This window comes from Acartia tonsa, chromosome 9 (assembly GCF_053477335.1).
Source record: "Acartia tonsa isolate MP-2025a chromosome 9, ASM5347733v1, whole genome shotgun sequence".
Classification (NCBI taxonomy): domain Eukaryota; kingdom Metazoa; phylum Arthropoda; class Copepoda; order Calanoida; family Acartiidae; genus Acartia; species Acartia tonsa.
The window spans coordinates 41,925,631-41,991,962 of record NC_137268.1 but is presented as its reverse complement, the minus strand read 5'-3'; the positions used below and the strand labels follow the sequence as shown (position 1 = coordinate 41,991,962).

The window sequence follows — 66,332 nt, the reverse complement described above, 5'->3', positions numbered from 1 at the left end:
ATGTAGAGTGGTTATAGCTTCTAATAACTAATCAAGCTCATCACAATTCAAGGTATATATATATAGGTTGCCTAATAGTAATGCTATGTTTGTACAATTTATACAATTTATATTAAATGTTTTTACTAGTTTTTGTGTATATATCAGGATGCGTATTTAACATTCATAACATTCGTATATTTGTACAATCTGTATCAATTGTTTGACTCTGTTTAGACTATACAGAATCAAAACTTTCTATATGCAATTCGATGTAAATGTTTTTGAAGGGATCGACTTTTAAGTCGACGTGTATTGCATATAGTTGGTCTCCCCCTTCTAAGAAAAAGACGTAAATTTTGCCACTGGATACATAACCTTGAGTGGGAAAATTTTGCATGATGACTTAGTTATCAGATTAGAATAACATATTATCATATTGTTCACAAGTTTACAGGGTAAACGGAAATGTAAATTATGGTTGTGAACTTGTGCCATTTCTAAATCTGACATGTCTATCATTTATTCTTCTAAGTCGTCGTCCTCCGGTAATAAATACGGAGTCCAGTGTCATGTCCTCATTGGCACTTGAGTCCTCTATGTCCGAATCAGAATCTAATGGTTTCTTATTTTGTGACGCTTGTTTTCGTGTCTCTAAGGGAGAGTGTTCACGTATTCCTGGTTGCGGATCCTTCGAATTGACCGGGAATATGAGCGGAAGCGTATCATTTTTAACTAATGTGGCTATCTCTTGATTTGTGAGTTTATTGTAAGGCTTTGTAATAATCCCCCTTATTTCCTCTGGGAGGGTGTCAAAATGTTCGTCAATTGGCTTGAATCTTTTGATTTCGTTGAAAGAGTATTTAAATATTTCAGTCTTCTTATCAGAAATTCTTTCAAGCGTGCAACTGTTGGGGCTTACATCCAAAACTCTGTAGGGTGAGATATGATAGATAGGAGTAAGATTTGGGTTAACACCAGGTGTAATAGTGTTATTTCTAACCAAAACAAGATCTCCTATATCAAATTGTTTGTGTATGCGGGTTTTGTTAATATACTTTAGTCTTGCCTCCCTTCCCTTTTCAATAGCTTTTGCTGAAATGTCCAAGTTTTCTTGTATACCGTCAGAAAGGTCTTGAACATAAGCTTCTGTGCGAGCTATTTCAGGGTGATATTCGTCCGGTTTTATTGCTCCAAAGAATAATTTAGACAGGGAGCTGCGTGTCCCAAATAATAATTCCATGGGTGAAAATCCAGTTTTTGGTATTTTAGTGCAATTATATTGTCGGACTATTAACGGTAATAGATATAACCATGAGGTTGTTTTGTCTTGCGCCAAAATTTTAATGATTGGCCATTTTATTACTTTATTGCTAGCTTCCACCAATCCTTTAGAGGGTGAAAAGTAAGCAGTGGAATACAAAACTCGGATGCCAATAGAAGCAAAGAATATCAAATTCTGTTTTTCTAGAAATGATTTTGCATTGTCACACAATATTTGTCTGGGGGAAAAGTTAGGATAGAAGTAAAACATGAATTTGTCTATAAACTCACGGGATGTGAGTGATTTCATGGGATATGCAAGAATCATTCCTGTTAGTTGGCAGACTATAGTGAGGATATGATTATAACTACGATAGGGGGGTAAGGATTGTATATAATCAATACTTACGCATTCAAAAGGTCTTGAAATCGTACTATATGTTCCTACTTGTTCTAGTTTTGTAGCTGAATTTTGAAGCTGACAATTTAAACAAGATCTAGTGTAATTTCTAACGTATTTTTAAGGTTAGGGTGGAAGAAATTTTGCATATTTAGAAGCATTTTAATTTCTCCACTATGTACTAACAAAAGATGAGTATAGCACACTAATACTGGTAATAGTTTAGTTGGGAGATAAACCTTTATATCTCCTTTTATCTTTGTAAACAGAATAGTATCTTTAAGTTCATAGTTCTGTCTTTTATAAGTGTAGGTATTTGCTTTAGAGGTTAAACAACGTGTGTAAATATCAGAGTATTCCTCCTTTTGGCCTGCAATTATATTTTCTATGCTAATCCTTTCTTTTAGGATTTCCAATGGTCTTAGTACTTTGCCTATAACTCTATGTTCTGCGGCAAGCGAATTTATGGTGATTTTGGGCTTTTGCTGCTTTGGTTGTGGAGGTTGTTCATCATAACCCAAATAGTCGGGGTTATCCATAATGAATTGTGTCCATTCCTCAACAGTCCAAACTTTATATTGGGGTAAGTTGTCTTCAAACCCAGATTTAACAAATCTAGGTAGGGCTACCTTTTTAATGCTTGGTAAAGTAGCCTTATATGCCCTTGTTAAGAAATCTGCCAAATTGTCTTCTCCCTTTAGGAAGGACATTGTTAGCTTTGGTATTAAATTTAACAAAGTGGTTTTCCATCTTTTCAATTTATTAACGGACGTTAATGCTTTAGGATTGAAGAGATAGTAAGCACATTTTGCATCTGTTAGCAACGTGCATTCACAACTTGGACCTATTAAAGTTCTGAATGAGTTTGCTGCATAAATAATTCCTAGGATTTCAATGTCTATGATATGTAATCTTGACTCCGCAACGGTAATTTTCTTTGAGGTGTATGCAATAATCTCAAACATAGATGCTAAGGACTTTAAATTAAAGCTATTGGTTGATGAAACCATTGCGGGTCTTACTATGTGTTGCTCCTTGTGACCATATAGTAAAAATACAAAAGGGGGTTTTGTTTTGTCTGAACAGTGTTGAGTGACAGGTTTAACACCCTCTATGTTTGTGATAACTATCACAGGGCGATACATAGCTACACTAAGAGCTTCAAATATAAGTTGTTGCGGATCTAGATATACATATCCATGTTCTAGTTTACGAATAAATTCTAAGAATTTATCCCTATCATTATTAAATACAAATTGAATATACTTTTGTCTCAACATCGTAGAACGTATGATTTTTGATGCTCTTTGCAGGATAGTGGTCAAAGGTGTTTGAACTTTATTTAGCTCCAAAAGCAATTGTAAAGATATCCCAAGACTATTGTGTACAGTATCTTCAGGATAACCCAAAGTTTTACTAGCCAAATATTCAAATTCAGGCGGTCCATCTTCAGACATACGTTTAGTATAATCCTTAATGCTTTCACCTTCATTCTGCAAAGGTAAAGGTAAAATTGGTAATCTGTTATCATAAATAACATGGTGTACGGGATCATCGAAGTTTAGCCCAGGGGGTAAGGTTTTAGCCTGTAATTCTGGTGTTACTATTTGCGCTAAGACTGCTGAATATGAGCCAGTTGAAGTGCCAGCTGCATCTGACAAGATAATCCTAGGTGCCGATAAGTTAACTAATTTGCTAAAAATTGGTCCTGAAGCTAAAGCTTTCTTAATGTCCTCGAATGCTTGTCTTTGTTCCAGAGTTGGGACAAAAGTTTTACCTATTCTAGTAGATGTAAGTGAAGTTAGAATATGTGTGGGAGCCATAATATCAAATCTTAAATGTTTATGCATGCTTTGTAATACACCCATAAAGGATCTCATTATAGTAATATCAGTAGGCATGGGAATATTTAAAAGGTTTTGTACTCGCCTTTGATCTACACAGCAATAATTATGTGAAATGAAAAATCCAAAGAAATTTACCCTACTTTTAAAGAGTTGTGACTTCTTTAAGCTAATCTTTCCTTTATGCGTGTGTATTCTGCCCATAACTTTCTTCAAAATCTTAAAGTGTATATTCAATGATTCAGATCTAGTTTTAGCTAGTTCAGTTGAGACAATGAAATCATCATAAATGTGCTGGACTTCTGGAATAGGTGAGTATACCATTTTGGCTAACTCTCCGTCCATTACAACATTACCACTATCATCATAAACTAAATACCAGTGTAATATCTTTTCCATAAAGCGTGATAGACTTTCAGGTGAAGTCTTAATACCAGTTGGTAAGGATGCGTGTCTAAAAGCTCCTAACGGGGTTGCAAACAATGTTAAGTCTCTGCAAGAAGGTTCTAGCGTTATACTATGGAAAGCGTTAGCCATGTCACTACTACTATGCACAAATTTATCCCTTTGTGACTGAATCAAATTTTCTGCTGTGGGTAGCAGTGCAGGTTCAGATTGCAGACAAGGATTTAACTGTTGAAAATTTACAATTAAATGAGGACAGCTCCCCTGATCCGACTTTGGAATCAGATAAGCTGGGCTTGCATAGTTGTTATAGGAATCCCCATCTAAATTAGCTCTTTCAATAGTACCATTCTTTAACAAAAACTCTAAGATAGATTGCATTTGCATTTTCTCTATGGGTGATAAATAATATAATTTCTTATGCTGGGGTAAAGTTTGACCAGGTTTTAATCTAATTGTATAATTGCCCAGATATTTACTCATATTACCTCTATCAGTGGAATGTGTAGATATGATATCTGGATAAGATTTTAGGAATATATCTTCTATATAATGTCTTACCTCTGGTGGGTAGTCTGACAGCACCACAAGATCCTCTGGTTTAACAAACTGGTCCTTAGGCACACTGTAGCCAGTAGGTTCCGTTACATAGTCCATGAGGTTATCAGATTCAGCTATATGTTTTAACCCGAGTTCAATAACGTCATCACTATTTTCAAAGAGTTTATTCTTTTCAGGATCTGGTGTAGTTAGGATTTCATCAATATTAGAACGGTAGTCAGATAAGGCTACTCCTGGTACTGGAGTGTCATTGTTTATAGCTGTGGGATTCGGTATATATCCATCAGCTAAGGGAAAAGATCGTTCTACCAGATTGATGGCGCTGTATTTTGGTAGCTATAAGAGTTGAACTGAGTTGTTTCTGGTGTCTAGTGAGATCTGATTGATGGCTGGAGTGTTAGCTTTCTCCGCATGTTGCTCTAGGGCTTGTACAATCTCATCCAGCTCAGTTGTCACAGATACATTGTGTAGGAATGATTGTGTAAAGTCAAAATCTGTGATGATCTCCTTGACGACAAATTGGTTGCTTGGTTCCAAGTATCCAGTGATAACAGTGTTAGTGATGGCATGTTCCGTGACATTCGTTATCATTGCTCTACCACTGAGTTGTCCTCTGTTGTTGACCGTCAGTTGCGTTTGTCCAGGCTGAATTTTGATTCCTCCATTTCTATCATTGGCAATGTGGTCATCGCTAAGAATGACTTTGGTTCCAGGAGCCAAGTTAAAGAAGTGGTTGATGTTCATCTCTATAGTCTGAGTTTCATTAGAGTCAATTTTGTCAATTGTCCCTGTGCAGAGCTGTAACTCATAATCAGAACAGAACAGGCTATCTAATACTCTGCCAGGATGGAAGATAGAATATAGATATGGCGCTGGCGGGTGGTTGTCAGCAACGAAAGTCAATCCTAATTGGAGATCTCTAATACCATTCATTCCAATGATCATAGGTGTGACATTCTTGTGTTCCTCAGGTACAATCGTAAATGGTACTGGTCTATAGATGCCTGAGAACTGTGTGAGGCGAATCATGAGAGTTATCTCTCCAGCTACTGGGATTTTGTGTCCAGAATAGCTGACAAGAACCATGTCACTCTTTTCCAGATGATTCTTGACCTCATGTTGTTGTACTCCAAACAACATACCAAAATAGCTGGTTGACATGATATTTCTGTCTGCTGCTGAATCAAACAAAGCTGTCATGTATACATCGTAGTTTCCATTTGTCATACAGCCAGAACAGTTCAGGTACATTTTCCTATTTTCATCCATGATAGCTGCCGAACTATCTACCGCTAAAATCTTGGGATCGTTAGGGTCCATTCGAACGGTAATAGCGTTAACCCTACTTGTTCTGCCACGCTCTTTGGATTGTCCATTGGCTTTGGCCTCAACCCATTCTTCATATGCCTGTTTAAATACACCACCAGGTCTTACTTTACCACTATGGTACAGTTCCATCATTGCGGGTCGTCCAGGACATAGGTGTTGAGCATGGTATAGGTCTTTGCCATACTTCTTGTAACAGCTTGGGCAGTATCTGGAGGTTAGTGCTGTTTGATATTGTCTTCCTTGGTCATCACACAGTAGTCTGCATCCATCTGATATTTTGTGGGAGTTTTGACCACATGCACCGCAGTAGCGCTTATTGGATGATCCATAGGAGATATGATAGTCTTGTTTGGTATTCTTCTGTGGTTGCCTATCTCTATTATCCCTGTTATCTCTGTTGTAGGTTTTAGGATAGGCTGGTTTAGCGGTAACTTCTCTAACTGTTGGTCTCTTGTAATAGCTTGATGTAGCGGCAACTTTAGCAGGCTGTTTGTCTCTATTCATTCTTGCATCCCTATCATGTGAGTAGTTGGTGTTATTTGTCTTTTTATAAAGTGACAAATCTCCATTGTAACTAGCTGATACACCATTCTGCTGTAGGTCCAGATCCAGGTCTTCAGTTCTAGGATACATGGAAGCGGTCAACTCATGATATGTAGGGGCTCTTCCAAGATCATGTGTGAGATTGAGATGGTTTTCAGATGCTATATTGCGGCTATTTGTTGGTAAGCTACGTTTGAGTGCCTCCACTGCAGTTATGTTGAATACATTCTGTCTTTCCTTCTTATCTGTATAATGAACAGCGGCTCTGCTGGCAAGATTCTGAATGGTACTGACAATCTTAGGGAAGGACATGGCCTTGGTTCCCTTAAAGGCTATCAGCTTAGCTTGAGCTTCCTGTGGGCTGATGAGTACATCGTACTGTAGCAATAAGCTATTGTAGACACTTTCAATAGACAGTCCAAGATTGAAGCTCTGCTGGATAGTAGTATATGCTTCGCCAGTTGTGGTTCTAAGCATGAAGGTTTCAAATTCTGATCTTGAGAGGTTACATAACTCCTGAGCAGTGTTCATTTCTGATAGATAATCAGTAATGTAGGGTGGCTTGCCGTCTCCTTTGAAGCAATGCTTGAGAGGGAAGGTTCCATTGGCTAGCTTAAGCTTTTGATCGTTGCCTAAGGTGCTCTTGCTCGCATAGCTGCTTAGTGGTTTAATTCCAGTTTGGTTAGTGAAGTTACTGAAGTGTCGTTGAGTGCGTTTGTCATTCTCTGCTTGTACAATACGCTGTGCTTCTAACTCAACTTCATGTCTTTGTTCCTCTTTGTATTCTCTCATACTCTGTGTGTAGTTGGTGCAGAAGTTTCTCATCATTTCTGATTCCACACATATGTTGGGATTACAAAGTCTTATGGTATCCAGGAATTGTGGGAACAGGAAGTTTCCCAGAGGATCTGATAATGTTGCTCTAACATATCGGTCTCTGATCAATGCGTCTGGTGAGTCCTCGCGTATAGGTATGGATCCTATGGATTCCGTGTCTGGTTCTGGCGTCTTGGTTCTCTCACCATTCTGTTCTGGTTCCTCCTGGTTGGGCATTGGTTCCTCCCTTCGTGTATCATCTCCTGCAGTAGCTGCATCAGCTGACGGAGTTCTTCTTCCAGGCGTCGTCGAGCGTCCTCGACGTGGAGTGTTCGCCTTTTCAGCGTTGTCATCTTTCTTACTTTTATTGAATAATGGCATTACAGCTAGCTTAAAGCTTTTAAACTTTCTATGAGTTCTTTAAAGAAGCTTATGAGATGTTGTACTATTTTAGGATTTAAATAGCAAAGGTACAAGAAGAAACTAAATAATGCGCCTAAAGTTAAAACAATCAGAAATTGTTTACAATAACAAATTTTCCTTTTAAAATTGTTAAATATAGATGAATATGTATTGTCTACTTCACCTACAGTTGTTTCTATGTCGTGAATGCTTGCGTGTGAGCTTTAAATCTTATTTTGAAGTGTGCGCTAATGCACTCTTATGAGTTCTTTAAAGAAGCTTATGAGATGTTGTACTATTTTAGGATTTAAATAGCAAAGGTACAAGAAGAAACTAAATAATGCGCCTAAAGTTAAAACAATCAGAAATTGTTTACAATAACAAATTTTCCTTTTAAAATTGTTAAATATAGATGAATATGTATTGTCTACTTCACCTACAGTTGTTTCTACGTCGTGAATGCTTGCGTGTGAGCTTTAAATCTTATTTTGAAGTGTGCGCTAATGCACTCTTATCCTTAATTAAGCTCAACTGTAGAAACACTTCTACTTAACTTTATATATATTTGCTTATAAAGCTAATTTGGGCTATTTAGCTATTCAAATTAGCTACCAAGTTAAATAGAATGTTAATGTTTGCAGCGAAGTTAATTTGGGTATGCTAATATACTATCACAAATTAACTTTTATTTGCTCAGGAGTCGACTTTCCTAGCAAATGTTGTTGTTGAGAAAAAAAAACAGCAATTTATAATCCTTGTTGAATTCTTACTCCACTCTAAGGATATGTAGCCTACGATCTGCTTATTCCTGTAAGGCTTTATGAATATAACTTACTAAGGTTCACTCCCAAAGGATCGTCTATATTCTAATAGTATTGCAACAGTTTTGCCTGAATATCAAAGATCTCGCACCCAATACTTATAGTTGTATTAGGGTATGCCTACCAATCCTACTAAGTATTATTCGCGAATTATTATGGGGCTTAACTTGTGATTTCAATCCTTATAACTATATTATTGAGACTCAATTTAGATTGTCCTATGTATATATGAATATAAACAGTTAGTTTTCAAGGTTATTATAGACCGGATGTGCTCCACTTAATTAGTGATAACACAATATTCTATGTGTCTTACTGAAGTGTGATATCCTACGCAAGGTGATCAATCTATACGCTGGAAGTTGTCAATCAAACTCTTTAAAGTAGACTACAATGTTGGTGTTATTGCTTGGTCAAATATTATTGAAAACCAAATTAGCTGAATTAGTGCACTAAAAAAAAGTTTTATCTAAAAGGTAACAATTTTAGCTTATAAGAATTATGAACTATATGTACACACTTTATTCTTACTTGGTTATAGTCTTTATGCTAATAATCCTAAGTAGAATTAATTTTTCGCAATGGTATAAATTTTTGTTTTAGTTTTAATCCGGATTTTTATAAAGACAGTAGAGTACTTCCAATATTACTTTGCTACTTCTTTTAGAGACGTCCCAAGACTCCCAAGATAGGCTGCTGCAACCTTTTGCTGCGTTTGGTTACTAGAACTTTGTCTCTTATAAGTGTGCTTTCAATTACATATAGGGCTTAGGTTGTTGACTATACTTTTAAATCACTAATATTCACTATCACTATCAATGATTGATGGTTTATAACTCTTCTCAAGTTGTCTGTTGAATTCTGGCGGCATATGAAATAGAAATTTTAGCATTAGCAAAGCAAGTAAAAATTTAGTTTTCATGTCCTACTTATTGTTGAATGAACTGTTTATTGTATTCATTTATGTGTTTGTAAAGAGCATACAAACAAAAGAAAATTTTTCTAAGTTGAGATTGAATTAAAAACTTTCTAAGTCAAAATAAAATAAAATCACTCTAAGTCCAAAGTTGGAAAATTTTGACTAAGTCTAAAAAGTTTCTAATGAAACTACTCTAAGTACAAAATCAATAAATTTTGGCTAAGAAAAATTACGAAAATATCTTAAGTGCAAAATCAACAAATTTTGACTAAGTCCAAAAATTTTCTTTTTCAATGAAATTATACTAAGTACAAAATTAGTGAATTTTGACTAAGTCCAAAAACTTTTCAATGAAATTATGCTAAGTACAAAATTAGTGAATTTTGACTAAGTCCAAAAACTTTTCAATGAAATTATGCTAAGTACAAAATTAGTGAATTTATCCTGAGACAAAAGAAATAGAATCACTCTAAGTCCAGACGTGGAATATTTTGTCCAAGATGAAATTTCCTAACAGTTCATTTCACAAAGCTACTTTAGAGATTGCCCTTAAATCAAAAGAAATAGAATCACTCTAAGTCCACTATTGGAGTATTTTGACTAAGTGCAAATCTCGCTAAGTTAAGGATTTTAAAGTCATAAAGTATTAGAGTGTTAGAATTATCCTTCACCAAAAGAAATAGAATCTCTCTAAGTCCATAGTTGGAATATTTTGGCTAAGATAGAATTACTCTAAGACAAAATTTTCTCTTAATTGTGGAAAATGAAATTTGTTAATTTAGTTGGAAAAATTGCAATTATTACAAGTCCAAATTTGGTAAATTTCCAACCAAGTTCACATTTTCATAAAAATTACTATAAGTCCAGACGTGGAATATTTTGTCCAAGATGAAATTTCCTAACAGTTCATTTCACAAAGCTACTTTAGAGATTGCCCTTAAATCAAAAGAAATAGAATCACTCTAAGTCCACTATTGGAGTATTTTGACTAAGTGCAAATCTCGCTAAGTTAAGGATTTTAAAGTCATAAAGTATTAGAGTGTTAGAATTATCCTTCACCAAAAGAAATAGAATCTCTCTAAGTCCATAGTTGGAATATTTTGGCTAAGATAGAATCACTCTAAGACAAAATTTTTTCTTAAGTGTGGAAAATGAAATTTGTTAATTTAGTTGGAAAAATTGCAATTATTACAAGTCCAAATTTGGTAAATTTCCAACCAAGTTCACATTTTCATAAAAATTACTATAAGTCCAGAAATTCAAAATTCTCTCTGTAACAAAAGAAATAGAACGGTGCTAAGTCCAAAAAGTGGAATATTTTGCTCAGAGTATCAGGAGATCTTTGGAACTTTTGCTGATTGCATAAAGTAATTTGTTTACACTTATATCATTCTAACCGATCGATGTTGAGAATATCTTTGAGACTTTGAATTTCTTGTTTAACTCAGATTTTAGGGGAAAATAGTTATTTTGATAAGTCCGCATATAAATCAGAATTACATTAAGAATGTAAGACCTATGCATGTACAAGTAAGTGCAAATCTCAGAAAATCGGTTCTAACGGTACCAAAGTATTAGTACATTTTAACTTGAGTTTAAATGCTAGAAGTTTGTAATAATCTTTTGGCCCTTTACTACGACTCAAGAGTACTAACTGCTTTCGGCATATTGTTTCAGAAACATGGCTCCAAAGACAATATGTATCCCAACTAACAGCTTTTCCGTGTTCTATAAGATTTGCTCCTAAGTTTTCATTTAATAAGACAATTCAAAATAGTCCTTTACAAATAGTATTTTGATAGCTTATAAATGAAAAGTTACTCCATGCTTGATTCCTAGTAAGTTCTGGTTTAAGTATCAAAGATTCAAGTATTTCAACACTTAGAGAATTTCCGAAAAAGTAAAAATCATACCAAGTCCAAAGATTTATATATACTTTGCCACCTAGCACAACTCTCAAATCTCAAAAATCTGACTAAGTCCGAAAATCAAAATTTTGCATATAGCTTGATCATAGATTATTCCAACCCAAGTGATTTACTAAAGAGAGGCGGACATGGAGGTGCCGGTGTGCTGGTATTCTCTAGGGCCTCTAGAGTGTCAACCAGTGCGAGTGTCCTTATAGGGCGGTGACCAATGGCCACAAATATGCTAGCATTCTCTAGGGCCTCTAGAGTGTCAGCTAGTGCAACTGCTCGTACACGAGGCTCTCAATTGCATTTGTGTCGTGCCTTTCAGTCCCTATCTCTTCAAACGCCTCATAGTCCTAACCTTGCTCTCAAATAGTTTCACAAGTTTTGGAAAATCCGATTTTGCCATAACTACAACTGTTCGATTTTGGTAAAAATACCTGCCTTAGGCGGTTCGGGTACGGTAAGGAAAAAAAGAGAAAAAAAAATTTTATGAAGTAAAATTTTCCAAGATACAACCGGTAAGTTGCACCATTGTGTGTGCGAATGGGGCGTTTGTCCAAATTTAGGCATGGAGACCGCTCTTCTATGAGTACTACTAAAAACCTACTTTTACTGCAATACACATAGACATTCTCATCGTCGGTTCGTTTGTTTAGAATGCTTAACCCTCTATTCCCACAATTATAATACGAATTTGGTTGAGCTGGTGGAAGCTCAACAAAAGACCCACGCGAAGTATTATGCTGCTTTAATCTAAGAATAAATGGTTGGTTTTGATATTCGATCAGAATTATATAAGTATATTAAGTATTAAGGAAGGAAAATGTTTTTATAAAGTGTATTTATATTACAAGTGCATAAGTTAAGTATGAAAATATTTACAGGATAAGTGTTAAAATCATAAGTAGAGTAGGACAGAAAAGTGCCCTAAGTCCCAAGCAGTGAATTTTGCTAAGTGTTAGAATTCTAACATAAGGCCTAAGCTCAATTCATGCTAAGTACTAAGGGTCCTAAATTTAAACTACAATGCATGCCAAACAACTAAGTCATTACCTTTTAAAGCCAGAAAGAGAAGTTGATGGTAGGAGAGTCAATAAATAACTAAATAAATTTAAGAGGTACATGCTATAACATTAGCTTTGGACCAGGATCTTAGTGTTTGTCTGTGCAATTAAATGTCTGTATGTTAATTTGTGACGTAAATCAGGCATGGTTGTAGGCATACATATTTGTACTGATTGGTTACATGGTTACTTTAACAATAAACATAATGTCTTTAATAAACATATAATATTAGCAAATCACATACAAATTACCATGAATAGGCTAGCGTTACCCATATATGGTGTCATATAGGTAGAGATAGGCCTATGAATGCATAAAAGAATACAAATAATGCCTTGGGCCTAGCTAAAGTAATTGTGTCTTGTGCCTGAGCGCTACTGGATAATTGCGGGGCACACATCAATCATATATTCATAATCTGCTCTATATAGTGTTAACTTTATATCAAGCATAGATAGATAGTTTGGATGCGAAGCATTTCTGTAAAAGTCTTATATGTACGTTCAAAGAATTTGAAAATTGAGGATCGCATCTCCATATGGCTTAACAACTTTGGGGTTTTTGGTAAATTTTGATTGGTTGGTTAATTAAGTTGAGGGTCCAAACGTTTCAACCACTAGTTAATCTACAGAAGGGATAATTTTGTACATCAGCAATGGCGGCAGCTTGCACAAAGTTGGGTGGCAGAGGAGAAATTGATGATGGTTGCAGATAATATTGACGCCATAAGAGTGAGGCTTACGGTGGCTCTTTAAGTGGGTTGCTAAAGATGAGGCTTAGAGTGGACTAAGGTAGATTCTTTAAAAAAAATTGGGTCTATGCACAAATCCTCTAAAATCAGATAAAAAAATCTAAAAAAATTAAATAAAATCTTATGTTAATAACCTTTATATAATTCTATTTAATTTTTGTAGATTTTTATGTGATTTTGGAGGATTTTTCACATAAACAATTTTGGTAAGGCATCGATGCAGCAGCCATAATTTTTTTTAGATAATCTACCTCTGTTCTTTGTTATTATTTCTTTATGATTTTTAAGCTTCGCCTGATCGCTACTTGCATCCTTGTTCTTATTATAAAATGATTAATGATTATATCAGATTTTAATAAATGGCCAGCTTTTACGATAAAATTAATTCAATAAATTAACTCAAGTTAATTGCTATTAATTACTTTGATTTTAATAACTTCAAAATATGAAAACAAATTTCAAAGTTAATTTCTTTATTTCATTTTTTCAAAGCCTAAATTTTTTCTATATGCGATTTCTCTTGGGAGGGTGGTAGTACTCTCCCCCAAAATAAATATAAACCTTCCCAGGACCTATGAGAAGATACACTAAAAGCAGAACCAGATCGGTACAGTGGTTTTCGAGATCCTTCGGTACACACACATACACAGATCCTGTTACTTAATTGTAAGGATTGTACCTTGTTGTCCCAGGAATCATTATTCCATAAATTAGATAAATAAAACTTTTCTATGATTGTTGTCAAAAATGGTTAAAATCATTATGTTTAAAATGAACGTACGGACTTTCTAGTAACCATTATTAAATTCATACGTTTTCTAAATTGTACCTAATTGTTTAAACATCATCATGCAATGTTTGAAATCAATAGAAAAATTCTAACGTGTCTGCTTTAATAACTATATCATACAAAAAATATTGTCAAAAAAAACACTTCGGGGTGGAGGGGGGACATTGGGCTGTTTATTATACTAGTCCCCAGAGTTTTATAATGTTTTCTTTCGTTAACTTAACAACTTTAGGGAATTTCAATAAATCTTGATGGGTTATTTCATTAAGTTGAGTGTCCAAACGTTTCAACCAATAATTGTGATCAACAGAAGGGGTAATTTTGTGTATCGTCATTGTGGAAGTTTATCAACCTTTGTATTATCCCTTTAGATCCCTTTAACACATAAAAAATGACACACACATACACACACACACTCACACACAAAAATTTATTTTTATTCTTTTCATATTCAGATTTTAACAACTTAAGTCTTGTAGAATCTGTGACAAGATTTTTTATAAGCGCAGCTTCTCTATAAGTTTTTGTATGTCTGTCTGTCTGTCCGTCTGTCTGTCTGTATGTCTATAACTAATACCCTCTTTCTTTCTTTTTCTTTCTCTTTCTTTTTAATGTAATGTATTTTTTTTTCATTTTCCTTATTTTTACTTTTGACCTTAAATTGAAACAAAACAATATAATATATATGAAACACAAAATGTAATCGATGTATTATTACTTGGATGTTATTACATGGGAAATTTTGTACTTAATTTAGGTTACTCCTATAGTCCTAATTTATTGGTCAGTACGTTACTCTATTAGGAGGGGAGAGTATGGGGTTAAAGGGAGGATATTAGCCAGCTGTAAGATAATTATATATCAATTATTATATCATGTAAATGTCAGGGAGTAAGGGAGGGGACAATGGATCGAATATTCAATCTTGAGGAGTCTCAGACTTTGGGTACTGGCTTAAAGGGAATGTGCAAGAATTTAGCAGTTTCTGACTGAGTTTGGGTACTTGCGCAAGAAATGTCGCTACTCGCTGTGTTAGTTTTGAATATATATAGTTTTGCAGACAGAGAGTAAATATAAATACACAGCCCCCCTCCCATACTCTATTATACTCCCTCTCCCCCACCTCCTTTTTTAAAGTAGACGAGAAAGGGAAATGGAGAAGGGAGGTGGGGGATATAAACAGGATAAAAAGGGGCAGGAAGGCTTGCAGGTCATATTCTTGCCAAGACAGCTAGCAGTTACCCTACACGCCTGCCTGCCCCTTTTTTCCGTGTTCACATCACTTGCCCCTAAATCTCTTTTCTCTTTCCCTGTCATCTGGAGAGTTCCAGGGAGATTTTTCTAGTAATTAATTACAGAATGGTTATGTCAGTCTGTAATACTGGTAATCTAATTTTCAAATGATTGCTTTTTTTTCTTGACTTTTTTCTTAGTTTATGGTTTTCTAGATTTAATTAACAATCACTTTACAATTAACACCAAATTTTCTGGATTATTCTGGATTTCATAGACTTTTTTTCAAAAACTCTTAAATTGAATTAGTTGCCCATTGTCCCCTCCCTTACTCCCTGTGTTAATGTGGTTTAGGTGATAATAGAACCTAAATGCAAAGTTTTAGGTCAATAGGATGATTATTTCAAGTTTCAATAAAAGTCCATTTAACAAATCTTTACTTTTAGGAGGTTAGGTTAGGGTATATTGGGTTGGGTGATTGTCCCACAGGGTTAGAGCCCCCGCAGGGGCTAGAAATAGGAGAAAACCTACTCTGAAAAATACGAAGAATCGCCCCTTATGGTGCGTTGCGACGAAAGGGACTATACCCAAAATTTTTATAAAATCTAGAAAAAAAGGACGTACGGACATTATGGTAGTGAATATATGTAGGACTTATTACGCTTTCCAAAACATACCCAAATATTTTTGAAATCCTCATACAATGGATACAATAAAGTAAAGCATTATAGATGTATTGACAAGGGCTTATTATTGTAGAGAAGTTTCTCTAATAAAAACATGAATTAGTTAACTATAACAAGTATGGTCGATTTTTTAAAACCATTTCTCATTCGAATCCGGTGGATAGGAACCGGTTCTCATCCATACGAAAAAACTATGTCTTGCCAGGGAGTAAGGGAGGGGACAATGGGCAATTAATTCAATTTAAGAGGGTTCGCTGAAAAGCAATGAAAACCAGATTTATCAAGAAAATTTTACCAAAATTGTAAAGGGATCATGGTAACCTAATTTAGAACAAAATTAGTTCTAAGAAAAAAATCATTTACTTGAAAATTAAATTATCATTACATCACAATGTAGTAAACATTCTGTAATTAATCACTAGAAAAATCTTGTTTAGAACTACCTGAACCCTTCTCATATATTTATAACTGACACAAATTCAAGCGGTTCTTAGATTATTTAATACATAAATATCACAGTAGAGTTTCTATACATGAAATGACATTTTCTTGGGGAAAAAAATTTGTTAAAACCAGCCATTAATAACAAATTTTTCTGTCTGCATATTCAAAACTAGATCAGCTAGTTAGCGGGACATTGATGCGCAAGTACCCAAAGTCAGTCAGAATCTGCTGTATTCGTGCACATTCCCTTTAAGCCAGTACCCAAAGTCTGAGACTCCTAAAAATTGAATATTCGATCCATTGTCCCGTCCCTTACTCCCTGATGTCTTGCATCGTATTATATCCAGCTTTCTAGGAATATAGAAATGTACAATAATAAGATTAAAACCAGTTTTTTAGCCGGTGCCTTCGGCACCTCGGGGCTAAAAAAACTAATTTTAATCTCATAATTGTACTTTCTATATCCGCGGAAAGCCGTTTATAATACGATGCGAGAAATAACTATTTTCAACAGGGATCTTCAGGGATAAGACAATGAACGATAAATTGATGTACATGCTCAATGCTGATATAAACAAAATTACCCCTTCTGTAGACTAAAATTATTTTTTGTAAATGATGAAAACTGACAGTTTGAACCTTAAACTAATATGCTAACAAATTAGTATTCACGTTAAAACTTTGTGTACAAGTATAATTTACAGTCCAAAGTCTTTTCTTCTACTATGTTACAAGAGTGGGAAGAATGCCTTGGCCCTAAAACAGGTGCAACTTATTACTTAATAAGGACTAATGTAATATTGGACAGACAGATGGACGTGAGGACTTGAAGTTTTTGAGTAGCTGCACTGTTAACCTTTTTGTACGTCCGTCCGTCCGTCCATAGCTGGCTGCCGCAATATAAATTTATTTAAAATTAATTCAAAATAATTTCACATTTATTTGTTACAAGTTGGCCACTGATTTATTTTTGGTTACTGCTACTTTGGAACCAACCGATCAAAATTCAACAAAAGTACCCAAAATTTTTAAGACAACGAATTTGAGCGAATATTCTCTCTAACTTGGATCTTGTGTGATAATTTAATAAACATCTACAATGATAATAAACAAAATTATACCTTCTGCAGATAAAAATTATTTATGGAAAAATTTTGAAACCAACCAATCAAAATTCAATACCCTAAGCTTTCAGCGAACGAATAAGATAATGTGGTTGAAAAGTATGGTTGAGCCGGATATCCGGCTGATTTTAGATGCCGGTTATCCGGTTATTGTTGGGGAATTGGATAGTTGGTGCGCGTCCTTTTCATTATGAAGATAACACCTGTTAATCCTAATAAAACTGAACTAAAAATTTAGCAATGTATCAGTTTCTGTTACTGTTTCACTATGAAGGTAAGCCATATCATATTAGTAAATATTATTGTATGACATTTATACATTTTTAAAATATGTTATCATTTTTGTGTTAATGCCTATTATATTCTCTTTTGATTTAAAAAAAAACTTAATACTAACTTTAGTCTTTACCTATATTACTTGAAAATGAAGTCTATGTGTATTCAAATTAAAGTCTATATGTACTCAAATTGAAGTCTATGTGTATTAAAATTGAAGTCTATGTGTATTCAAATTGAAGTCTATGTGTATTCAAATTGAAGTCTATGTGTATTCAAACTGAAGTAAGAGGTAAATATTTTGATCCAAATATAAACAATTATGATACTCCAAAAACGGGCCAAATTAGGTACCAGAGTGAGCTTTGTTTTTTTTTTAAATTGCTGCAGAATTTTTTTTTGTCATCCATAACATATTTTTTTTATCAAAATGAATGTATTTTAAAGTCTACAAGCTAAAATCTATCACAGTTTCTGTAGTACAAAAATTTAATTTCTTTTACTGGAAAATTTGAGAATACATATGCCCTTTTACATTTTGAATAATAATCCATCTCCATTACATTCCATTTCTTTTCTGTGAGTATTTTCACAACTACATATTTTCAAAACATTATCTAATAATGTTATTTTTTATATTTTCTTAGGATCAGAATGTGAAAGTTTCGAGGGTAACCTATTTTGGACCATCTTATAGGTTTTTTAACTGCCTAACTTCTGCAGGGGGCTTATTTGTACATTCATATTTTAACCTAACCTAATCTGTATAGAAATACTTAATTGAATTAATATTTTAACACTCCTGCGTTTGTCCACTCTGACGTTTGGGACTCCTGCGTTTGTCCTGGAACCTTTTAAATATGTATAAAGTTTTTTTTTCATTATAAAAGTTTCAATATTTTTGTAGTAAAGGAAAACAAGAAGACTACCTTTGGTTTGAAGTACTGCGACACAACGCCAACTACAACTGTAACTACAACTACATCTACAACTACAACTACAACTATAACTACAACTACATCTACAACTACAACTACAACTACAACTACGATTACATCTACAACTACAAGATCTGGTAAGATATAATATATAAAATATCAGTTGAATTTTTATAACTTGTCTAAAGAAGCATATTAAGCTAAAAAAAAATACCACTAATTTTGTTCTTTCAGAGTTTTACCTTAAATTTTCATAATTCAATTTGGGTGAAAGCATACAGACAGACAGACACACATCATGTCACTTTGCCCAGTCATTTTGGACATTGGATTTAATGAGTTAGAAATACTAATCAATTTGTGTAAGGTGATTCGAGGATAAAACTAGAAGGTGGAATGAAACCAAATAAAGGAAATCTTCTGCTTTGGGATGCAACATCATCAGAGTACAAACATGTTTGTGATGATAGTTGGGACGAGTAAGTATTATTAATTTTTCAACAAATTAATTTTTTTCCTTAGAATTTTCTTATATTTATTTAATTTCCAGTAATTTAATACTATCTTATCAAAGACAAGTTTTTTTTATCATTTTGTCTTATTCTTTATTGCTACCAAAATATATCATTTCAAAGATATATTGGTTTTAAATATTTAGAAGAATCCCTAAGAAAATTGTTCTAGAATCTTCTGTTGTTAATTACATATATTTAATTGTTAGTAATGATGCAACAGTTGCCTGCAATATGCTTGGATATTCCACAGGTAAAGATATATAGCAATACGTATTTTGTACAACACTTTTACATACAAATTATTATGTATTCTAATAATTTGCAATCATTTTAAATTCTGACCATGATTTTCTAGGAATTGCTACAACTAACAGCGAATGGGGATCTGCTGATAATATTTTATTTGATGATTTTGCATGTACAGGTAAATAATTTATATTGCACTAGCGGTTGCGCTCATACCATCTAGGGGCTCTATATCTAAATATCTAAGGGCATAAATATTGCCTAAAACAACACCTAGACTTATTTATAAAAGAACAAAATAACCTAAAACCATCTCAGAACTTATAAGAAGGGGCACTGTAAATGAGAACCATATCGGTTCAGCGGTTAATGAGATCCTCCGATACAGACAAAAAAGCTTACTACTTTATATAATAGAATTGGCTTTATTAAAACTATAATGTTACATAATACAAACTAATTTATATTATCAAATATTTTTTAAAAGCTTGATATTATAATGCTTGCCAGGCACTGAAGTCAGTTTGTATGCCTGTGGATATATCACAGATCATAATTGTAGGAGTCATGAAGGTATAATAATAATTATAATTTTTACTATTAAAGATTACATTATTTAAAATAGACTAAAAGGCACTTTCTTCAGTTGTACTATGCTGGTGTACCCTTTTTTTAGGTTAGATTTATAATTCTTGGGTGTACATGCATAAAAAAAAAACAATAATAAATGAATTAAATGAGTCTTATATATATTTATATATACAGTCAAATTTTATTGATATGGTTAATTTAAAAAAAAAATTCTTCCCAAATGGAAGTTTCCTAAAAAGTAGGAAGTATGCAGTAATGTGTATTCACACATTGTTTTCATACAGGCCATAATTAAAATTATCCCAAAGTAAAATGAAAAGAATTGACGTTAAAGTAGACATTTTTGTTGTTGTCATCTATTTTTTTTATTCTTAGGTGCTGGAGTCATTTGCAGCTAAATATGAAAAAGAGAAGATCATTATCCTGGTCAACCTCCATCTACAATATTTTGCCCAACATACATAGCATTTGGTACCATAATCTATAGAGATGCTATGCTCCTGTTCCCAAATTCCTATTTTGACTCCTTGAGTATGAATGTATGTTTGAATGTGATTTTATTATAACCTTGTTTCATATTGTTTGCTTTGTGTGAAATAAATTTTATTTTGCAAGATAAAAAATTTGTTTTTAAAAGCGAGGCTTTTTCTATAATTAGGATAGGTCCGTCCGTAGGTCCGTAACGGATAGCTTTTTTCCGTTAATTTAGGCATGTTAGAATTGTCCTATCGATTCCAAACTTTGGATGGTAATTCCTTTAGTAATTAGGTACGATATAGAAAGCGTATCAATTCTATAATCATTACCAGAATGTCCGTACGTTCATTTTAAACATGTCGATTTTTTTAACTATTTTAACAAAAAAATTTTATGTGATCTAATCATCCGATTTTTCTGATTTTTGGTATATTAATTCCTGGGACAACAAAGTATAATGTTATAAGCGAAGCAACTCTATAATCAAGTCCTAAAAATGTAAGTATGTCCATAAACATTATCCAGTATCAAGCAGTTTTTCAACAAATTTCTTACAATTTTGCTTCGATTTGTATACATTTATATTCTGATTATTTAGTTCTGACACTATACAAGTGTTAATATCCGTTTGTCTATGGATGTTGTCATCCTTGTTGAGTAATAGAATCAGCATTGAATTTTTAATTGTTCTAAGGGATGTTTGTGTTCATATATAGATGAAAGGAAAAGTAAGAAAGGTTTTGTTATTTTATCATTCCTAAGATCTATAATTCTCATTCTCTTTATCTTTTACCCTAAAATTTATTCCACCCCCTCTCCCAGGAAAAAATACCAGCAAAAGAGTATAATCAACTATGCGACATCCAGAGCCGTCGTCGGACTGCTTTTTAGCAGGATTTTGGCTATTTTTTATATCTTTCACCTTTTACCCCATATCTTCTGTTCTGTTTTGAGGGATTTTTGTGTTAAAAAATGAAAGGATAGGTAGAATTTTTTTTACATGATTCCCCTTTTCTTTGGTGTTTTTTGGTCTAATTTTCAAAGTTTTTGTGGAATATTTTATAAGAATTAAATTTCTTATTGTTTTGAGCATCAATTATGTAATTCACTTTGACCATTAATCTGTCAGCCATAAAACAAAATAGAAATATCATACAATATAAAAATATGTGGAAAAAGTTTCGTGATTTTCTCTTTATTTCAACAAATGCTTTTTTGACCTTCTTGTCTGTATTCATACACAAAATTTATATGTGCTTTGCTACTTATGGATGTTGTCAACCTTGTTTATTAAAAAACTATTATCTATTTTATAATTTAATATTATATTATTAAACTAGCGGGTTCGCTCCTAGCTTCTAGGGGCTTTGCCCAAAGAGGTAATTAAAAAAAATTAAGTCTTTCTGGTGCTGCCATTTATTGTGAAATAACTGTCTAAAAAATTGTGGGGTGATTTTTTTTGTTTTTGGGGAGGTTGGGGGTGTCCCACCCCCAAAGAAAACAGCTTAAAACCATCACAGGACCAGTAGGTATATTCCCTGAAGAGTAGAGTCCAATCGGTGCAGTGGTTACTGAGATCTTAAGCTTCAGACAGACAGAGAGACATCGTTCTAATTTGTATTATAGATATTATATTATTAAACTATCGGCTGCGCCCCTAGCAACTCGGGGCTCTGTATTTCAAAATCTAGGAAATGGCAAAAAATGGCCTAAAACCATCCCAAGACATAAATCCGGAAATAAAACAGCCTAAAACCATCCTGGGACATATTTGAAGATTCCTTAAAAAGGAGAAGAACTAAATCGGTTCAGCGATTAGTGAGGTCCTTCGTTACAGAGAAAAAAAACCTTATATCCTATTATATAAAGTATAAGTATTACTAGAAATAAGCTTTTTTGTCTGTAGCGAAGGATCTCGCTAACCGCTGAACCGATATGGTTCTACTTTATAGTGAAGTTTCTTATATGTCCTAAGATGGTTTTAGGCTATTTTTTTTCCAAACAAGTCGGTATGGTTTTAGACTATTTTTCTGCAATTCCATAGACTTTCTAATAAAAAGCCCCTAGCTGCTAGGGGCACAGCCGCTAGTATAATACAAAGTAGAACGATGTCTGTCTGTTTGTTTGTCTGTCTGTTTGTTTGTAGCGAAGGATCTCGCTAACCGCTGAACCGATTGGGTTCTCCTTTACAGGGTAGCTTCTCATAGGTCCCGGGAAGGTTTATAACTATTTTGTCTCCCACCCCTAACCCCCTAAAAATGAAAAATACCCCCCCCCCAAAAAAAAAAACTAAAATTAAAATAGTGGGGTCGACTACCCCCACCCCCCAAAAAAAGCCGCTAGTTACTTCATATAATAGGATAGGATACTAACGGCTACATATTTAACATCTTATTTTACTGTATCCAAAGAAATAAGGCCAAAACATAGAAGATTTACAAATGGACCAAGACAAATTTACAAGATTAATGTTTCATTCAACAAAACATCTTTAAATGCAGAATAAATTTTAAACTAATGAAATGTTTGGTTTACTTTAGATGTTTACTAGCGGCTACGCCCCCTAGAGGCCTCTAGGGGCACTTGAGGAGGGGAGAGTCAAATTTGATAACCCAATTTATTATTTTAGATTTTAAAAGAAAAAGTAAAAAAAAATTTTGGGGGGGGAATTTTTTTCTAGGGGCGATTTCTCTTTGGAGGGTGGTGGTACCCTTCCCCAAAATAGTTATAAACCTTTCTGGGACCAATGAAGAGCTACCCTGTTAAGGAGAACCCGCTCGGTTCAGCGGTGAGTGAGATCCTTCGGTACAAACACACAGACACAAAAACACACAGACAAACAGACATCCTGTTACTTTATTATAAGATCATTCTTTAATAGTTATTTATCACATCATATTATAGACGGCTCTCCAAGGATATTAAAATGAAAAATTAAAAGATTAACCAGCCCTGAGTTGAAAGTAAACAAGGATGACAACCATAAAAGCGAAGCTCTGAAACGGTAGGACAAACGAACATTAACACTTGTACAATGTACAGTGTCAGAACTGATTAATCAGTATATAAAATTGTAACAGTCGAAACAAAATTGAAAGTAAATTTGTTGAAAAACTGCTTGATACAGGATAATGTTTATGGACATACTTACATTTTTAGAACTTGATTATAGAGTTGTTTTGCTTATAAGATTATACTTTGTTGGAACAGGAATCAATATACCAAAAATCAGATCTATCAGATAATCAGATCACATAAAAATTTGTTGTTGAAAGTTTTTTTTTTAAATCAACATATTTAAAATGGACATTCGGACATTCTGGTAATGATTATAGAGTTGCTACGCTTTCTAAATTGTATCATACTTCTAAAATTGAATGTCTGGTCGTTGATAAAAGGTTGGTAAATAAAGGGTAAGGAAGCGAAATATGACTTTGACTGACTTATAGCCGGAATTTCATTATAAAACTGGGGAAATACACAAAAAATATTAGCCCTCTAGCACTAATAGTAACTGAGATAATAAGTGGAGAGCACTTGAATGTCGTCTTTGCATATTTTTTATTTGTGATATACATTTTTAAGTGGTCTAGTTCTAAAACTGAATTTTTAAAAATTCTTTTTCGGTCAGAGATTTTATTTAAGTTAGTTTTATCTGTTGCACATCCCCTCTTTGTCTAATTCCGATATGAACCCGCCCTAATAAGCATAGCCATAATCCTTGTCAGAAAAATAATAATTATTGTCTTAATTTCTTTCTTGGCTTGGGGAGTTGTATAAGACTAGCTGCTACGCCCCCATAGAAGCCTCTAGGGGCACTTGTTTGGTAAGGGAAAAAAAGTTAACCAAACCATTATCAATTAAGTTTCAAAATGTATAAAAATATTTTTTAAGAAGGGATCATTTTTTACTGGGAGTGTGAAAATACCATCACCTAAAATAGCTAAAAACCTTTCCTGGACCTAAAAGATGCTTCACTTTAAATGAGAACCATATCGTTTCAGCGGTTAGCGATATCCTTCGCTACAGACAAATTAAACTTACTACTTTATATAATAGGATATGGTTTTGTGTATTAATTTTTTCCAAACGTTTCAATCATTGCATATGCATTAGATCTTTTCATGAAAATACTCTTTTTCGAATTTTAGTCTTCTGCTATCCTAAAAAGTTACTTTAGGAGCCAAGAAATACATGTACAAAATTTCAGCTCTCTATCTCTAATGGCGACCTAGCGCCAGGCATGTAAAATATCAACAGATAACGGTAGCACGGCGGTTTTAACAATATCTCAGCAATGTGCAGTGCAGGTTTTAAGCTCTTCTGCATATTTCAATTTAAACACATAAGGGCAAAGATATATTATCCCAAAAATCTTTTGTCAAAGTCTACTCTACACCTAGCGCCAGTCCGTTTTCTAAAATCATGCATTTTATACCTGTGAAAATAGAAATCGCCAGCGCCAGGTGTAGAGAAGACTTTGACTAAAGATTTTTGGGATATTATATCTTTGGCCTTATGTGTTTAAGTTGAAATATGCAGAACACCTAAATTCATCTTCCAAGCCATTCCCTAGGCATTATAATTTTTTTTATGAAATAACGGGATTTCAAAACTGCCCTTTGAAAAGGCCTAAAAAATATCTTTTTTTGTCACTTTTTTCACTGCTTATAGTTACAACTTATTAAGATATTATGCTCAGTTAAAAAAAATCGGAGCCTCCAGCACCAAAACCGGCAAAAACTGGCAGTTAAACTTCTGTGCCCCTACTTGCCCCCTTCTTCATCCAACAGTAGTTATCTCAAGAAGTAAAAGAGATATCAACACACAGAAAGAAAACTTTTAAATAAAACTGAACTAAGTAACTATTACATATTTAATTTTGGGACTTTCCTTCTAGGGGCTTGTGGAGCAAAAGACCCACCAAAACACTAATAATATGAGTTCTGAGCTTATTTTTAAAGATATCAACCTGATTTTTTTAAAGAAAATGTTTTAAATAAAACTGAACTCAGTAATGATTACACATTTCATTTTGGGACTTTCCTTTGAGGGGCTTGTGCAACAAAAGACCCCCAAAAACTAAAAATGTGAGTTCTTGACTTATTTTTAAAGATATCAACCTAATTTTTTATGAGAAAACTTTTTTCACATAACCAAACTCAGCAACCTATACAGATTTCATTTTGGGACTTTCCTTCCAGATGCTAATGGAGCAAAAGAACCCCAAAACACAAAAAAATATGAGTTCTGAGCTTATTTTTAAAGATATCAACCTGATTTTTTTAAAGAAAATGTTTTAAATAAAACTGAACTCAGTAATGATTACACATTTCATTTTGGGACTTTCCTTTGAGGGGCTTGTGCAACAAAAGACCCCCCAAAACACAAAAAATATGAGTTCTGAGCTGATATTTAAAGATATCAACCTAAATTTTTTAAAGGAAACTTTTTTAACATAACCAAACTCAGCAGGGGCGTCCAAGCTTTTTTTTTGGGGGGGGGGCGCACCCCCAAATTAGTTTGGGGGGGGGGGGTAATCCCCACTTTATCCCCCCTCTTGGATGTCTATGAAACTCAGTAATGTTTACAGATTTCATTTTAGGACTTTCCTTCTAGGGGCTAGTTGGGCAAAAGACCCCCAAAATTAAAAATATGAGTTCTGAGCTTATTTTTAAAGATATCAACCTGATTTTTTAAAAGAAATTTTTTAAAATAAAACTGAACTCAGTAATGATTACACATTTCTTTTTGGGACTTTCCTTTGAGGGGCTTGTGGAGCAAAAGACCCCCAAAAACTCAAAAAGTATGAGTTCTGAGCTGATATTTAAATAGAGATATCAAACTGATTTTTTTAAAGAAAATTTTTTAACATAACCAAACTCAGCAGGGGCGTCCAAGCTTTTTTTTTTGGGGGGGGGGGGGGTAAAATTTGCTTGGGGGGGGCAAATTTTGTTTACCTTCCCAAAATTTACCCCCAAATTTTTAGAGAAAATTTTTAAAATAAAACTGAACTCAGTAATATTACACATTTCATTTTGGGACTTTCCTTTGAGGGGCTTGTGCAGCAAAAGACCCCCCAAAACACAAAAAATATGAGTTCTGAGCTGATATTTAAAGATATCAACCTAAATTTTTTAAAGGAAACTTTTTTAACATAACCAAACTCAGCAGGGGCATCCAAGCTTTTTTTTTTCGGGGGGGCGCACCCCCAAATTAGTTTCGGGGGGGGGGGGGGGTAATCCCCACTTTATCCCCCCTCTTGGACGTCTATGAAACTCAGTAATGTTTACAGATTTCATTTTAGGACTTTCCTTCTAGGGGCTAGTTGGGCAAAAGACCCCCAAAATTAAAAATATGAGTTCTGAGCTTATTTTTAAAGATATCAACCTGATTTTTTAAAAGAAATTTTTTTAAATAAAACTGAACTCAGTAATGATTACACATTTCATTTTGGGACTTTCCTTTGAGGGGCTTGTGGAGCAAAAGACCCCCAAAAACTCAAAAAATATGAGTTCTGAGCTGATATTTAAATAGAGATATCAAACTGATTTTTTTAAAGAAAATTTTTTTAACATAACCAAACTCAGCAGGGGCGTCCAAGCTTTTTTTTTTTTGGGGGGGGGGGTAAAATTTGCTTGGGGGGGGCAAATTTTGTTTACCTTCCCAAAATTTACCCCCAAATTTTTAGAGAAAATTTTCAAAATAAAACTGAACTCAGTAATGATTACACATTTCATTTTGGGACTTTCCTTTGAAGGGCTTGTGGAGCAAAAGAGCCCCCAAAACACAAAAAATATGAGTTCTGAGCTGATATTTAAAGATATCAACCTGATTTTTTTAAAGGAAACTTTTTTAACAAAACCAAACTCAGCAGGGGCGTCCCTCTTGGACGTCTATGAAACTCAGTAATGTTTACAGATTTCATTTTAGGACTTTCCTTCTAGGGGCTAGTTAGGCAAAAGACCCCCAAAATCAAAAATATGAGTTCTGAGCTTATTTTTAAAGATCTCAACCTGATTTTTTTTTTTAAAACTTTGTTAACATAACCAAACTCAGTAACATTTACAGATTTAATTTTGTGACTTTCCTTCTAGAGGCTTGTTTAGCAAAAGACCCCAAAAAACTAAAAATATGAGTTCTGGACTTATTTTTAAAGATATCAACCATTTAGGAGGGGGTATTTTAGGAGGAGTAAACAATTTTGAATACCCCCAAAAAATAAAAAATACTAAATTTTTAATAAAATTTAAATAACCCGTCCCAAAAAAAAAAATTACCCTGGGGGCAAATTTTGTTTACCAACAGATTTCAGGGGGGGTAATTACCCCCTCAAAGCAAATTTTACCCCCCCCCAAAAAAAAGCTTGGACGCCCCTGCTGAGTTTGGTTATGTTAAAAAAATTTTCTTTAAAAAATCAGTTTGATATCTTTAAATATCAGCTCAGAACTCATATTTTTTGTGTTTTGGGGGGTCTTTTGCTGCACAAGCCCCTCAAAGGAAAATCCCAAAATGAAATGTGTAATCATTACTGAGTTCAGTTTTATTTAAAACATTTTCTTTAAAAAAATCAGGTTGATATCTTTAAAAATAAGCTCAGAACTCATATTTTTTTGTGTTTTGGGGTTCTTTTGCTCCATTAGCACCTGGAAGGAAAGTCCCAAAATGAAATCTGTATAGGTTGCTGAGTTTGGTTATGTGAAAAAAGTTTTCTCATAAAAAATTTGGTTGATATCTTTAAAAATAAGTCAAGAACTCACATTTTTAGTTTTTGGGGGTCTTTTGCCAAACAAGCCCCTAGAAGGAAAGTCCCAAAATGAAATCTGTAAATGTTACTGAATTTAATTATGGTAACAAAAGATTTTTAAAAAAATCAGGTTTATATCTTTAAAAATAAGCTCAGAACTCATATTTTTTTGTGTTTTGGGGTTCTTTTGCTCCATTAGCACCTGGAAGGAAAGTCCCAAAATGAAATCTGTATAGGTTGCTGAGTTTGGTTATGTGAAAAAAGTTTTCTCATAAAAAATTTGGTTTATATCTTTAAAAATAAGCTCAGAACTTATATTATTAGTGTTTTGGTGGGTCTTTTGCTCCACAAGCCCCTAGAAGGAAAGTCCCAAAATTAAATATGTAATAGTTACTTAGTTCAGTTTTATTTAAAAAGCTTTCTTTCTGTGTGTTGATATCTCTTTTACTTCTTGAGATAACTACTGTTGGCTGAAGAGGGGGGCAAGTAGGGGCACAGAAGTTTAACTGCAAGTTTTTGCCGGTTTTGGTGCTGGAGGCGCCGATTTTTTTTAACTGAGCATATAAGTTGTAACTATAAGCAGTGAAAAAAGTGACAAAAAAAGATATTTTTTGGGCCTTTTCAAAGGACAGTTTTGAAATCCCGCTATTTCATAAAAAAAATTAAAATGCCTAGAGAATTGCTTGGAAGATGAATTCAGGTGTTCTGCATATTTCAACTTAAACACATAAGGCCAAAGATATAATATCACAAAAATCTTTTGTCAAAGTCTACTCTACACCTAGCGCTGGCGATTTCTATTTTCACAGGTATAAAATGCATGATTTTAGAAAACTGACTGGCGCTAGGTGTAGAGTAGACTTTGACAAAAGATTTTTGGGATAATATATCTTTGCCCTTATGTGTTTAAATTGAAATATGCAGAAGAGCTTAAAACCTGCACATTGCTGAGATATTGTTAAAACCGCCGTGCTACCGTTATCTGTTGATATTTTACATGCCTGGCGCTAGGTCGCCAGAAGAGATAGAGAGCTGAAATTTTGTACATGTATTTCTAGGCTCCTAAAGTGACTTTTTAGGTTAGCAGAAGACTAAAATTCGAAAAAGAGTATTTTCATGAAAAGATCTAATATGCATTGTAATCATCTACAGATTGGTAATGTGCATCAATTTATCAGATATTGTCTTATCTTTTTAGATACTTGCTCACAAATTTGTAATTTGTCGGATGTCAAACATTGGCCAGATATCCGGCCGGAACCGGATATCCGGCAATAAAAATCCGCCGGTTATCAGGTATCTGGCCAAAAAAGTATCCAAACCCACAGTGCGTATGAAGGTGCTTTGACTTTAGTGTCAGAACCATGCAGCCGTTTTTGAGAAATTAGATTTGAAAATTTCAAGTTTGATTTTAATCCACAACAACTTTATCTTTATAAACTTATAAAGTCTTTCATAAAACCTCTCTATATATGATTTATTTAAGGCTGAATTTCCGTGACCTTAGCAAAGCAACTGACAAAAATAGCCATAAATCAAATCACTTTAGAAGTGATTTTGTGAAGAACTTCATAAAAGCAAACTTGTTCAAAATTTTAAATAAATAATCTTTGCTTTTCTTGTCATGGTTATGCGATAACTCCTAGTGGGAAAAATTTGATCTTGAAATTCTCAAATCTAATTTTCTCAAAAACGGCTGCATCTTAGATTTTATTGAAAAGTGAAACGAAGTTACCTAACCTAGGGTAATGAAATGCACTATGTCCCAATTTAGGTTCTGACACTAAAGTCAAAGCATCTTCGAACGCACTGTGAACCAACCCTATTTGAAACAATGGATATAATTATCCTTGTTGTTTTAAAAATATAAAGGAAAAATACGTTATAAAGCAAACTTCAAGTGTATCTATCCAAGCAAAATTAAATTGTTCCAAGTTTTAGCAATTAGCTTCTAATTAAGAAATAATTAATTGAGATTTTAAGAAACAAGAACATTCTTTTTCCTAATACGAATATTATTGATTTAGTTTGCCTTTAAGGAACCTGATTTATCTTCCTATAAAAAGTTATAGAAAACTAGCCTCAAGGGGCGTTGGGAAATTCCCCCCTTCTGCCTAAGCAAAAGATATATTTACCCCCCCCCCCCGTATCAGTTTTTGTTAAGAAGAGTAAAGCCAAATCGGTTTAGCGGTTACCGATATCTAAAGTTTCAGACATACGGACGGACAGACATAGTTGTATTTTGCACAATAGATAACCATTCCTTTTCAAGCTAGCTAATCACAAACATTTGGTTTAGAGTAGCGTCGCACTATTGTACAGTCGGAAAAGGATTTAGAATTCCACCTGATTAGATATAAAACAAGGATAACAACATTCATAAGTAGCAAAGCTAAAAAATTTAGTATAAATATTCGGAAAAAATAACTATAAAGCAGTGTCATACAATAAATATTAATCTTGGTATAATAGGGAAATCATCCCACCTTTAAAATCACACAACCTTATAATCATGAAAACTTAAAAATCTAGGAATCGATCTACCACCGCAATTAATATAAAAATCTTAATAAAACTTTATGAAAATATGAAGAATATAAAATTGATTATTCCCTGAAAATTTCAGCCCTGTATCTTGAAAAGGAGTTAAGAAAATCATGAAAGCTTTAGGAATCGATCTAGCACCCCAAATAACAGACAGATAGACAAAACAATGTATAGATTAGATGGGCATATGTAATGAGAATATTCACTAAAACTTTCAGCTGTCTATCTTGAATAGGAGCCGAGAAAATCACGTTTTCCCCACGGACTGACTGAATTATAGAGTAGCTTTGCTACAAAAAAAAACAAAGATCCGATACGGGCAATTTACTGAACTGAACAACCCCCTCCCCTCCCCCCATTATCACTCTAAAAAGTAAGAGAGTATTTTTCTCGAATGCCTAACCATTTTGGGAAAGCTTATTCTGTCGACCATATATATGCGGTGCCCTAGACAAATAACCAGACTTAGGTTGGGCAAAAGGTCCCGTGAGATTATCTCAAACCGTTTGGGCGTGACGGCCCAAAAACCGCAAAAAATGGCCTAAAAATTGACCGGCCTGTCATTTCATCAAAGAAATCCATCAAAAAATCACAATTTGAAATTTTAATTAATTAATAACTTTTTTCTCATAAGAGATAATGACACAAGACTTTCACTTGGTGAAAATTCAGCATTGTGGGCCGCCTAGACTTTATATTTGGTGACCCTGGGGTGACGGGTTCAGTGCCCCCCACACCCACGAAGTGGGCATACTTTTGAAAATCACGTTTTTTCAGTTTTTCCCCTTAAAGGAGGGGAAGGAGTCGTTTTAGAGACTTCAAGCATCTCTTTGATGTTGAACAACTTTTTGAGGCAGACATTTCTTTATTTATGTTTCATTCGCCTCTGGCTGACCGTTTAGCCGTTATTTGCCGCCGAAGGCGTGATTTTTGGCGATTTTTGCCGTTTCCGAGGTTTTAATGGACATTTAGGAGGGGAAAGAGTTGTCCAATCAAGTTGATGATGAAGTACATTTTTGTAGGCAATTGCATTGGCTAAATTTCATGTGAAGTAAAATTTTTTGTACCTCTAACCGGTTTTGCTCCAGCTGAATCGATTTACAGATACCCCCTAAAAACCGGAAAAAACCGGTTTTTCCTAAAATTTACGGCCGGTTTTGGCCGGATCCGGCTCACATTTTGCATGGAGTCATCCTTTGATATTCCCAACAGTTGATACTTGACTCAGCAAGATCCCAGAAAAGTGTGGTATATCTACCCCCCCCCGCCCCCCCCCCCCCCAACTTAAAAAAATAGATAATAAATAAGTAGAGGTATTTTTTCGTTTGTTTTTAACTTTAAGTCAGGTTAATTATTCCTGCAGAGGTTAGGAAGAGGAGGAACCCCCCCGGGCCCCCCCCTTGTTTTCTAAAACAGGAAGCGGGGGGTATCAGTGTTCAACCGGACACTTGTGGGAAAGCACCAGTTAAATAAAGAGATGAGACAATAGCACGCGCGAGCTTTTATTAGCTTTATATGCGCTTATTTCATAGAGCAAATATTAAAGAGGGAAATTAATGTTTGTAGATAGTAAATGAGACACAGTGGTCCTCAGGGCAAAAGAACAGCTATGATTTTAAGGAAATCAGTTCCTGGCCCCCCAATGGGTATATTTGATGGCCACATAGTCCGTTTTTCTGGTGGTTTTTGTCAAACTTCTTTTGCCTTGAGGAAAACTGTGGAGAGAAGTTAAAACCATCAAGCTACAAAAAAAAACACTGAAAAGGAGAACAACATCTATCCAGCGGGTAGCGAGGTCTATATATTAGTATGTTTGTTACGTAAGAAAAAAATCCTTTTTATGTGAGTCTTTTGATTATAAAAATGTATTAATATGGGCCAAACCATTTCGTTTACTCTAAGTAATGTTAAAGACATGCAACTTATATATTACTTACTAGCGGATACGCCCCTAGGGGCCTCTAGAGAAACATGAGAGGATAGGGAAAGTCGATCCTTCACTTTTAATTTTAGTTTTATAAAGAAAAAATTAAATGTTGCTTTTAGGCAAGGGATTCTATTTTGTAAGGTGATTTCTCTTGGGAGCGTGCAGATATTATCCCACAAAATAGTTTTAAACCTTCTCAGGGCCTATGAGATGCTACACTGTTAAGAAGAACTATATCGGTTCATAGGTAAGCTAGATCCTCCAGACACACATTAATATTTTTAACATCTTTAGTATGACCTAGTTAAAAACAAACTTGTAACCACCGGATGCGTCACTTGGGACATGTGATTAAAACTCTTTATTTTTTTTCTCATGTAGAATTAGCACAGTTAGCGATGAACTGAAATTTAATTTCCAAATGTGTAAACAGTTTCTTCGGTGTTTCATCATTCTATCTCAATATTTACTACTAGGTAAAAGACATTAAACTTCCAAAAAAATCAAAATTTAAATGTATAAACGATTTATACATTACATATTAAATTTTTTCTTGAAGTTTGAAGCTTTTTTAGCTAGTAGTAAATATTGAGATAGGATGAGGAAACACCGAGGAAACTGTGTACACACTCGGAAATTAAATTTTAGTTCATCCAGTTAGCACAAGGGATCTTCAGGAACAAGACGATACATTTATGTACACCCCCGATTAAGATAAACAAAATTATCTGCCCTTCTGTAACTTTTGATATTACTAATTATTATAGCTGAAAAAAAATGGACACTGCTTTGGACTACATTATCAAGATTCAATGGGTTTCAGCCAATGAATGTGAGATCGTGGTTTAGATACTTTTCAGTCCAACGTCTCCCTGGTGTGTGCAGTACATAGTTTTTAATGAAACAAGGACAATTCTGTGCAAAAATAGAAACGTTTTTTGATCCAATTATAAAAAACTTCTCCTGCTCACTCACCTAACTTAGGGATCTTAAGGGATTAGATAAATTGATGTAAATAACAAAAGATGTTACACAAAATTGCAAAAACACAAATTACAATTAGTGGTTGAAACGTTTGGACACTCAACTTATTGAATCATCCAATCAATATTCAATGAAAGTCCCCAAATTTTTGGGCCAACGGATAAGAAAACGTTATTATAAAACTTTGGAGACTGGTGTAATACAAAGGTGCAATGTCCCACCCACTAACCTTTAAAAACCTAGGTTAGACAAGCGGTGAGACGGATATACATATTTTCATATTAATGGACATATGGAAACAGAACACAGTAATAGTGTGTAACTGATTATGACGTAACAAAAAAAAATTAGCCAATGAGGGGCCGTTATTGACCAATGGTAAAATTTATAGTGGCCTCTCATTGGCTAATTTTTTTTGTTACGTCATAATCAGTCAGACACTATTACTGTGTTCATGGAAACATTGTATTGTCGAGCAGCTGCGCTGCTAAATAACTTGGTAAAACAAAGGCAGCAGAAAAAAGATGATAATCTTGGTACAATGAATTAGGTAAATGATGAAGCTGGTGATTATGAAATAAATGATAAAGTAGCTTGTGAAGATCATATCAACAACAAACAAGATCAAGCATATTTCAATAGCGCAGCTAATTATGAAATTAAAATATAATAGAATAATATAATAGTAACAGGATCTATGTATGCAGCTTAAAATTCCGCTAACCGCTTAAACAACATGGTTTTCTTTGGCAGTGAAGCATCTTATAGTTCCGGGTAAAGTCTATATCTATTTTTGGGAGGGTCCTTTCACCCACTTAAGCTAAATTAACCCTAGAAAAGTACACCAAAAAGATTTCATTCTTTTTGAAACTAAAGCTACCTCATAACAATGGTAAATTATTTACAATAGTCTGTCAATACATAATAAAGTTAAAGAGAATATTCTTTAAGGGAAGCTTCTTGCAAATAGTGGTATGGTTTTTATCTTTTTGTTGGAATATAGAGTCAGTAAGAAATTACCTCACTGGTTGAAGTCCTGAGAATTCCGAAGTACCTAGCTCTTGTAAAGAAGTGGCTAAAAATATTCTTAAAATTTGAATAATTTAAAACAGTATTTTATATAAATAAAGGGTGTTAAAAGTTTTTATTCCATTGCATTGCATTGTTAGAAGAATTTAATTTAAAGTGATTGATTAAAGAACAAAAAAGATAATATAATTAAGATTAATTTGAACAAGAATGAAAAATCTCAATAAATACTAAACTGATTATGAATCAGGTTAAAAATTATTTTTTAAATGTGTTGTTTTTTCTCACACATAGCAATAAATTTTCAATCGTTCCAGCTGTTTTGATATATAAAGTAGAGCACTCAAGCCTTACCCTCATCCTATCTTGTATTCCACAATTCTGAAAATTCTAAAAAAACTGTTTCAATCAAGCATCAATACTAAAAATTCTAGCACGCATAAAATATTTGAATAAAGTGCGAGGAAAAAGAATAATAGAAGGCCCACATAAAATAATAGTCAGATAGATAAACAGGTAGGTACTTTCATAGGTTAAAAGTCATTAGTCATTCATTCTTACACAGAACAATGGAAAAGTAGAATAAGAGATCCTGGAATTTTTTATGTTATTAAATATTCTAAAATATTGATGAAAAATGAAAAGGTTATTTTTTGGGGTAGTGAGGGTGTCCGACTCCAAAAAAAGAAAGCTAATTCTACCACAGGTTCAGTATCTATATTCCCTGTAAGTTTAGAGCCCAATCAGTTCAGCGGTTACCGAGATCTTAAGCTTCAGACAGATGAAGAGACATTATTCTTATTATAGATAAAATCAAGAAGCTATTAAGTGAACCTTAAACATTTTCGTCATTTAAAAATTTCTTTTACGCAAAAGCAATATGAGTTACACTCTAAAGTATTTTTTCTATGTTTGAAATAAAAGAATGAGATAATTATCTTTTTAATTTAGAATATGTTGGTGGTTCTGTTAAGTCTAAGCCGTGAAAATGGATAGAAGTTATGCCTGCGTAAGTATATTAAATTTTTTTGCTGTTTTTATATTAACGTAAATCTCATGCTGAGAATATAAGATAATATGTTCTTAACACAACTATTTAAGCATTCATTTGATATATCTAAACCGATTTAGGGAAGCTTAATATATGTATCAGGGAGGATTTATGCTATTTTCTTTTCCAATGTACAGAACTTAGAGGCTAGTGGCGAAGCCACTAGACCGATATGATAAGGTAGTGGCTACATTTATACCATCTAAGGGATTTGTATTCTAATGGCTAGGGAGGGGGCAGAATAGTTATTTCTCGCATCGTATTATAAACAACTTTCCGCGTGCACCTCGGGGCTCAAAAACTGGTTTTAATCTTATGATTGTACATTTGTATATTCGTAGAAAGCTGTTTATAATACGATGCTAGACATAGTTTTTTCGTATGGATGAGAACCGGTTCCTATCCACCGGATTCGAATGAATACGAGAAATAAGCATAAACCATCCCAAGAAATTTGTGGGACAAATCCTATAATACTTTATAAATTACTAGCGGCTATCCCCTAGAGGCCTCTAGTGACAATTTAAATGTTTTTATATCTAAAATATGCCTATGTTGCGTTTGATGTTTATGTTTGCGTTGAACTCTCTTTCTAAAATCAAGAAACGTAATTTTTTTTTTGATTTTTTGTGATTTCTCTTGGGATGGTGAAAGTACCCTCCCCCAAAATAGTTAAAAACCTTCCTGGGACCTATGAGAATATACCCTGTTAAGAAGAACCCGATCGGTTCAGCGGTTAGCGGTACAGACACATAGACAAACAGACAGACAAACAGACAAACATCCTGTTACTTTAGTATAAGGATATAAGTCGTTCTTATTTCTATTACTGGATGAACGAACTGACCAATAAGTGAGTTCCATATTAGCAATCTAAATTGACGACAATTTTTCAACTGTCATAATATAAACTTATATTCTATGTATATCCCAACAATAATATAATCCTTGTATAAAAGAAACAGGATGTTTGTCTGTATGATTGTGGGTACTGAAGGAAATCGTTAACTCCTTAACTTACAGTAAAGCTTCTTATATATCCTTTATAACTATTTTTGGGTAGGGTGCCACCACCATACCAAGAGCATGCAATCGTCCCTAAAAAAACCACACCCCAAAAATATTTTCTTTTAATTTTAAAATAATAATTTTTTTTAAAGTGAAGGATCTTCTCTCCTTTTCCTTTATCATCATCTAGAGACCTCTAGGAGCGTAGCCGCTATTATCCTAACATATAAAGGAGTAAGCATTTTTTCTCTGTAGCGAAGGATCTCGCTAACCGCTGAACCGATATGGTCCTCCTTTACAGTAAAGCTACTTATAGGTCTCGGAATTGTTTTAGGCTATTTTATTTTGAACAGAAGTCTGGGTAGGTATGGTTTTAGGCTATTTTTCTACCCTTCGATATTCCTTCGAATATAGAGCCTCTAGATGCTAGGAGCGTAGCCGCTATTATAATAAAGAAAAAGTAATTTATTCGAAATTATTTAAGGCTGTGTTTCTCTTTGTTGTTCTGTTGTTAAATCCAGTTGTCTCAATATTTTTTCCTGGCCTAGGCTTCCATCTTCCACTTATCAAGGTACATAGTTATTAATAGATTAATAGATTGATAGTTAGATCTATAGATTATTAAATTGATAGATAGATTAATAGATTGGTATTTATATCATTAGAATGATATATTGGTAGACATTTCAAGAGATTAATAGATAAGTAGATTTATCATTAGATTAATATGTTGGTAGGAATATCATTAGATTAATAGATTTGTAGATATATAATTAGATTAATAGAATGGTAGATATATCAGTAGATTATTAGATTGATAAGTGTTTCATTAGATAATTAGATTGATAAGTTTTTCATTAGATTAATAAATTGGTAGATATATCATTAGTTTAATAGATTAGTAACTCTATCATTAGATTAATAAATTGGTATTTATATTATTAGATTGATAGATTGGTAGATATATCAGTAGATTATTAGATTGATAAGTGTTTCATTAGATAATTAGATTGATAAGGTTTTCATTAGATTAATAAATTGGTAGGTATATCATTAGTTTAATGGATTAGTAGCTCTATCATTAGATTAATAAATTGGTAGTTATATTATTAGATTGATAGATTGGTAGATATATTATTAGATTAATATATTGGTAGATAGACCAATAGATTAATTGATTTGTAGTTATATCATTAGATTACTATATTAGAAGAAAGATTAATAGATAAATAGACTTGAAGATATAAATTAGATTATTAGATTAGTAGCTTTATCATTAGATTAAGAAATTGGTATTCATATCATTTAATTAGAAATAGATTGGTATATTGTTAGATAAATCTTTAGGTTGATAGAATAATAAATTGGTATGTGTTTCATTAGATTAATAGATTGGTAATTATTTCATTAGATTAATACATTGGTAGTATATAGTTAGATTGATAGAAAGATAGATATATGGATGTAATTATAAATAGTTAGCTTAGATAGATTGAAAGAACAAATTCTACATCTGTAAACGTAATACTATATAAGTAAAAAATAGTAGGGCTCGGCAGCCGCGCGTCAGCCGCGAAGAAACCTCACATTTAAACTTGTTGGATGCCTTTAAAAAATCGCTATAATTGGGTCATGTACATTGTACAGGTGTCCAGCTGATATAAAATTGTAAAAGGTTAAGGCTTACAGGTGGCTACATAGACGTCCAAGGGGGGGGGGGGGTAATGGGGCACCCCCAAAATTTTTTTCATTTTACCCCCCCCCCATTTAAAATTTACCCATTTAGGAGGGGGTATTTACCCCTCACAAACAAATAAAAAATCTCTAATAAAAAAAATGTTATTAGAGATTCTTAATACTAAATATTTAAAAAAATTTAAACTATCCCCCCCAAAAAATTTTACCCATGGGGTAAATTTTTTTCGGGGGGGGGGTAAACTAAATTTACCCCTGTCAACAAATTTCAGGGGGGTAATTACCCCCCCAAGCAAATTTTACCCCCGGGGTAAAAATTTTGGCGGGGGTAAAAAAAATTGCGCGCCATTTTACCCCTCCCCAAAACGAATTACCCCTCAAAATTTTTTTAACCCCCCCCCAAAAAAAGCTTGGACGTCTATGGGTGGCTAGCTCTGAAAAAATCATATTTGTTGTAGCGAGTGAGCCGGCACTATATCTACCCAGTACCTGCCAAGCACGTGGTACTGGATGATAATTATATTTGTTGTAGCGTGTGAGCCGGCACTACATCTACCTAGTACCTGCCAAGCACGTGGTACTGGATGATAATTATATTTGTTGTAGCGTGTGAGCCGGCACTACATCTACCTAGTACCAGCCAAGCACGTGGTACTTGACGATCATTATGCTGCAGCTTCTTTACATCATCTGGATCATTTAGGTCATCATCATTCAATTATACAGGCTATTTTTTAATAGAACTAAAGTATTGTTTTATTTAACCCACTTACCATTGACAGAAATTGATTTTTAATATCTTGTTTTAGTTTTAATCAAGAAATTAAGAAATAAATCAACAATACCTTATTTTCTTTATTTTGTGTTTTTTTTTTACAAATTATGCCTTGCTTCTTCTTTTAGACCTTTAAATTTCGGTCCTAAAGATTTACTGCCAGCCGTTATGGAGCTAGCTGCATATAAACATGTTTAGTCCATGGAATTTGGTCTGATCTGGTATAAATCTATTACTTTTTTAGTCGGGCATATCATTATGTCTGAAATCTCATCTCGCGTATTCCTTATAATTAAGTAACAGGATGTTTGTCTGTCTGTTTGTCCTACTGTACCAAAGGATCTCGCTAGCGGATGAACCGAAATGCTTCTCCTTTACAGGGTACCTTCTCATAGGTCCTGGGAAGGTTTTTAACTATTTTGGGGGAGGGTAGAGAGAAATCGCCCCTAGAAAAAAAATTACAGCCCCCATCCTACCCAAAAAAAATATTGTTTTTTTAAAATTCATCTTAAGTGCCCTAAGAGGCCTCTAGGAGCAAAGCCGCTAGTAAATACATAATTGAATGGGGAAATGTAACTAACAGACCACCACTACCCTGAGCCCCATCACGTGGAGCACCATGTGGATCACCATCCAGTTGGGGGCTACTTCCATCATCCTGTGGCCCCACACGCCCCTGGATACTTTGCCAAGAGATCAGGTCAGTTCTTTTTCAGAGAGAGAGAGGCTGTTTATTACAAGGGGAAATTATAAAACTTTGAAGACAAGTGTAATAAATAGTCCATTGTCACCTCTCTCTCTCTGGTTTAATACACTAATCCTCAAATTTTTGAAATAAGGTTTTCTTATTTGTTGGCTTAAATACTTTGGAGACTTTAGCTGAATTTTTATTGGTTGGTTCATTACGTTGAGTAATCAATCGTTTCAACAAACTAATTTCAATCTACAGAAGGGGTAATTTTGTGTGACACCATTGGGAATGTACATCAATTTATCGGCCATTGTCTTATCCCTTTAGATCCCTTGTTCTTGTTGCTGTTATCTTCACTATAAGTCAGGAAGGGAAGTGACAATGGACTGAAAATTAAATTGGTGCCCAAAGTTTTATGACCACGTTATTCGTTGGCTTAAATTTTTTCGGATATTTCTATTGAATTTTAATAATATTGAAAATATACCACATAAAAAAAACATGCTTTGACCTCAACCGTGAAGAGGGGCCAAATCTTTCAAAAGTACATCCTGTTACTTTAGTCAAAAGTAAATTGTTAGCTTGTTGTAGCTTCGCTTCCAATAAAATATACCATTTTCCAGTATTGCTTCGAAACCGATTTATATCTCCTGGATTAGAACCAGTTCTAAGCCACACTAAAAAATCACGTAAAGCATCGAATTACAGACAATTTTCCACAAATATCAAAGTGAAAAGTTATAAAATTTATACCAGTTTTGTTACGCCTGGACTTCAGCTCCTCGGGAAATAAAAAACGGGTCTTAATCTTATAATTTAAATCAACGGAAAGCTGTCTATAATACGATGCGATGATAGTTATTTCTCGTATCGTATTATAAACAGCTTTCCACTGATATAACATATAAACTGTACAATTATTAAGATTAACAAAAGTTTTTTAGCCCCGAGATGCCGAAGGCACGGGCTAAAAATTGGTTTTAATCTTATGATTGTACATTTTATATTCTTAGAAAACTGGATTTAATACGATGCTAGACTTAGTTTTTTCGCATGGATGAGAACCAGTTATAATCCACCGGTTTCGAATGAATATACAAGTAATAATTATTCAAAATTTTCTGTTTCTTTAGATGAGTACACTGAAAACTAAATAAACAGAAAGAACGAGACAAAAAGTGGCATTATTCATCATTCCATAGTTTAGAATATTTATAATTATATCCATATCTATTTATTTATTTGATACAATATGAATGTATTTGAAATTTTAAAAAATTAATCATTTAAATAAAATTTATTAGAAGCGAAGATACTCTATAATTCGATAAGCCCGTCTCTGTCCTTGTGTTATAGAAAAAGTGGGGGAATCGTGATTTTCTCGGCTCCTATTCAAGATAGACAATTAAAGTTTCATTATGATTTGACCCATAAGTTCACGTTTTACAAATTTTCACATAGTTTCATTATGATTTGTTTATTAATTGCGGTGCTAGATTGATTTCTAGCTTTATAAGTTTTCTTGATTTTAAAGGTTTCGTGATAATCAAATTTAATGTTTATTTTTATGGCACTGTTCTTTTTTCACGATATCCATCAATAATTTTTTACCTTTGCTACATAATTATAGATGTTTTCATCCTTGTTTTAAAAATTGAGCATAAATTAAACATCATATTTTATGGAGTTTCTTAAAGTACTACAGTTGCGGTCACATAATCAGTTTTAAGTTTCCTAAAAGAACTGGAATTGGTTTGGACACTGTACACTGGTAAACCAACCACGTTAATTTTTTCGCTGACTCTGATACTTTAGATCCAAATGTGAATGTCCAAACTTTTCGACCAATAATTTTAATCTAGGACAATTGTAGTCATCATCATTGGGGAAGTATATCATTTTATCATCCATTGTCTTATCCCTGAAGTAATATAACAACATTAAATGCTTTGTTTATGTCATAACAGTAGTTTTGATAAGATAGGTTTGGTGATGTTAAAAGTAATAAACAATTCCTGGTTTGAAGAATACGATCCCACTCGTAAGTGAATCATCCCATAATCCTGTTATTAGGATATCAATGTAAACACTAACCATTAACGAGGAGGTGGGCCCGGGGGGCCAGGCACTACCCCTACCTACATTAGTACATACTCATGTTATTTAATTTTATGTTAAATGAAAGGTACTTTACACAATGAAAAATTGAAAATCATAATTTTTTAGCACACCTTCTAACTAACTTTAAAAGGAAAAATACACATATAATGAGATTTATTTAATACATTAGGTAAACGTTAACAATCATATAAATGTTTATTGGTTAATTAAAAAAATATATCTAGTTATTTGTTATGTTTTCATTTTCATCTTTTAAATTGTTATTTGGGTTAAGAAATAACCATAAATCCGTGGGAGGGGGTATGGTGGCGCTGAAACGCCCCCCCCCCCCCCTTCCTCCCCACCGGGAAATGTTTATGCCTATTTTTATATTATTTACAATCTTCTTTGGTTTACTTTTACTTTTTTGTGATATATTTTTTACTGATTAAAATCTATTTTTTACAATTTGTCAGAAGTTATAAAAATATTTTATCTTTAATCTTTAATTAAAATTACTTGAAAAAATCTTTTTTACACATTACTTCTAATACTGAAAACACAATATTTGTTGTATAACAATTAATAACGTAACAAGAACAATAATAATCAAATGTATCCAAGATTAAACTTCATGGGCAAGGACGTCCAAACTTATTTTAAGATTGGTAAAATTAGGGGTTACAAAGGTTTGAGGAGGCGATAAAATGTATTTTTAAAAATTTCAAAGACGGTAATATTTGAGGTCTCAAAGTTTGAGGGGGGGGGGGGTAAACATCACTTTACACCCCCTTCCCTTGGACGTCTATGCTCATATGATAAGGATTAATCATGAATAGCTGGAATATTAAAAGTAAAACAGTTTTATTAAGTGAAGTATCAATGTACTAATAAATTAACCCTAATTTCTTAATTTTTTGGCCTAAATTAAAGTAAAAACGTCAAAAATATGCTATTAAAAATCCAAATAATGACCTCGCCCCCGCCAATAGGTGTAACCTAATAATACATCCGGCAAAAGCAAAGAAGATGTTCTTTTGACAAAATAATTTCCTAATTTTTCTCATGACTTTAATGCATTTAACACTGCCAAAAGTACATCTAGCATTTTTGAGCATATGACAGAAATAAATCCATACTTTTTAATGCACTGGCGAAAATATTTTTACTGTACTTTTGCCGGATGTCCCATTAACAGTCCCCCATTTAGCCGTCTTGTAGATCTTACTGGATACACACATCGAGCTACTTTATTATTTAGAATTGTTTAGAAAATCGTCTTTTATTTCTCGGAATGCCCAAACAAGTATGATTAATGATCAAAGTCGTGCAGATAACTAAACTAACATAGATTCTAATTATTTGAGGGTTAGAATAGTTGAATTTTTCAGCTTCGGTTGAGTTTTTCTTCTTAATAAATATCTCCATTACCTTAAAAAAGAAAATAAATAAGTTATAGCAACATATTGACTTTTTATCTGTCTGTTTGCGATTTCTCTTAAAAGGGTGGTGGTTCTCTACCCCCGTAATATTTATAAAACTGCCCTGTACCTATGGAAAGCTTCACTGTAATGAAGATTCATATTGGTTCAGCGGATCCTATGCTACACGAACACATAAATAGACATTAACAAAGACATCCTGTAACTTTTACATAATGATATGAGTTTATTTAATTATCTCGTCTGTAAATATTTGCAGTAGTTTAAATTGCAGGGAGGGAGGGGACGTTGGACTGTAAATTACACTGGTACACAAAGTTTTTATCTTTTCAGTTGGCTAGCTAAACTTTGGGTAATATTAATGTTTCTCATCATTTAGGATGTATATAAAATTATAGTTCGCATACATATCCCTGTGGTCATAGACATAACAAGAACTTTGAAATCCATAAAAATTTACAATAAATTGAATTAAAAAAAACAGAAAAGGTTAAAACTAAAATTAAATAAACTCTAAGTAATAATGCTAAATGACTTTTACATTGTGACGGACGTACGGACATTACACTAATTACAGAGTAGCTGCGCTACAAATAAAATCTTACCAACTTCTGTCCACCCATTTTTATGATCGTGGTATGATTTATCATCTAGAATACCCTAAAATGGATAAACAAGGATGGTTATGACCAATAATAATAAATTTTAGACAAAATAGTAAAAGAAAAAGGCGGAAGGCGGTACCCTCCCATCAAATAGTTATGAACCTTTCTAAGACCTATGAGAATCAAATCGGTCGATTAGCGAGATCATACAGACACACACACACACCTTGTTTCTTTAATATAAGTATTAATAAGATGTTTTTCTGTCTGTAGCTTTAAATCTTTCTAACCACTGCACTGAACCGATATGGTTCTCAATTGCAATAAAGCTTCTTATAGGTCAAGAAAAAGTTTGCCTCTACCCTTCATAGAGCAATAACCCCTAAAAACATCCCCTTCTCCCACCCTCAGAAATGTTTATCAAATTTCAATTAAATAAAATTTGGAGGGTCGGCTTACCCACCTTTCTAATTCTAGAAAAATGGTTATTTTTGAAATATTTTTAAAATATATATTTATATGGAATGCATAGTAACTTACTAACGTTTTGTCCTTAATTTATTAAAAGCTTTCCGTTGACTAACAATTTATATTGATTAAAATCCTCGTATAAAAGTGCAAAAAATCAACAAAATGTAATAAAAATAATCTTTATGATTGTTACGCAACGCTGTAAATCAGAAAATTAAAAATCTTCATTTATTTCAACCTTTTTCTAAATATTTAGAGCAAACATGCTCTATGAATCACTGCGCCCCAAGTATCTAAGGTCTCTGTTACCGAATGCGAACGAAGTTGGCCAATAATAGCCAAGGCTAAACTCTAGAAATTAAGATATCCTTAAACTTTTTGGGGCATATAAAAAGCTATAATATAGAAAACTCAATCTGTTTTTGGATCAGCGAGATCTTGATGGACAATTTTTAGGACTTTTTGACATTTGATAAATTTAGAGTAGCTGCGATTCTTTTTTTTCAAACTTACATTAACATTGTCGTATCCTTCATTTAACTCTTTGCTGAAAGCATACAGAACTATTCCTGAAATAATAAGAAAAAAATCAGTCAATTCTTTTACAGTATGGCTCCGAATCAAAACCTTTTCTTAAACATACTGAAAAATCATGTTCCGTATCGTATTTTAGCCATTCCTACAAATAATAAAATAATCATAAAAAATGCCAAATGTTTGGCCCGAGTCTTAAGCTGGCGCCAATACAACTGGAATTCAGATTATTATTTTCATCATTTTACTATCCACGGTCATTGGGATAAATACGATTCCATTATGTCTACAAATCCGATTTAAGCTATTTAAAATAGGCTGCTGATTTTTTTTTGTTTTTGATGCATACTACCAAACTACAATCCAGTATACTATTTAAATAGTACGTCAGTCTTTAAGTTTTACTGTAATATAATATATCTATTTTATAATTAAAGTTTTGTGATTTCATGTTATTTAGCATATATTTTTCTACCTTTCTTTTAATTTGATCACTGAACTTCAATTCTATAAATTTGTCCATTTGTTCATCCATGCTTTTTTTGTGCTTTCCTACTTATAGATGTTGTCATCTTTGTAATTTTTTATTTGCGGGCGCATTTACCTGTATATATAAGGAAAGGTATTATTGAAAGAACTACAAGAAAGGTAATGAGATGGATGGGGTCGTGTAGCATAGCCCACATACCCAGGGCACAATACCAACCTAAGACAAAAAAGATTGTGTATCGCAAAATTTTAAATTTATTTATGTAACAAGGACCATTGCGTCCAATGGTTGCAAAAAGATAAAGATTTAAAAGGAGGAAGAAAAAGAGATAGAATATAGAAAGATAGATAGATATGTATATAGAGAGAAAGAATAGAGAGAAAGATACAGTGAGAGAATAGTCAGATGAAAATAACCTTGCATTCATTTTACTAGGGATGTCATATTTAATAATTTAAAAAAACTTACATGCTGCCACTAGAAGTCCAAGAACAGCAACCACATTCATAGACTCCCAGACTAGAACCCACACCCTCTGGGTCGAATATTCACAATCTTTGCTCTGAAATATTTACATACTAAAACCCACACCCTCTGTATAGAATATTTATAATTTTTGCTCTGAAATATTTACATACTAGAACCCACACTCTCTGTACAGAATATTTATAATCTTTGCTCTGAATTATTTACATACTAGAACCAACACCCTCTGTATAGAATATTTACAATCTTTGCTCTGAAATGTTTACATACTAGAACCCACACCCTCTGTATAGAATATTTATAATCTTTGCTCTGAAATATTTACATACTAAAACCAACACCCTCTGTATATAATATTTATAAGCTTTGCTCTGAACTATTTACATACTAGAACCCACACCCTCTGTATAGAATATTTATAACCTTTGCTCTGAAATATTTACATACTAGAACCAACACTCTCTGTATAGAATATTTATAATCTTTGCTCTGAAATATTTACATATTAGAACCCACACACCCTATGTATAGAATATTTATAATCTTTGCTCTGAAATATTTACATATTAAAACCCACACCATTATTCTTGAATTTTTACAATAATCAAGCTAAAGAAACTTTGTTACTGCTCTACTTTTAAATAAATTTTTAGGAAATTAAAAAAAAACATTTTACCTTTGGATTTTTCCAGAATATTGAATACAATATCAGAAAGTCCGCTAAAAATAAAACAATAATATAAAATAAATTTGAAATAATATTGGGGTAGAAATGTAAACACCCCCTCTGAAATTGGCTAAAAATAATTGGAGGGGTATTATCAGTGCTTTTTAAGCTTTTCTTTAATAGAGTTGCTCAATATTTACAGAAAAGCAGACTTAACGAAACGACTTTTAAAGTAGCCTGGCCGCTAAAATTCACCTGATAGATATAGGCCTCCAAGAGAAACTACAAGATATAAGTATGGACCATAAAACTTAGTTACTTGACAGATAAAGGCCTCCAAGAGAAACTACAAGATATAAGTATGGACCATAAAACTTTGTTACCTGACAGATAAAGGCCTCCAAGAGAAACTACAAGATATAAGTATGGACCATAAAACTTTGTTACCTGATAGATATAGGCCTCCAAGAGAAATTACAAGATATAAGTATGGACCATAAAACTTTGTTACTTGACAGATAAAGGCCTCCAAGAGAAACTACAAGATATAAGTATGGACCATAAAACTTTGTTACCTGATAGATATAGGCCTCCAAGAGAAATTACAAGATATAAGTATGGACCATAAAACTTTGTTACCTGACAGATATAGGCCTCCAAGAGAAACTACAAGATATAAGTATGGACCATAAAACTTTGTTACTTGACAGATAAAGGCCTCCAAGAGAAACTACAAGATATAAGTATGGACCATAAAACTTTGTTACCTGATAGATATAGGCCTCCAAGAGAAATTACAAGATATAAGTATGGACCATAAAACTTTGTTACCTGACAGATAAAGGCCTCCAAGAGAAATTACAAGATATAAGTATGGACCATAAAACTTTGTTACCTGATAGATATAGGCCTCCAAGAGAAATTACAAGATATAAGTATGGACCATAAAACTTTGTTACCTGACAGATATAGGCCTCCAAGAGAAACTACAAGATATAAGTATGGACCATAAAACCCTCCACATATCATACCACCTAACCTATAAATAATTATTCGTATGTTTGTATATTAATGTAGGTTAGGTTATATTGGGTACTGGGTAGCTCCACAAGGATAGGGCTATTTTTGGGAAATAACCCATCCGAATTATTAAAGATTGAGGAGAAAATGAACTGCTTAATATATTCTGATCTCATTAGAAGGCTTTAAAATCTTGTACAAACTATTAGTTTTTAAACTTAAATAATATAAATCTACAGAATGGATACATCTGTTTATTAAAGTTTTGAGGTTTGCATCGATTTATCCTTCACTGTTTTATCAGGGGGGTTAACCTTGTAGGTTTCGTCCGGCAATTAAAAACATGTACAGTGGTGTGTGTCATGGTAGAGTGTCATGGACAGCAGCCTCGACCGAATGGAAAATTTCTCCCAGGTAAATTTAGAGTAACTGCGCTACCTAACTTACCTGAAGAGTATGATGATAAATAAGAGGATCTAAACAAACATGTAGCAATTAATTTCTCGTATTCATTCGAATCCGGTGGATAGGAACCGGTTCTCATCCATACGAAAAAACTATGTCAAGCATCGTATTATATCCAGTTTTCTACGAATATAGAAATGTACAATCACAAGATTAAAACTAGTTTTTTTTAGCCGGTGCTTTCGGCACCACGGGGCTAAAAAAACTAGTTTTAATCTTATAATTGTACATTCTATATCCGCGGATAGCTGTTTATAATACGATACGAGAAATAACTATTAAAGCTTTAATTTTACAATTTCATATATTGGTCATTTAGCTCATCCAGTAGGAGGTGAGGGGATGGGGTAAAAGTGGTGGGGAAGGGGAAAATTTTAGTTATTTTAGGCCGCTGCGTGTTTCACTTTATTATAGAACATGAAAATCTAGTGTAATATCCAAGTAATATTAAATCTATTAGTCGTAGCAACTTTACAGAGCCTCTATGCTGTCATCAATACATTACTAAACAACATTCGTTTAGCACTAAAAGCTTTGTCCCTAGCCTACAGGCGATCGGTATTCGAAAGGTAGAAACGGCCAGAAAAATAACCTAGAACTACCTCATCAAGTCTATAGGTTGCTTCCATTTCTCGGAGGACTTAATCGGGTGAGTAGTAATTGAGATAATAACAGACAAATAAAACTAAATAAATCTTCTCTAAATTTTTTTCTGTTTTAGTGGGGTTGGAAGCGCCCTTTCCCCAAAGAAAATAGATTAAAACTACTGCAGGAACATACAGACAGACATCTATCTACTTTGTATTCAAGAAATAATTTTAAATTAAACTTTCCTTTATCAGTGATCAATACAAAATTTCCTCAGTCAAAAACAAGAATCATTATTTCCATACTGATGTAGCTCTACAATAACAAGCTATAAAATGTTAAATGAAAATGGCATTAAAGTATTATAGAGAATTGTATACATAGAAAATCTTTAGGGATATCTCTAAAGATACAAAAAATATATAAACATTAAAAATATTCTCTCATTTGGCTTAAAAACTGTTCAGACATAATCAATGGGTTCGAACTAACAGTGTCAATATCTTAAATAAATATTTTAAAAATCTATATTATTTAGGGGTATTTTGTTTACCGAAATCGGTAGTGTACATTATTTTTATCGCCAAAAAGACGTACAGACAAGCTTGATTAAAGATTAGCTTCGCTTCTAAAAAATCAGATAAAAATTTGACAGCTGTAAAACTTCTTTACTAGATGATGTGTCTTTTAGTGTAAAAGCCACAGACAAACTGTCTGAAAAAAAGATCAAAACATCTAGTCGTAGACTAAAACGTGTCGAACAAAAGATGTTAAGAAGTGCCAAAAATGCTGCTTCAATGTCAGCCACATTACATCAAATGTGTATCAATTTAAAGAAAAGGTCGTGTAATCAAATGGTTGGTTGGATGTAGAGTCGGACTTTAGTAGTAGATCAAATGAAACTAACATCTGAAATATTACAGCCTGCAATCAACACCTTGATTAAACGACATTTTTTAGTAGAGAAGCTATTCTATAATCCACTCTGTCTGACCGTCAGTCAAGCCATGAAGAAAAGTGATTTTCTGCTGCTATTAAAGATAGACAGCTGAAATTTTAGTGAAGTCTGGTACTATTGAGCATCAAGTTTTTAATTTACTTGTTCTGTCGGTTTTGTCGGTCATGCCTCTTAAAAAAGATTTTGTTTTGTATTTTTGTATATCCTCTCTTTTTTATGACAATTGAAAAATCAATGTCTAATTTATAATTCACTTTGTCCGTTTGTCAATCCATTTCTTATGCTTCGCTATGTATGGATGCTGTCATTATTTAGAATAACTATTTAACGCATCGTATTATAGACAGTTTTTCGCTGACACTAAACTGAAATATCATAAGATTGACCAAAACTGGTATTAATTTATTCTAATATTCGCGGAAAATTGTCTGTAACATGATGATATACATGATTTTTCCATATGGCTAAGAACCGGTTCTAATCCACTGGATACTAATCGGTTTCGAAACCATAATGTAAAGAAACTTTCCAATCTACCATTTCCTTATTATGTATCCTGCTTTTTAACTTATTTTTTAGGATACTTATACCCATCCTTAACTATTAAAAGCGTGGGTTGAATCTGATTTTAAATTTTATGTTTTTTCAGAGAAAATTATTAGTCATGTGGTTACCTAATCGTTTTAAAATCAGTAACTTATAAAAAAGAGAGACTACTATGTAAATAGCTTCAAACCGTACGTCTGTAATTATTATTGGTTGATTATATCTATGATGTTACACTGCAAAGAGGTATATAAACATATTCTTAAAAATAATGAAAATTGAATGGCGAAAAAGTTGAAGAAAACATATCTATAAACAGCAAAAAAAATCATGGATATAAAAACTAACAGAATAAATTACAAAGCATATATTCAGTTATCATAAATAATTTTTTTATCCAGGGAAATATAACGTTACGGACTGACAGACGGACAAAGACAAAGTAATTAACCTAGCCACTAAAACTTAAAGTTTTCATTTAATTTTACGTTCAGGCTTGGTGCTGAGGCTGTGTTTAGGTCCAAATACGCTACGAGGGAAAGTATTGTATAAAAAGCAGGGCTCGGCAGCAAAGCGTAAGCCACGTGTAAGCCTCAGTAAAATCATCATTTTATAACTTTAAAAATTTGTTTGATATCTTAACCTGTTCATAATCAGACAATCCATCTTTTTGTAAAATATAATTATTTGAACACAAGCGGGTTTAAACTTGAGGCTTAAGCGCTGCAAAGGCGCGGCTGCCGAGCCCTGATGAAAAGTAAACAAACAAAACATAAAACATGCATCATTATGGCCACATTCACAGGAATAAACAAATAAAAAATAAAAAATTTAAAAACAATGAGAATTTTGTCAAAAGGATAATATAGATATACATTAAACGTCTGTTTGTTTGTCTGTCTAAATGTGATTTCAGATCATTTAGGCTTCTTGATCAGCATTTTAGCTATAATATTCGTATAATATGTGCTTTAGGTGTTATAGAGTCCAGAATTTTTTCCATTATTAATTCAAAACCGATTAGAACCGGTTCTTAGCTACACTGAAAAAATGATGTATTGAATCGTATTACAGAAATTTTCAGGAATATTGAAAATTAAAATTATATAGTCAATATCTGTTTTGATTGCCTAGGCCTTTGGCCCCTTAGGTCTAACAAAACTGGTTTTAATCATATAATTTTCATATTCATATTCGCAGAAAGCTGTCTGTAATACTATCCTTCGTTAAAAAAAAGTTTTAGAATATTTATTCCAGTAGATGTTATTATTATGGGCATGGGCAGTAAGAGTGAGAACATTTTTTTCTTGTTATTTTAGTAAACAAACAAACATTCTACACATTTTTCATTACAATATTTTTACGCAGTTTTGGCCAAAAAATGAGTTAATATCAATTTAAAAGATTTTTAAATTCTACCTGGAATATGATAATTTGATGTACAATTAAAATTGGTTAACCAAACCTCCTAAATCCCTCCCATACAATTTTTCCCTGTGCAAGCTGGTTTGAACCTAACCTCCCCCCCTCCCCCAGCTAAAAATTAAAGGGTGAAACAATTTAATAAAATTATACCCAAAGTTTTATAAACATGATCTCTCATTTGTTGAGACACAAACTTTTACTAAATTTGGATTGGGTTGTTACAACTGGCAGTGTTCAATCTTTTACCCAATTATTTGTTTATCATAATTGGGGAAGTTCCAAATATCTTGTCTCTAAAAGTTCCTGAAAAATTGACTTTATGTTGAAATTTTTTTTAAAATTGCTACAAGTTTCCTGAATTCCAATATTAAAGGGACAGCATCTGCACACATTTTTAGGCAAATGCTCCTCTAACCTTGACAACTTGTCATTCATCTGAAATAATTAAAAATATGAATTTACAAGAAATATATAATGAAAATATGATAGTAATCAGGCTGCATAGAGGCATATGCAGAATATGCTAATACATTGCTTTTCTTCTTGTTGACATGAAGAGCAGTCAAAATAAAAATGAGGTAACAGATATAATTCTTACTGCAAAGTTACTGAAGGATATTATCAACTAATCTTATTTCAAAGATGAACAAGTTTATGTAATAACTGAATACTATTTTCAGCAATCAAAATTAAAATTGTTTTAAAGTTATGATCTAAAAACCACTAATATAACTTAATGATATTGTTGTTGACCAAAGACAAGATTACAATCATAAGAGGTAAAAAGTTAGATAATTCATAATCAAAATGATAGGTTGATTTTCATTAATAGTTGTAAAATATTTTTTTTTATAGTTGAGAAAAAGTTTTAAAAGTCTCAGAACATAGTTTACATGCTTTTTCGAGGCAATATCATGAATGGATGATTTTGCAAATATGTTGAAAGTTTGCATTTCTTGTATGTGGAGGTGTTGCGTAATACAGCAGCCACCAATATGAAATTTATCTGATCTTTATCCAAAATATCAACTATCACTAAAATAAATAAATCCTTAAATTTAAGAATTTGTCAATCAGATCTAAAATAATTTTAAAACATGGAAAAGACAATCAATCTTTAAATAAATTTTAGAGAAAGAAATTTAAAGACTGGGCTTTAAGCTTACGTATAGTAACAGAAGATGTAAACATTTACAATAAGAAAGCTGCAACTCTAACTAAAATGTATTCATGCTGATTATTTTTCTGCATTTCAGCTTTAATGTTTAACTTTAAAGTTTATGACCCAAGCAAATAAATTTTAAAACAAATGTTATATAAAAGTCAAATTATAATAACAATTCAAACATAAGTTAAAGAATTTAAGAATAAATCTTAGTTATACATAAATATATAAATATTCAAAAATTTTGAATTTTGAAGCTTTTTTCTGAATTTAGATGTAAAGCATGAAATTTGTGTAATGTTTATTGGTCAATTATAGACACTAATAAATAAGCTCAGACACTTTAAGACAATAAAAAACACATAGAATTAAACTATGCAGTCAAAATTTTTAAAAAAACTTGCAGATAAACCGTCTGAGACAAAAAGGGAAAAATATGATTTTTTCGGCTCCTATACAACATAGAGAGCTGAAATTTTCAGCGATTAATTATGTTAACTGTCTTCATTTTTTCACCAAGTTTCATTAAGATTCGTAAGTTGGTTGGGGTGCTAGATCGATTCCTACATTTTTAAGGTTTCATGATTTTCTCAGCCCCTAAGCTAATTTTCAGAGATTGAATACTTTCAATAAATCAAAAGGAATAGCTAACTTTTGAAATAAATAAAACATAAATAATAGGAGCCACAGGAATAACAAATAACAATGCACTGTCCCTTTATAAAATGATAATAGAGCCTTCATCTCATGTTGATACAGAATCAAATATTGAACTGAATTAATTCTAGAAAAGGTAAAGAGGCTAAAGGGTCAGAGTTTAACAAAAGATAATATAATAAAGTTGTTAATTTTCTAAAGCGCTTTAAATCCCTAAAAGAAGTAACAGGATGTATGTGAGTCTCTCTGTCTGTACCTAGGATCTCGATAACCGCTGAACCAATAAGGTTTTCCTTCACAATATAGCTTCTAAAAGATCCGGGGAAGATTTATAGCTTTTTTAGGGAGAGTATTAACCACCGATTTCCCAAGAAAATCGCCCCTAGAATTATGAGTTCAAAACTTATCATGGTATAAAAAAAATTTATATGATCTATCTAAAGGGTGAGCAAAAAGAAATGCGTACCTTTTTAAAATTATAATTGCGCGGCTTGTGTTAATAGTAGAAGAATGTTATGCATATCGTTAGAACCGCTATGAAGTCTATTTTTAGGAAATATAAAAACGATTTTTGTGCTACGCATAGTTTAGGAGCTACGAGTTAAAATGTCCCAACTGACTTAAAACTTTACTTGCGAGTAAATTTTGGGACATTTTACCATCTGGCTCCTAAACTATGCATAGCAGAGGAACCGTTCTTATATTTCTATAAAATACAGCTCATAGCGGTTCTAACGATATGCATAACATTTTTCTACTATTAACACAATCTGCGCAATTTGAAATTAAAAAATGTAGGCATCTCTTTTTGCAAAATATCTTCTGTAATTTTTAGTTATATTTTAGAATTTACTCGCAAGTCAAGTTTTACATCAGTTCAGACATTTTAACACGTAGCTCCCTAACTATACACAGCAGAGGAATCGTTCTTATGTTTCCAAAAAATACAGTTCATAGCGGTTCTAACGATATGCATAACATTTTTCTACCATTAACACAAGCCGTGCAATTTGAATTTAAAAAAGGTACGCATTTTTTTTTGCTCACCCTTTAATTACAATTATTATTTGAAATTTTTAATAATTTTGTTGAGTTAGGAAAATAACCAGGGATCTAGAGGGATAAGACAATGGCCGATAAATTGATGTACATCCCCAATAATTATACACAAAATTATATTTTCTTTAGATTAAAATTAGTGGTTGAAATGTTTAAAAACTCAACCTAATGAACCAACCATTAAAATTCAATAAAAGTCCCCTAAGTTGTTGAGCTAATAAGTGAAAAACGTTGAAGAATAGTTTAATAAACAGCCCAATGTCCTCTTCCTCCCTATAATATAATAGTTCCTATCAGTATCTTATCAAAACAGAATTACCAGAAAAACACAACTTTATTTTGTTTAATTTGTTTGTGGGTACATTAAAAAATTTGCATGTGAAATATTACATCAAAATATAAAATTATTTTGCAAAACATCTGAGCCCAATCCTTAAAAAAATGAGTATGGATATGCAATTTCAAGGGTTTATGTCGACTAAATTAGAAAGTAGTTGTAGCTGACATAATATAATAATTTAAAACATTTGAAAAAAACTATTAAAAATGAAGATGTAAAATTAAGCCTAAGGACATTCTGATAAAGATTATAGAGTTTAAACGCTTGCTATAAACTGTTACTATTTAAATGTATACTATAATATTAAGAGGTAAGTTTTTTTTTGTCAGAAGCTAAAGAGTTCGATAACTACTGAATTTATTAAGTTTTCAAATTTAAGAAACTTTCCATAGGTCCCAGAGTGGTTTTAGGCTATTTTAGTTTATTTTTATTTATCTTTGGATAGTTTTAGGCAATTACTTTTCAAATCTCTGAATACAGAGGCCCTAAATGCTAAGGGCGCAACCACTAGTATTTCATAAAGGATAACAACATCCATTAGTAGCAAGCTCATAAATTATAAATAAAGCTCCTAGCTTATTGAAACACAATAAATAAGTTATAAAGTAGTTTCGCTACTAAACATTTGCATTAAGAGCAGAAAAGGAATTTGAGGAAAAAAACTCTTTTTGTCAAAGACAATTTCACTCAACAGTCAAGATACAGACTTGACATAATAGATATATTACTCTAGATCGTCAGTCAGACTCAAAATTGGCCAGATAAAGATTTTTGTTTTTATTTAGTCACGTAAATTGAACACAGTAAAAGTGTCGGACTGATTATGACGTAACCAAAAAAATTAGCCAATAAGAGGCCAATATGACCAATGGTAAAATTTATAGTGGCCTTAAATTTAGCTTCATAAAAGTAATTCAACAATTTATTATAATGTGTTTGAAATAAAAAATACACCTTCTTATCAAAATGTATACACTTTCTAACCAATGATATGGCCGGGTTGTCCTTACACTGGTTCCCTATTGGTTTAATTAATTAGGAATTGTGGATCTAGGCTTTCTATATTTATTTTTGACGTTATTCAATCAGGAAATTTTTAGACAAAGGGTATGCTATCAAAGGGTTGTCTAATAGCCACCTGCCAAACATTATATAAAAATAATAGGATGTCTGTCAGTCTGCAGCGAATGATCCCGCCAACAGCTAGACCGATCTGGTTTTCCTTTTCAGTAAAGCTTGATATTAGTTTCAGGAAGGCTATTTATTAAGGGAGAAAACATTTATATAATCCCGCCTTCTCAAAAAAATGTTTGTTGAAAAAATTTCTTTGTGGGTTTGTAAAACATAACTTGAAAGATTTCAAAAAAGTATTTAGAATTGTCCCTGAAGTCAAAGGTTATAAATTAAAATTAGGAAATTAAATTTAAACATTACACAAATATATAGACACAACTTTATTTATATGAAATTGTCGCTTAAATTAACAAATCATGGCACTCATTGCCAATATTATTAAATACATTATAACAAATTGGTTGAATTGATAAATTTTCAGAAATTAATTTGGGGATGTTAGAAGTGTCCCACTGATTGCAAACAAATTCCTGCAATCAATCAAATATGTGAATTTTACTGAATTTTTGTTCAACTTTAGAAAATGTTGAATACTAATCAAGTTGTTACCCCATAGTTATTAATTTTCCCTTCTCTTGTCAATAGACTTCCAATGCAATGGTGGGTGAAAATGGATGTTTAACCCCCTAATTAAAAAAAATAAATTCATTAGATTACCTTCTTGAACCTTTGAAACCCCTCATTTTACCCCCCTCAATATAAAATAAAAACTATGATTTTTTCATTCTTTTTTTTGTATTTAAGAATCCATGAATGTAGTAGATCAGAGGTGGATTCTTTAAAAAAAATTGCCCCACTAATCGCTTAGTGGGGCAAATTTGTTTTTGTGAAAAATCCACCAAAATCACATTAAAAATCTACAAAAATTAAACAAAATCATAGAGGGATTATTAACATATGATTTTGTTTAATTTTTGTAGATTTTTAATGTGATTTTGGTGGATTTTTCACGAAAACAATTTAGCCCAACTAAGCGATTAGTTGGGCAATTTTTTAAAAAGAAGTCCACCTCTGGCTTCTATTTGCTGGCGTTTTTAAGCTAAAATCTAATAAGAATAATATCTGCTGGATAAGAATTTGTTCTCACCCACAATGAAAATTCATGAATAGCATCGTATTAAAGACAATTTTCAACAAATATTAAAATAAATTCATACAATTAAAACCCAGTTTGTTTTTCCTGGCCCTCGGGTCTCACAAAACTATATAGTTCTAATCTTTAATTTTTCATTTTATATCCGCAGAAAGTTGTCTGTTATAAATGAATAATATAACTTTGTTAAATAAACTTCGAACTTTGCGAGTGTTTGCTTCTTTTACCTCAGAATATTCAAATAAAGACAATAAAAGGAATTCAAGTATTTAAGAAAGGATAAAATTATCCACAAAAGCAAAGTTTCAAAAATTAGAAAGTCAGTCAGACAAACATTTATAAAAATCTGGTAACAACAATTTGATATTCAACATCATTTAGAAGTTCAAGTTTAAATTACTCAAATACAGGATGCTTAATATGGATATGCTTACTTTTCAAGACTTAATACTTTTCTTTTAACATTATACCTAATGTTTCTAGGAATCCTTATTTCAAAAATGAAACAATTAGAATGATTCATATTTTATAGAATAAATATGTAAATTCGTAGCCAAATTACTGTGTACTTTCATTTTATTTTTATTTTGATGATTAAAATGCTTTGCTTATAAATTTTTGCCTTATATTCCAAGATATCTTTGCGAATTTTCGAGAATTAACGCTTGATGAATACAAAGATAGGTCAATAGGAGATAAATTAATTTTTCATTCAGACTAACTGCTTACTGGCCGCTTTTTGTACTTTTGATTTAAGTATACTTAAGAAAAACTAATTCTAAAAAGTAGTGTTGAGCCTGATACTTTTTTGGCCAGATACCAGATACCGGATATCCGGCTGATTTCTAATGCCGGATATCCGGTTCCGCTCGGATATCTGGCTAACGTTCGATATCCGGCAAATTACCGCATATCCAGCGTCAAAAATCAGCCGGATATCATGTAAACGGATAGTTTTAATATCCGGTATCCGACCGGATATTGAAAATGACTGGATATCCGGCCGGATAACCGGCCAGACCGGATATCCGGCCCAACCCTACTAAAAAGTAGTAAACCGATATTGGTGAATCGCTCTGTACGCCACTGAGTAAAAAGTGTAATTTTAGGATAGAGAAATTGATTCATCGTTCATTGTCTTATCCTTGTGTCTTTGATAATTGTCACAACATTGCATGTGATACCTATTTAAGGTTACAAATACACAAAGATTAATTTGACCTCAAGAAATTTAAACAAAAACAATGATGACAACATCCATAACAGCGAAGCTCTGAAACGGTAGGTCCAACGGACATTAACACTTGAATAGTGTCAGAACTGAATAATCAGAATATAAATGTATGGGAGTCGAAGCAAAATTGTAAGTAAATTTGTTGAAAAACTGCTTGATACAGGATAATGTTTATGGACATACTTACATTTTTAGGACTTGATTATAGAGTTGATTCGCCTATAATATTGTACTTTGTTGTCCCAGGAAACAGTATACCAAAAATCAGATCAATCGGATAATTAGATCACATAAAAATTTGTGGTTAAAAAAGTAAAAAATCAACATGTTTAAAATGGACGTACGGACATTCTGGTAATGATTATAGAGTTGCTACGCTTTCTAAATCGTACATAACTACCACAGGAATCATCATGCAAAATTTTAAATCAATAAGACAATTCTAACATGCCTAAATTAACGAAAAAAGCTATCCGTTCCGGACGGACGGACGGACCGACACTAATTATATAAAAGCTTCGCTTTTAAAAAGCCTAGTGTCTAACTAAATATAAAATACATTGTGGTGTGTTGTATGTGTGTCTATCCTTCTTTTGAATGAAGCTTAAGATCTCGGAAACTGCTTGGGCTTTACTTTAAGGTACTATAACTATTAATTAATTATAGCAACTAAAGAGTATCTAATGTGTCCGCTATTTAAAATCAAAATGATCATTCTTGACTTGTGTTTTGTTTTACTACAAGGCATGCTGCAATTGTACATTTAAAGAAAAAAAGTTGGGAAAACCATATTTTTCTTCGCTTACTCTATCCCTGACCACCGAGGTAAAATCAATAAGCATCCAAATTACACATTATTATATTATTCACTTTTTTTACATGGGGGGGGGGGGGCATGAGGGCGCACCCATTTTTTTGCCCGCCTATCACTGCACGCCAGTTAACACTAAACTAAACTCATTTTTTTCTTTCACTATAATCATTCTATCATAAATGTATATCTTTTTATTTGCCAAGACACTTAAAGAAACCACTATATATGGTAGGTGTGGAAAATTAAACAGACAATAATAAGAAAAAGAACATTATCACTGTGCTAAAAACAGTGTCTGACTGTTTTAAGACGATTTTTTTTTCTCTTGACAGATGTGAGCATTTGGAAAGCTTCCTCTTGTGCTTTGCTTTTAATGGATTATGCTACATTTTTCAACTTCATACATCTTACGCAACAAATAGCATCATTTTTTTTCTCAAAAATATTTTTAAAAAAAATCTCCTAAAATTTAATAACAGGGTTTATGATTATAAAAACTTTTTTTATTTTTATTTTTGATGTAAAACATAATTACCCCTGATAAAACAGGCCCACACTTCATTTAAAAGGTCTGTCTTAGTATTTTTTACAAAATTTAAAAGATTAAATTTTTTTAAACTGATTTTTTTTTATGAAATATACAATTTTTGTGTAGTAAAACATCAATAAATCGGCAACATAGATTCGGGTTAAAATAGAAGTGATACATTATGCTTTTCAGGATAGCACCATGGGGTCTTTAGGGGATAGTCACAAAAAATTACAGAAAATCATAAAAGATATGAATGATTTTTTTGTATTTTAAAACTTTATTTGTTAAAAATATGTAAATTAATGAATATATCTAAATACTATGTTCAAAAACTTATTTTTTAAGGAAAAAATCTCAATTTATTTCAAAATGGCTCGCCAATTGCGTCCAAAATGTTATACATTTCCTAAATTATTACCCTGGTGTTAAGGTAATTCACCTCCCCCCCCAAACATCTTTTTGAACGTCCTTAATCGATTATAATATAACTAGCGGCTTCGCCCCTAGCCTCTAGGGGCTTCGCCCTATACAGTTTTGGGAAGTCAACCCTCCTTAATAGAAATATTCAAAAAATTATTCTTTGTTTAATTACTCTGTGGTAAAATTAAACCCAGGTTGTGCGCTTTATGCACAAAATTTTAATTTGTACAAATTAAACCCAGGTTGTTTGCCGTATACACAAAAATTTCAATTCGTAAAAATTAGACCTAGGTTGTTTGCATACACAAAAATTAAAATTAAAAAAAAATATTTTGATTTTTTTTTGGGGGGGAGGGGTATTCATGGGGGCTTCGCCCCATGTTGCAGTGGGGTTCCCCCACCCCAATTACTGGTTTTTGTTTTTAAAAAATTAGAAAAAAAAAAATTTTGGAAGTGGGGAATTTTTTTAATTTTGGGGGGGTTGGGGTGTCCCACCCCCCAAGAAAATAGCTTAAAACCTCCAGAGGACCAGTAGGTATATTCCTAGAAGGATAGAGCCCAATTTGATCAGCAGTTACTGAGATTTTACAAAAAATGTAAAAAAAAAATTTTGGTGGTTGGATTTTTTTTATTTTTGGGGGGGTTGGGGGTGTCCCACCACCCAAGAAAATAGCCTAAAACCACCACAGGACCAGTAGTTATATTCCCTGAAGAGTAGAATCCGATCGGTTCAGTGGTTACCAAGATCTTAAGGGACAGACAGACAGACGGACAGACGGTCAGACGGACAGACGGTCAGACGGACAGACGGACAGACATCAAGCTACTTTGTATTATAGATAATATTTTTTTTACAAGAATATTTTTGGGCAGACACACCTTTTAAAAAAGATGATAGGTGTGTGTGTGTGTGTGTGTGTGTGTGTGTGTGTTTAAGAGAGTTAAAAATGCGGGGGCGAGATTTTCAAGCGCATATGGTGATAGAGAAAATTTAGGAGGGGAGAGACAGAAATGTGCACCCAGAGAAATTTCTTGGGCACGTTTCTACAATTCTACTGATTTTTTTTTATTTTAAAAACTAAAAAAAACTAATTCATTCTTATAATTGTCTGCTATTTATTGTATTTTTTTAGTGTTAATGACTTAGAGACTGTCGATTCTAAAATGTGTAAAGTAAATGAATTCTAATAAGAGGTGTGTGTAGTCTGAGTATGCCAAATTATAGATTAGCTGTGTATTGTAATATTTTTTTGCTGTTTTGAAAACACTTACTCTCTGGACACTAGACTATCGAATTTTTTGTTCCTTTCAAGTCTGGTGTTCGAAGCTAGCTTATACTTACTATATAAAAAAATTTAACATCAACATGTCGATTATTTGTCAGCCATGACCAATTTTATTCATTGCAATAAAGTCGTTGTGAATTGCATGGATTGATTATCTTCTATAAGTCAAACAAAATTAAACTGATGCTAGGCAGCCCCTAATGAGTATGACGTATAAATTCGGAGTCTTAATTTGTACATTGAATATTCTGTACATATTAATTTTTTCGAGTTTGCCAATTATTTAGAAAAAAAGGTTTATTCACACAACAAAGATTTTAAAAATCAAATTTAGAACTTTTAACTTTTGAAAGGAGTAAGTTAATTTTCATCCACCATTGTACTTTTTTAATTTTGAACATTCTTAGACTACTGGGTATTTGTCACAGCTACCCGAACTAAAACAAACATCCATAAAAGCGACTTGATAATGGAGATGCCTTGCTTATAAAATTTTACCTTTTCATTCTAGGAATCGTTATTGAAGAAATCATATGAAAAGGATAATTATTTAATTCGAAATATTGTTGTCAAAAAAGTTAAAAATCAGCATGTTTTAACTGAACGTACTTATTTTCTAGTAACGATTACAAAGTTTTTATGCTTTCTGAACCATACCTGTTATAGGAATCATCATGCAAAGTTTAACATTGATGGGACAATTCTAACATGTCTGAATTTACTAAAAGAGCTAATCATTCTGGACGCACGGAATGACTGACCCTAATTACAGAAAAGCCTCGTTTTTAAAGAGATAGCTTTAAACAACAAGAGAAAAAAATTACGTAGACCATTAAAGAAACAAATTGGTATTGTTTAGAATCAGGGCGATGCCAATTATGGGAGGAGGGTGCCTTATTCTTCAGTCTTTTATTAAAAGCGAAGCTGCTCTATAATTAGGGTCAGTACGTCCGTACGTACCGGTTAGTCCTGTCGTTAATTTAGGCATGTTAGAATTGTCCTTTCGATTTTAAACTTTAGATAATGATTTCTGGAATTTAGAAAGTGTAGCTACTCTGTAATTGGTACCAGAAAGTCAGTGCGTCCATTTAAGACATTCTGATTCCTAGCTTTTTGTATGATATTATTATCCTATTCATTCGCTTTTTGAAACATTTATTCTGGGGACAACAAAGTACAATATTTTAAGCGGAGCATCTCTATAATCAATTCCTAAAAATATATGTTTGTCCATTATTGAATTTACGCAATTTTCCATTTGTGAACAATAATGTGTATCATTTAGATTAAAATTCTGTTTATTAAGTTTTAACGCTTTACAAGTGTTCGTGTTCATGTTTGTCTGTTCTAAATTTTTTCCCCCAGAGCTTCGCTTTTATGGTTGTTGTCATCCTTGTTATAAATAAAATCTTTAGATATAAACCATACTAACTTATGCGTTTTTATACTTTTTTTCCGCGGATTGCAAAAAAAGATTTATATATAAAAATTATCGTTCTAAACATTTTTTCAGAGCTACGCTTTTATGAATGTTGTCATGCGTGTTATAAATAAAATCTTTAGAGATAAACTAAATAAATACAAGCTTTAAAGATAAACCTTACTAACTAAAGAGGTTAAATTTAGTTTTCTGCGGATTGCAAAATAAAAGTTATAGGTTTGTTTCCAGCTATGAGTATGCCCCGAGCCAATAAATTGGTATTAATGACATAATTTTTATCTTATTTTAAGATATCTCAATAATTTCATACGATACATGATTTTTCAGTAAGACTTAGAACCCGTTTTGAAAAAGTAATAACAAAAAAAACCTCAAACATTTCCAGTATACCTTCAAAACCGTTTAATGTCCGCAGGATTAAAACAGAACAGGTTCTCACTCAGCCATTATACATAATATTGTATTTCATTGTATTACAGACAATGTACACCCAACATTGAACTAAAAATCATGAAATTAAATAATTTTGAATTTAGTTTGTTAACTCAGAATGGCTAAAGGCCTTGGCTAACAAAACTGGTTTTAATCTTATGATTTTAATATCTCCGAAAACCTGTCTAGAATACGATCATGATTATCTCGGAGGCTATTGAAAATTTACTATTCGCATGTCTGTCCTTATGTCTAACTGGACGTACATTATTCTGAATCTAAAGAGGCTACGCCCTCTAGAAGCCTCTAGGGGCAATTAGGGTTGAAGTGGGAAAATACCCCCCATGTCGATTTGATTTTTTAAAAAAATAAGGAAAAAAATATTTTTGAGGGGAAGGGATAATTTTTATTGGGAGGGTGGAGATACCCTCCCCAAAAAACCTTCCCTAGATCTATAAGAAGCTTCACTTTATAGGAGAACAATATTTGTTGGGTTGTTAGCGTGATCCTTAGCTACAGACAAAAAAAGCTTACTACTTTATAAAAAAGGATATTGTAAAAATGTGACTTAGTAAGTTCCTATATTTCTTCAGGTACAGTTTTATGAAGTGAAGTGGGGGGGGGGGGGGAGGCAGGAGAAAATTAAAAAAAGAAACAAACATTAGTGTTAGAGGAATAGCTTGTAACTTATTTGAGCTTTTTAAAACAATTGTTCAGTCGCTAAATTAAATATACAAACTTAGGTATGCTTTTTGGTACATATAGATATGGCCTTATAATCTATCCCATAAATTTTATTATTTTATTACCTACGAATAATACATTTTGTATTTATAATGATTATAATTTTTTCACTTTCTATACAGGTCTAGCTGTTATGCTTTCTCTCTTACTTTTTTACGTAGATTTTGTTGTGTGTGTTTGTGTGTGTGTGTTTTTATGTGTGTTTGTATGTATGCGTGTGTGTGTCTGTGTGCGTGCGCGCGTGTGTGCCTGTGTTTGTGTGTGTGCGAGCACGCACAGTTATTATACTTGTCATGTCCTGATATGTTTATGTAATTCAGCAAATATAAAAAATAGAGTGAAAATGTTATTTTTTAATAAAACTTTTATTTTCTAGATAAATTTAAATATAAATATCCTTATCTTTTTTATAATAACGATATAACATAATAAGTGCTAATTTTTTTTGTAGTATTAAAAGCACGTTCCATGATGATAATCCAAAATTAAGGCCAAAACACGAAAGAGAAATTTAAGTTTAGTGGACGTGTGGATTTCTAATATTTTGGTTTCATTAAAAAGTGACTTTTTTACAAAAATAATGTATAAATAAGCGATGTATTATTTATCGGATGTTGCAGCAGAATTTTATGTACTCTAATAAGTGAAACTTACAACTGGCTAAAATAACGATACCATCAACCCCCTTTAATCTTTCCCCTCCCCCTCCAACTTGATGAACCAACGTATGGTTCTAGGACAAACGCAGGAGTCCCAAACGTCGGAGTGAAATCTTAACCTAAACTAACATATTTTAAACTATCTTATAGATTTTTAGATACCAAGCACCTGCGGGGGGCTTATTAGTATATTTATACCTTAACCTAACCTAACCTGTATAAAAATATTTAATTAAATCAATATTTTAACACTCCTGCGTTTGTCCTGGAACCCAACCTGTGAATGTTTTGCTTATAAGTTCTGGAACTCTACAATAGTTATTGTTCGTTTGTCCTTAATTCTGATTTTAGAGCATCACTGTTTATGTATGTTGTCATCCTTGTTTAAAAAGATATAAAGAAGTTATGTTAAAATTATGGACATGATGCTGACGAAAATATTAGGAAAAATAGCCTTCGACGCTGGCATCTAGGGGCTCTATATTGGATGGTAGCCTATATCTTATCTATATCTTATAACAAATAAAAATATGTAATAATCCAAAACGGTTCTTCTTTATATTGATTCTTCTTATAGTTTCTGGTAAGGTTTTTACCTATTTTAGGGAGGGCACCTACCTCCAACATGAAGAATCGTGAAGAATCGACCTCCCTCTCTCGTGTGGCAAAGCCGCTAGTTATTTCGTAAACACTAAATCATATTTAATCATCTGTCTATAATTTTAGAAATCAAAATGGTTGTCTCCCAAGTAGTAGGGAGAATCGTGGCTGTGCTTGTATTTATAGCAGTCGGTGCTGTCTTGTTCAAAACATTTTTTGTTATTGAAAAAAGTAAGTTTTTACAATTACTTTTATACAAAAATCAGTGTAGGAAAAATAGGATAATTTATTTTTGCTGTTATGTTTTATTTAAAGGACATATCTTAAAATTAAAAACACTTGAAATAAATGTCCTATCTATCTATATATCTATTTATCTATATATCAATATATCCATCCATCCATCTATCTATCTATCTATCTATCTATCTATCTATCTATCTATCTATCTATCTATCTATCTATCTATCTATCTATCTATCTATCTATCTATCTATCTATCTATCTATCTATCTATCTATCTATCTATCTATCTATCTATCTATCTATCTATCTATCTATCTATCTATCTATCTATCTATCTATCTATCTATCTATCTATCTATCTATCTATCTATCTATCTATCTATCTATCTATCTATCTATCTATCTATCTATCTATCTATCTATCTATCTATCTATCTATCTATCTATCTATCTATCTATCTATCTATCTATCTATCTATCTATCTATCTATCTATCTATCTATCTATCTATCTATCTATCTATCTATCTATCTATCTATCTAGGAAACCCTATAAATATCCTAACAGTAGATGAGTTGGATGATGAAATTGTGAGCAAACTTGTCATGGAGTAAGTACCATTTGTAGGCGAAAGGTTCCAATCTCGGCATAACTAAAGCCGTTGAAAAGGGTTCCTACAGCTGCAATGTCAGGTGTATGAATAGGGTGAATGCCTTGGCTCATGCACAGGTGCAACTCATTACTATGTACAGCTAGGACTTCTCAGACAAGGGTCGTGCTAGCTTATGTATTCAATTGCCCTTATATAATAAAGAAATAGGATCTGAGTCTTTGTGTCTGTCTGTACCGAGGGATCTCGCTAACCGCCAAATTGATATGGCCCTTCCTTACAGA

General features: G+C 32.8%; 4 protein-coding genes across 4 annotated transcripts in view; 3 read left to right on the top strand and 1 right to left on the bottom strand.

Annotated features, from left to right (window-relative positions):
* Positions 1 to 17,528: 17,528 nt before the first annotated feature.
* On the top strand, positions 17,529 to 18,985 carry LOC145327549 (uncharacterized). The gene is made up of 3 exons (XM_080171092.1): positions 17,529 to 17,562; positions 18,472 to 18,639; positions 18,870 to 18,985. Exons 1-3 carry the CDS (start codon positions 17,529 to 17,531, stop codon positions 18,983 to 18,985), a joined length of 318 nt encoding a protein of 105 aa, XP_080027218.1.
* Positions 18,986 to 35,513: 16,528 nt separating this feature from the next.
* On the top strand, positions 35,514 to 41,096 carry LOC145327886 (uncharacterized). The gene is made up of 5 exons (XM_080171417.1): positions 35,514 to 35,574; positions 37,109 to 37,195; positions 38,926 to 39,022; positions 39,678 to 39,794; positions 40,919 to 41,096. Exons 1-5 carry the CDS (start codon positions 35,554 to 35,556, stop codon positions 40,936 to 40,938), a joined length of 342 nt encoding a protein of 113 aa, XP_080027543.1. The 5' UTR covers positions 35,514 to 35,553; the 3' UTR covers positions 40,939 to 41,096.
* Positions 41,097 to 42,044: 948 nt separating this feature from the next.
* On the bottom strand, positions 42,045 to 52,025 carry LOC145328977 (uncharacterized). The gene is made up of 9 exons (XM_080172964.1): positions 51,939 to 52,025; positions 48,048 to 48,078; positions 47,540 to 47,619; positions 46,590 to 46,633; positions 45,896 to 45,989; positions 45,542 to 45,643; positions 44,917 to 44,972; positions 43,933 to 43,987; positions 42,045 to 43,316 (listed from the first exon to the last, which is right to left on the bottom strand). The coding sequence occupies exons 1-9, from the start codon at positions 52,015 to 52,017 to the stop codon at positions 43,297 to 43,299; spliced, it is 561 nt and encodes a 186-aa protein (XP_080029090.1). The 5' UTR covers positions 52,018 to 52,025; the 3' UTR covers positions 42,045 to 43,296.
* Positions 52,026 to 65,321: 13,296 nt separating this feature from the next.
* LOC145328976 (uncharacterized) overlaps positions 65,322 to 66,332 on the top strand; it is an 11,652-nt gene continuing 10,641 nt past the window's right edge. The window contains exons 1-2 of the mRNA XM_080172963.1: positions 65,322 to 65,423; positions 65,982 to 66,048. Of these exons, the coding sequence (XP_080029089.1) occupies positions 65,327 to 65,423; positions 65,982 to 66,048 (164 nt within the window). The 5' untranslated portion in view covers positions 65,322 to 65,326. The remainder of the gene's footprint in view (positions 65,424 to 65,981; positions 66,049 to 66,332) is intronic.

What these genes read in the sequence shown, in the direction of transcription:
- LOC145327549 (XM_080171092.1), top strand. Translation starts at nt 17,529, where the DNA reads ATGTATCAGTTTCTGTTACTGTTTCACTATGAAG. An exon ending in GTTACTGTTTCACTATGAAG is followed by an intron (nt 17,563 to 18,471) that starts GTAAGCCATATC and finishes ATATTTTTGTAG; the next exon opens with TAAAGGAAAACAAGAAGACT. An exon ending in ATCTACAACTACAAGATCTG is followed by an intron (nt 18,640 to 18,869) that starts GTAAGATATAAT and finishes AATTTGTGTAAG; the next exon opens with GTGATTCGAGGATAAAACTA.
- LOC145327886 (XM_080171417.1), top strand. Translation starts at nt 35,554, where the DNA reads ATGGATAGAAGTTATGCCTGC. An exon ending in TCCATCTTCCACTTATCAAG is followed by an intron (nt 37,196 to 38,925) that starts GTACATAGTTAT and finishes TATTTGTTGTAG; the next exon opens with CGTGTGAGCCGGCACTACAT. An exon ending in ACATCATCTGGATCATTTAG is followed by an intron (nt 39,023 to 39,677) that starts GTCATCATCATT and finishes TGTAACTAACAG; the next exon opens with ACCACCACTACCCTGAGCCC.
- LOC145328977 (XM_080172964.1), bottom strand. Translation starts at nt 52,017, where the DNA reads ATGAATGACAAGTTGTCAAGGTTAGAGGAGCATTTGCCTAAAAATGTG. An exon ending in TATTCTGGAAAAATCCAAAG is followed by an intron (nt 45,990 to 46,589) that starts GTAAAATGTTTT and finishes TAAATATTTCAG; the next exon opens with AGCAAAGATTGTGAATATTC. An exon ending in AAATGGGTGGACAGAAGTTG is followed by an intron (nt 43,317 to 43,932) that starts GTAAGATTTTAT and finishes TTCTTTTTTAAG; the next exon opens with GTAATGGAGATATTTATTAA.